The sequence below is a fragment of the Gorilla gorilla genome, chromosome 21, assembly GCF_029281585.2.
Source record: "Gorilla gorilla gorilla isolate KB3781 chromosome 21, NHGRI_mGorGor1-v2.1_pri, whole genome shotgun sequence".
Classification (NCBI taxonomy): Eukaryota; Metazoa; Chordata; class Mammalia; order Primates; family Hominidae; genus Gorilla; species Gorilla gorilla.
The window spans coordinates 69,752,258-69,823,841 of NC_073245.2; the positions used below are offsets into that span (position 1 = coordinate 69,752,258).

Here is a 71,584-nt window from a genome sequence, read left to right on the forward strand (position 1 = left end):
GATGAACCTCAGTGAATTATGCTCAGTGAAATAACCCAGGCACATAGAGTAGTGAAATTCATAAGGGATGGGAAGGAGAATGGAGGTTTCCAGGGGCTGGGTGGAGGGGGATACGGAGTTAATGTTTAATGGGGGCAGAGTTTCAGTTCGGCAAGATGGAAAGAGTTCTGGAGATGGGAGTACAACAAGGGGAATGTGCCTAACACCCCTGAACTGTACGTATCATGGCTAAGATGGCCAATTTTCTTTTTGTTTTTTTTTTAAGACAGAGTCTTGCTCTGTCGCCCAGGCTGGAGTGCAGTGGCGTGATCTCGGCTCACTGCAAGCTCCACCTCCTGGGTTCACACCATTCTCCTGCCTTGGCCTCTTGAGTAGCTGGGACTACAGGCACCTACCACCACGCCCGGCTAATTTTTTTTTTTTTTTTTTTTTAGTAGAGACGGGGTTTCACTGTATTAGCCAGGATGGTCTCGATCTCCTGACCTCGTGATCTGCCCGCGTCGGCCTCCCAAAGTGCTGGGATTACAGGCTTGAGCCACTGTGCCCGGTAAGATGGCCAATTTTATGTGTATCTTCCTACCACTTACAAAAAGGATACCATCAAGAGCAGTGGAAGTCTGTTTGCCAGCGTGCTGGGTCCTAACAAAAGACCCCACTGACTTCAGTCCTGCCCAGTTTGCTCACTGCAGCCTGCTCTGGGCTCTGATGTTCATCATGGCTTGGAGTTGCTTCCCCAGACAGAGTACAGAGTAGCTGAAAGTCCACTGTTAGCGGGTTATTGGAGGAGAGCACTTACCAGCGGCTCACCTCTGCTGACTGCTGTGCCAGGCTGTGTGAAGCACTGTACTCCCATTCTCACCACAGCCACAGAGGACAGCCCGTGGTCACTCCTGGGGAAAAGCAGACAGCTGAGGCTCTGATGGGCCATAAAAAATAATCCAAAAAGTGGCAAGGAAAAAGAGAAAATAATACAACTACAGAAATAATAATATTACATGTAAGTGGTCCAAATATACCAATCGAAACACAAAGATGGTTGGACTGGATGAAAAAGAAACTGTATAAATAATAAACACCTATTTTAAATATGAAGATATGTTATTTAAATTAAATAGAAATAAGTAAATATAAGTATGTAGAGAGTAAAGAGAAAATAACTAGAATAAAGAAATGGAAATTTTAAAACATGTCCTCAATCTGATAAAGAGTACCTACAAGGGTACTTGATATGATTTTGATTTTCTTCAATTTATTGAGACTTGTTTTGTGGCCTATCATATGGTCTGTCCTGGAGAACGTTCCATGTGCTGGTGAAGAGAGTGTATATTCTGCAGTTGTTGGGTAGAATGGCCTGTAAATAGCTGTTAAGTCCATTTGTTCTGGGGTATAGTTTAAGTCCATTGTTTCTTTGCTGACTTTCTTTCTTGACGACATGTCTAGTGCTGTCAGTGGAGTACTGAAGTCCCCCACTACTATTTTGTGTTGCCATTGATCTCATTTCTTAGGTCTAGTAGCAATTGTTTTATGAATTTGGGAGCTCCACTGTTAGATGCATATATATTTAGAATTGTGATATTTTCCTGTTGGACTCATCCTTTTACCATTATATAATGTCCCTCTTTGTCTTTTTTTTCCCCACTGTTGTTGTTTTTAAGTCTGTTTTGTCTGACATAAGAATAGCTACTCCTGCTTACTTTTGGCTTTCATTTGCATGGAATATCTTTTTCCACCCCTCTACCTTAAGTTCTATGTGTTAGGTGAGTCTCTTGAAGACAGCAGATACTTGGTTGGTCGATTTTTAGCCAGTCTGCCATTCTGTATCTTTTAAGTGGAATATTTAGGCCATTTACATTCAAGAAGAGCCTGCATAGCCAAAGCAATACTAAGCAAAAAGAACAACTCTGGAGGCACACATTACATAGTCTTCAAACTATACTACAAGGCCATCCTTATCAAAACAGCATGATTCTGGTATAAAAACAGGTATGTAGACCAATGTAATATAACAGAGAATAAAGAAATAAAGTCCAGTACTTAAAGCCAACTGATCTTTGACAAATCAAACAAAAACATAAAGTGGAGAAAGGACACCCTATTCAACAAATGGTGCCAGGATAATTGGCAAGCCACATGTAGAAGGATGAAACTGGACCCTCATCTCTCACCTTATACAAAAATCAACTCAAGATGGATCAAGGACCTAAATCTAAGGCCTGAAACCGTAACAATTCTAGAAGATAATATTGGAAAAACTCTTCTAGACACTGGGTTGGGCAAAGAGTTCATAACCAAGAACCCAAAAGCAAATGCAACAAAAACAAAAATAAATAGATGGGATTTAATTAAACCAAGAAGTTTCTGCACAGAAAAATAAATAATCAGCAGAGTAAACAGGCAACCCACATAGTGGGAGAAAATATTTGTAAATTATACATGTGACAAAGGACTAATATTCAGAATCTACAAGGAACTCAAACAAATCAGCAAGAAAAAAACAAATGATCCCATCAAAAAGTGGGTAAAGAACATGAATAGACAATTCTCAAAAAAATATATAAATGGCCAACAAACAGATGACAAATGCTCAACATCGCTAATTATCAGAGAAATACAAATTGAAACCACAATGAGATGCCACCTTACTCCTGCAAGAATGGCCATCATTAAAAAATAAAAAAATAGATGTTGGTGTAGATGTGGTAAAAAGGGAACACTTTACTGCTGGTGGGAATGTAAACTAGTATAACTAGTATAACTAGTATAACTAGTACGGAGAATCCTTAAAGAACTAAAAGTAGAACTACCATTTGATCTAGCAATCCCAGTACTAGGTATCTACCCAGAGGAAAAGAAGTCATTATATGAAAAAGACACTTGCACATGCATGTTTACAGCAGCACAATTTGCAGCTGCAAAAATATAGAACTGGCCTAAATGCCCATCAACCAATGAGTGAATAAACAAAATGTGGTATATATATACCATGGAATACTACTCAGCCATTAAAAGGAATGAAATAATGGCATTCATAGCAACATGGATGGAGTTGGAGACCATTATTCTAAGTGAAGTAACTCAGGAATGGAGAACCAAATATCGTTATGTTCTCACTTATAAGTGGGAACTAAGCTATGAGGACACAAAGGCATAAGAATGATACAATGGTCTTTGGCGACTCGGTCGGGGGGAAGGGTGGAAGAGGGGTGAGGGATAAAGGACTCCGTATTGGGTACAGTGTGTGCTGCTCAGGTGATGGGTGCACCAAAATCTCAGAAATCACCACCAAAGAACTCATCCATGAAACCAAAAATCACCTGTTCCCCAAAAACTCTTGAAATAAAATGTAAAAAAGAGTACCTACAAAAACTTACAGCTAGCATCATACTTAATGGCAAAAAACTCAATGATCTGCCTCTAAACTGGAAACAAGGCAAAGATGTCCGCTCACAGCACTCCTATTCAACATCATGTCCAAGGTCCTAGCAAGTGCCATATGGCAAGAAAATTAAAACAGACACATACAGTTTGGAAAAGGGAAAATAAAACAGTCTCTATTTGCAGATGGCATGATTATTTATATAGAAAACCCCAAGGAATCTACAAATAAACAATAAATAAACAATTTCAACTCACACGCGAGTTTAGCCAGGCTGCAGGTTACAAGGTCAATGAACAAAAATTAACTATACTAGCACCAAAAAATTGGAAATTGAAATTGCAAAAACAGTAGGATTTATTTTTTTATTTTTTTAATAAAAAAATTGTATTTACTGAGAAGCATTCAGAATGTCAACAAAACAGCTGCAACTTTTTTTTTTTTTGCAATTACAGAGTGGTATTCAGTTAACAGAACAATTATTTCGTATAAGCTGCATCAGAGACAACTGAAGATGAAAAAACTACCATCCCCATATATAACTAATTTGTGCTGTGCACCAACAAGAACCCGCTTTAAATTTCCATGTCAATTTACAACCCCCATACTGTACCAGGCAAGGTTAGTGACTATTGAAAATACCACCAGGACACTGCTATCTAAAGACACATTTGGTAGTGTGTTAACCATACAAAAAAAAGACACTGTACAGTTTAAAAACAAATCTTACACAGCCTTACATTTCAATTTTTTTCTTTAAAAGGAGTGAGTTGTGTACAGGGGCGTTAAATGCTTTAAGACAAGAAAAAAAACTGCGCTAGAACGAACTTATTCATCATCAGCATCTTCTTCATCTTCTTCTTCATCTTCCTCCTCATCCTCTTCATCTTCCTCATCTTCCTCCTCTTCCTTCTTTTTCTTGCTTTTTTCAGCTTTGACAACTCCCCTTTTTGCTGCCTCAGGCTTTCCTTTAGCTTGATATGCAGCAATATCCTTTTCGTATTTTTCCTTCAGCTTCGCAGCCTTCTTTTCATAAGGCTGCTTGTCATCTGCAGCAGTGTCATTCCACATCTCTCCCAGTTTCTTCACAACATCGCCAATGGACAGGCCAGGATGTTCTCCTTTGATTTTTGGGTGATACTCAGAGCAGAACAGGAAGAAGGCCGAAGGAGGCCTCTTGGGTGCACTGGGATCCTTGAACTTCTTTTTTGTCTCCCCTTTGGGAGGGATATAGGTTTTCATTTGTCTTTCATAATGGGTCTTGTCCGCCTTTGCCATATCCTCAAATTTTCCTTTCTCTTTAGCAGGCATGGTCTTCCACCTCTGAGCACTTCTTAGAAAACTCTGAGAAGTTGACTGAAGCATCTGGGTGCTTCTTATGCTCCTCCCGACAAGTTTGCACAAAATATGCATACGATGACATTTTGCCTCTCGGCTTCTTAGGATCTCCTTTGCCCGTGTTTAGTTAGTTTTCCTCAGCGAGGCACAGAGTCGCCCAGTGCCCGTACGGCTCTCACTTGCCCCGGTGCTGTCTCTATGGAGCTCAATGTACTGCAGTGGCTAACAGTACGATTTATAATAGCATTCTCCCCAAAGGAAAATCCATGACAAACTTTGATACGGATCCAACATCTGTGCAAGACGTCTACGATAGATACAAAACAATGATGAAAGAAATCAAAGAAGGCCTAAATAATTGGAGGGATACACTCTTCTGTTCACGGATTGGGAGACTCAGTATTGTTAAAGTGTAAAATTCTTTCCAAATTGATCTATACATTCATTCCCCCAAAGATCTCAGCAACATTTTCTTTTTGCATAAATTCACAAGTGGATTTGAAAATTTAGATGGAAAGGCAAAGGATTCAGAATCACCAAAAACAACTTTAGAAAAGAAGAACAAAGCTGGAGGACTTGCATTATCTGAGTTTGAGGCTGACTATACGCTGTCATCAAGACAGCCTGGTTCTGATGAAGGACTAGCTTGGGAAAGCATGGAGCTAAAACACCCACACATGTGGCCAATACTTTTTTTTTTTTTTGAGACGAAGTCTCACTGTAGCCCAGGCTGGAGTGCAGTGGTGTGATCTTGGCTCACGACAACCTCTGCCTCCATGGCTCAAGCCGTTCTCGTGCCTCAGCCCCTGAGGAGCAGGGACTACAGGTGTGTGCCACCACACCCAGATAATATTTTGTATTTTAGTAGAGATGAGGTTTCACCATGTTGCCCAGGGTGGTCTCAAACTCCTGAGCTCAGGCGATCTGTCCTCCTCGGCCTCCCAAAGTGCTGGGATTACAGGCGTGAGCCACCGTGCCTATCAATACATTTTAATACAGCTGCAAAGAGAAGTCAAGGGACAAGGGATAGTTTTTTAAAATAAATGGTGCTAAAACAATACATCAACCATGTGCGGAAAAGCGAACCTTGATCCACACCTTGGGTCATAAGCGCTATTTGGCTCAAAAGGAATCACAGACTTAAATGTAAAACATAACATTATAAAACTTCCAGAAGTAAACCTGGGAAAAGACCTTCGCGACCTTGAGTTATGCAAAAGATTTCTTAGATAATGACATCAAAAGAATGATTCATTGGTCGGGCGTGGTGGCTCACGCCTGTAATCCCAGCACTTTGGGAGGCCAAGGTGGGTGGATCACAAGGTCAGGAGATCGAGACCATCCTGGCTAACATGGTGAAACCCTGTCTCTACTAAAAATACAAAAAATTAGCCGGGCGTGGTGGCGGGCGCGGTGGCAGGCGCCTGTAGTCCCAGCTACTCGGGAGGCTGAGGTAGGAGAATGGCGTGAACCCGGGAGGCGGAGCTTGCAGTGAGCTGAGATCATGCCACTGCACTCCAGCCTGGGCGACAGAGCGAGACTCTGTCTCAAAAAAAAAAAAAAAAAAAAAAAAAAAAAAGAATGATTCATCAAAGAAAAACAGCAGATAAATTAGACTTCATCAAAATTGAAAAAAAAATTTGCTGTTTGAAAGACACCATTAAGTGAATAAAAAGGCAAGACACAGACTGGAAGAAAATATTTACAAAACATATGTCTGATAAAGAACTTGTGTCCAGAATACATAAATAACTCTCAAACAACCCAGAGTACAAAATGTCAAAAGCTATGAACAGGCACCTCACAGAAACCATCTGCAGATGGCAAATAAGCATGTGAAAAGATTTTCCAAATCATTGGCTATTAGTGAAATGCAAATTAAAACTGCAGTGAGATGTCACTACATGAGAAGTAGAAAGGCTAAAATTAAAAACAAAAACAAGGCCGGGTGCAGTGGCTCACGCCTGTAATCCCAGTACTTTGGGAGGCCGAGGTGGGCGGATCACGAGGTCAGGAGATCGAGACCATCCTGGCTAACATGGTGAAACCCTGTCTCTACTAAAAATACAAAAAAAAAAAAAAAAAAAAAAAATTAGCCGGGCGTGGTGGCGGGCTCCTGTGGTCCCAGCTGCTCGGGAGGCTGAGGCAGGACAATGGCGTGAACCTGGGAGGCAGAGTTTGCAGTGAGCCGAGATCACAGCTACTGCACTCCAGCCTGGGAGACAGAGCCTGACTCCGTCTCAAAATAAATAAATAAATAAATAGAAAAATAAAAAAATAAATAAAATAAAAATAAAAACGAAAACAAAAGTGTGACTGGGTGTGGTGGCTCATGCCTGCAATCCTAGCACTTTGGGAGGCTGAGGCGGGTAGATTACTTGAGATCAGGAGTTCAGGACCAGCCTGGCCAACATGGTGAAACCCCGTCTCTACTAAAAATACAAAAATTGGCTGGGCGTGGTGGCACACACCTGTAGTCCCAGCTACTCGGGAGGCTGAGGCAGGAGAATTGCTTGAACCCGGGAGGCAGAGGTTGCAGCCAGCAGAGATCATGCCACTGCACTCCAGCCTGGGTGACAGAATGAGACTCTGTCAAAAAAAAGGAAAAAAAAAAAAAGCCTGACAATGCCAAGTGGTGGCGAATATTTCTGATGGGGCTGTGGGCATGCTTGGACCTTGCTGGTGGGAGTGCAGAGTGGTGCATTCACGTGAGAAGACGGCTTGGCAATTTCGTATAAACATACATCTACCTAGTGACTTAGAAATCTCACCCCTAGGTATTTGCCCAAGGGAAAGAAAAATGTCTGTTTACGCAAAACCTGTATGCAAATGTTTATAATGGCTTAATTCATAAACCTCTCAAATTGGAAAGAAAGCCAACGTCCTTGAACTGGTGAATGATAAAGCAATTGTGGAGCGATCAGACAATGGAATATCGCTCAACAATCAAAAGAAAGGAACAGTGAGCCACCAAACAGCAGGAAGAATCTTGAAGTCATTTGTTGAATGAAAAAAGCCACATGCAAATATATAGTGTAGGATTCCAGGTATGTGACATTCTGGAAAAGACAAAACTATATAGGACAATTGAAGCAAAATCCGGTGCTGGGGGCTGGGAGTAGGGGTAGTGCTTGACTACAAAGGAGTATTACAGAACCAAACTGGGGTCTGTTTGCCATAGTCAAACTGGACATTTACACCAAGGTTTCCAGTGATAGGAAGAAAGGTTTTTATTGTAGGGTGTCGAGTATGGAGAACTAGGCAGCTGAATGTTTAAATTCTGACCTCCCCGATGACTTGCAGGTAAGGATTTTTAAAGGTGGGTGGAAAGTAACAGTTACAGGCAAAATTATAAATTAATATAGAAGGTTCTATTGGTTGGTTGGTTTAGACTTAAAAGGGCCAGGATGTCTTCAAGTGTAGGCTTACAGGTTGTAGATAGATTCAAAGCTTTTCTGATTTGCAACTGGTTAAGGAAGAGAAGCTTTGTTTAACGATCTGGGGTCAGTAGAAAAATGTTCCCTGGCTAGGGGGAGTGACCGCTTAGAACAAAGGATGATGAATAAAGTTTAGTTTTTACTTTTCTTAAATTTGAGGTTTATGTGTCTGGATCTGTCTGATGGGAGATCTTAGAGGGGTTCTGAGGTTTTGAACGACTCAGTAACATACGTTAAGGTGTGTCTTTGGGTTTTACAGGGAAAGTAAACATTTTGGGGACTTTAACTTTTTTAGTTATTGTCTTAGCTTATTATTTTGTTTTAGTAAGTTCTTTACTTTTGGGGCTAGCTAGGTGTCTGGATTTCTTTTTGAAGGAACTCAGGGCTTTTTATGTGTGGGGTCCACAGGCCCCTAAAAAGGGGATCCCTGTTCTAATTTTGGGAGCACAGTGGGATGCCTGGGGTGATGGAGGTGCCCTGTGTCTTGGTTGAAGCGGTGATTACGTGACCATTCATTTGTCAAAACTCATAGATACTTAAAAGGGGGAATTTTACTGTATGTAAGTTATATCTCAGAAAAGTTTTTTAAAGACTTAAAAATATGTAAAACAATGCATTGTTGGAAAATTGCACTAAGAAGAATTCTGCTTTGCACTTCACTGAGCTCAAAAGCCGCGTGAGGAAACGCACTTCTGTTTGCCCAAGTGGAGGCCTCGCCTTCTCACGACTGATTTCTGATTCTTTATGGAATTAAAAAAACATATCTATCAGGAACTATCTACCTGTCTGCATCCATCCATCCAAACGTCTGAAGTCATCCTACTCATGGCAATACATGGTAAGGATAATTTTTAAAAAGCACCAGTTGCTCTTATTTGGAAATGGGTCCGTATCACCAAAGGTGGTATATTACCCAGATATAAGACCAACAAGCTCCAAACAAACTCGCAGAGTCAGACAGATGAGTTGATGAATCCTGCCCACACTCCACGTGACCGCATCTGCCTCCAGGTGGAAGAGGAAACTGTGTAGTCAGACCCCAAGTCTTCTTGCTGCCTCCCTCCCGTCCCCCGGGCCTTGCCTGGCCACTGCAAACCTGGGGTCTCGTTGGCTCCCCTCCCATGTCACCTGGGCATGCAATTGTGCTGGTCACTCCGTGGAGGAGGCCTGGCAAATTCCACAGCATGGGTCATGTGTCACTTCCAGAGGCTCTGGAACAAAGACTGGGTGACAGGCCAGCAGAGAGATGCTGAATTGCTCTTTTAGGTTGAACCACCCAGAATAAAACGCTAAGGGCCTGGCTACTGGAGAGAATCTCCGGTTTTTCGAACATCTGTGAAAGCAGGAGGTTAAGGCTGCAGTGCCTGAGGCTGCTTGCACCACTGCGCTCCAGCCTGAGTGACACAGCAAGACCCTATCTCAAACAAAAAAACTCTTTAATTGTGCCACAGTGGATGAAAGCTGGCTGCAGAGTTCATATAGAAAGGCTGCTAATAGCTCCTCTCAGCCTCCTGAGTAGCTAGGACCACAGTCACTTGTCACTGCACCCAGCTAATTTTTAAAATTTTTATTTTCTGTAGCAATGGGGTGTCCCTGTGTTGCCCACGTTGGTCTTGAGCTCCTGGGCTCAAGCTATCCTCCTGCCTCTGCTCCCAAAGTGCTGGGTGCCTGGTCTCAATTAAGATTTTTTATTTTTTTGAGACAGGGTCTCATTCTGCTGCCCAAGCTGAAGTGCATTGAGGTCATTAAGGCTCACTGCAGCCTCAACCTCCCTGGCTCAGGTGATCCTCCCACCTCAGCCCCGAGTAGCTAGGACTATAGGTGCATACCACCACATCCGGCTAATGTGTGTGTGTGTGTGTGTGTGTGTGTGTGTGTGTGTTTTGTAAAGACATGGTTTCACCATGTTGCCCAGACTGGTCTTTAACTCCTGGACTCAAGCAACCCTGCCCGCCTTGGTCTTCCAAAGTGCTGGGATTACAGGCATGAGCCACCAGACCCAGACTAATTAAGTTTGTTGATGGCACTTTTTGTCCTGACACAGCGCAGTGAGCATCCTATGTAGTAATTGATCTGCCATGCACAGAAAAATAAACATATGCATCTTAAAATGCTAAATTATGCATACTTTAAAAGATAATGATTTAAAGGAGCCAGGTTCATAATCACACCCATGCCTTGGAAATGGTTCAAAAGTTACTAAAAATAGCATAAACTAGGCTGCCACTTAAAATCTGTGTTTATCTGATACTGTCAATTAAAAATAAACTGCAGTGAAAGCATGAGGAGATGCGGAAAGTCGATTTGATAAGCCAAATGTCCCGAGGCTTGAATGGAACATATTTAAGCAGAACTAACAATGCCCTTTAGTGGCTAATAGTCATAAAGAATGCATTTACAGGGACTATTCAATGGTTATCAGAAAAAAATTAAACATTTATACTGGAAATAATATCTGGAAAATATCTTGCCATTTTCAAAAGGTAGGCTGTCAAACTTTATCATATAAAATGACTTCAGTTTCATCACGCCTATCCAGCCTTTTCAGTGACTGATCTCAAACAATAGAGGCTGTTAACATGCATCAGCCAGGTCTTAGGTTTGTTTAAAAGCCATCCTTTATATAGTAAAACTGTTGTCAAACAATGTTGTAATTTAAACACCCCCTCCCTGCAAAACAGAGATGTTACACTGTGCAAGAGGTGTACATTCCGGAATTATTTCCTGCTGGATCTCAAAACTATTTTAAGCAAAAGCATGTCACTCACCAAGCATTCACGAACTCAGAGCCAACTAGTGTCCTCACTCCCAGGTTTTGCAAAGGTCCCTTCTCTTCCTTGGCAAGGAAAAAATGTTCTCTTTCTGTATCGTGGAATTAATAAAATTGCCAAGACTTTGCTATAACTTTCCGTGCTTTCTACTCTCGAACAGTGAACCTGTCTCAATATTGGGAAAGAAGCGACTGCCCTCTTGCGGGCACTATTGTCACTGCATCTATTTTGGTATCAAAGGCACTAATTGCACTTGAGGACCAGGTGTTTCACCTTCTTGCCAGGTATGGGTGAGAGTCACGCACGTAACTGAGTAGGTATTGATCATCTCATCTGAATTTTGTTTTACATCTCAACAGGTGTTGCACACATGAAACACTGCAACTATTTATAAAAGTGTGCTTATAGGAGCTTTCATCTTGAGACGGAGTCTCACTCTATTGCCCAGGCTGGAGTGCAGTGGCGCGATCTCGGCTCACTGCAACCTCCGCCTCCCGGGTTCAAGTGATTCTCCTGCCTCCACCCCCCAAGTAGCTGGGATTACAGGCACCTGCCATCGCGCCCGGCTAAATTTTGTATTTTTAACAGAGATGGGATTTCACTATGTTGGCCAAGCTGGCCTCAAACTCCTGACCTCAGGTCATCCACCTGCCTCGGCCTCCCATAGTGCTGGGATTACAGGAGTGAGCCACTGCGCCCGGCCTAGCAGTTTTATTTATTTATTTAAAACAGTGTTTAGATACCAACTTGGCTTGCATTTTCAAACATGTTTATGTTATCTGTTTTTGAAATTAACATACATTTGGTTGTAGTAAAATACATGATATAGTTTGGATATTTGTCCCTGGCCAAAGCTCATGTTGAATTGTAATCCCCAATGTTGGAGGTGGGGCCTGGTAGGAGGTGACTGGATCACGGGGGCGATTTCTTAGGAATGATTTAGCACCATCCCCTTGGTGCTGTCCTCATGACAGTGGCAGTTCTCAAGGAATCTGGTCGTTCAGAAGAGTGCGGCACCTCCCCCTCTCTCGCTCCTGCTTTCACCATGTGACGCGCCTACTCCCCTCTTCGCCTTCCGCCTTGATTGTTAAGTTTCCTGAGGCCTCCCCAGAAGCCAGGTAGATACCAACATCATTCTTCCTGTACAGCCTGCGGAACTATGAGTCAATTAAAACTGTTTTCTTTATAAATTACCCAGTTTCAGGTATTTCTTTATAGCAATGTGAGAAAGGACTAACACAACATAAAATTTACCATTTTAGCTATTTTTAAATGTATGGCTCAGTGGAATGATTAGGTAGATTCACACTGTTGTGTGGCCATCACCATGACTGATCTTCAGAACTCTTTCTTCATCCCAAATAAACTGTGTCCACTAAGCACTAACTCTCCATTCTCCCTCACCCCTCAGTGCTTGGCAAACATCTCTTTACCGTCTGTCTCTATGACTCTGACTATTCTAGATACCTCCTGTAAGTAAGATCATATAATACTTGTCCTTTTGTGACTAGCTGATTTCACTCAGCATAACGTCCTCAAGGTTCCCCCATGTTGTAGCATGTGTGAGGGTCTCCCTCCTTTTGAAGGCTACATAATATTCCACTGCATGTATATACCACATTTTGTTTACCCATTCACCCGTCCATGCAATTTGGGTTGTTTTCATCTTTGACTATTTTGAAAAATGCTGCTATGAACATAGGTGTGCAAATACCTCTTTCAGACTCTGCTTTTAGTTCTTCTGGGTATACGGCATATCTGGAAGTGGGATTGGTGGGTCAGATACTAATTCTATTTCCATTTTTTTTTTTTTTGAGAAACTGCCATACTGCTTTCCCCAGTGGCTGCACCATTTAACATTCCCACCAACAGTGCACAACGGTTCCAATTTCTCCACATTCTCTCCAGACAAAGAAGATGTTTTTAAAGACCAATGCTGACATATAACAAATATAGCAATTTTAAGTCATTTCATTTTATTGAATTATGTAAAACATCTTTAAATAACAGTAAAAAAATTAAGAAACCATTGCACAAATTCAGTCACAATGATGGCATACTACAGCCCACAGAATTTAAATCTCATGTGAGTTGAGTTGAATTAATTTGCTGGTACAAAGAGAATATAATGCTCTTCCAGCTGGGAAATTATTTCCACATATTCACATTGTATAGGGCTTCTGAACTTGTGATATTTTCAATAAAAGGTCCATATCTTAAGAATTTGAATTTAGGGCTTATCAATGATCTTGAAATACAGGGCTGGAGACAGGTTGGCAGCAAAACAAACTGCTCAACTAAGCAATGAAGAAAAATCTGGCTCTGTATACAGACAGAAATTAATTTCAAGTGTTAAAGAGGCATCTCTCATGCTGCTCGAGGGTGGAAAAATCTTGTCAACTGGCAAAAGCAAAATACTCACTAATCACTGGGCATTATGAAAAAGTACAAATTCCTTACAGGTACACATTTGCATTATCTGATTTTATGTTTCTTGTCACTCTGCCAATTATTTTAAAAATATAAAAAGAGTAGTTTTAGCAGAAAAAAGGGTTATGGAGTGAAATACTAATAAGCAATAATGGAATGTAACCAGGGCAATTTCATACCTGCCAAGGAGCATAATTAAAAGAGAATACAAAAATCTAAAGGTGAACCTTGCTCCTATACCAAAGTAAAATAGATTTATTCCTTATTTTCTAGTCTAATCTAGTATTTCATTTCCTACTCAGTTTTCCTTTTTATAAGATTAAAACATTTTTTGGTTGAATTTAGAACTAATTAAAAGCATTATGGTAGCTTTAAATTTTGTAGAAAATTCATTTGTATAAAAACATTTGTCTTTAATGTTTAAAACCATATATTATTAGAAATATCATGGGTGTATATAACGCAACATAAAAATGTCCAGCTTTGACTGTGGAAGCACTAGCTGGTCTAGACTATTTTGAAATATCCAAAAATCACTACTCACTCATTGTGGGCCACCTTGCCAATATCAAGTGAATGAATTCATAGGTTTGAGGTGTTACCCTCTCATTCAAGGTTTAAAACTTTTACAAAATACCTGCAATGTTTCTTTGAAATATCCAGCTACAAACAGGAGAACAATTCTAGACACTACCTCAGACTTGTGTCATCCATTGTCATGAACTTAATTGTTTCAAAGAAAATGCTAAAAATTTCTAACTTGCTTTAGGAATTAGGGGCAGTGAACATGCAACCTGACTCTCTCTCACTTATCCATCGTGTTGAGGAGCATTTCACACCTTAAATGCTAAAAACTTCTAACTTGCTTTAGGAATTGGGGGCAGTGAACGTGCAACCCGAATCCCTCTCACTTATCCATCATGTTAAGGAGCATTTCACAGGTCACGCCTTCATCCACTTCCTCTTTGACTCTGGCTGTGGTTTCTCCGCAGGCGACAGGAAACATCTCTCCTGGGAACTGTTCTCCCTTCGTGGTGGAAGCCTCCTCAGCAGCAGCTTCTTGAGAAAAAGTCCAGGATGAGCAAATTTATCAGAAAGCTAAGGAATTGGAATTTATAAACTGTGCAAATATATTTTGGAAACCATCACTTAAATTTGAACAGGGCAGCAAGCATGTTAGAAAACAATCTAATTGATAAGATGGTACTATTCTGATCTCAACTACTGCCTTCAGTCAGGGCTTCTTAGCCTCAGCGCTACAGACGTTTGGGGCCAGAGAGCTGTCTGCTGGGGGCAGGGCGCTGTTCTGGGCACTGTAGGATGTTAGCAGCGACCCTGGCCTCTACCACTAGATGCCAGTAGCACCCTCCTCTCCAGCTGCAAAAACCATAAAAATGTCTCCAGACATTGCCAGTGTCCCCTGAAGGTGATTGGGGGGGGGGGGGGGGGGAGACACAGTCATTCCCAGCTGGCATCAGCTGCTATAGGTGAATGTGGATCTTACAGATTTATATCGAGGCGGATCTCAGAGATTTATATCGTGGCTGAGCTGCTCACCTAAGTCTTGTCCCAGTACCCGTGTAATGATGCTGCCTACATGAAGAAAGCCAGTTGCCTACAGGACATTTGTCTCTTTGGCCAATCGACATATACTGAGTACTGATTCTGGGTTGCGCGTTTTGCTAGGGATGCTGGGGCCAACGCCAGGCGTGTATCCATAACCTGCTCCCCCTCCAGCAGCTCGGGAGCCAGTCTGCACAACTTAGTGGGTTTAAAACAGACCACTGTGAGCCGACCCATATTCAACCCTCTACTGTCCCCAACCTTTTCAGTACCAGGGAACACTCCTGTGGAAGACAATTTTTCCATGGACTGGTTGGGGTGCGGGGGTTGGTTGTGGGATGGTTCAAGCACATTACATTTCTTATGTACTTTATTTTTACTATTACATTGTGATATATAATGAAATGATTATACAGCTCACCGTAATGTAGAATCAGTGAGAGCCCTGGGCTTGTTTTCCTGCATCTAGACAGTCCCATCTGGGGGTGATGTGAGACAGTGACAGATCGTCGGGCATTAGATTCTCGTAAGGAGTGTGCAGCCTAGATCCCTTGCACGTGCAGAGTTCACAACAGGGTTCACACTCACGAGAATCTAATGCTGCCGCTGATCTGACAGGAGGCGGAGCTCAGGCGGTGATGCGCGCGATGGGGAGCGGCTGTCAATACAAAGCTTCGCTCCCTCACCCACTGCTCACCTCCTGCTGGGAGGCCCAGTTCCTAACAGCCCACAGGTCCACGGCTGGGGGGTTGGGGAGCCCTGCTCTACTCATTTTCCAAATTACTTTCCCAAACATCCACAGAGCGCCACACTGAAGAACGTGACTGCCTCATGTTCTAACTTGTCTGAGGATATTTTTGTCCATGCTTCCTTGAAGTATTTTTTTTTTTTTTGGTGGATGGAGGGAGACAAGAAGACCCAGTTCTTGGATATGAAAAGAAACACTGAGATCCACAAAACTGGTGCCATCAGGCCAGGCACGGGGGCTCATGCCTGTAATCCCAGCACTTTGGGAGGCCGAGGCGGGCAGATCACTTGAGGTCAGGAGTTTGAGACATGGTAAAACCCCATCTCTACTAAAAATAATAGAACAATTAGCCAGGCGTGGTGGCGGGCATCTGTAATCCCAGCTCCTTGGGAGACTGAGGCATGAGAATCACTTGAACCCAGGAGGCAGAGGTTGCGGTGAGCTGAGATCACACCTGGAGTATAAAGTGAAACTCTGTCTTAAAAAAACAAAAACAAAAACTGGTGCTATCAGATAGTCACCCATCGAGATCTGTCAATGAACTGGAGGTGCTGCGTGCTGGTGTACTGGCAGAGCAGACACAGAAGTGAGACAATTGTCTGGATAACACAGGCTACAAAGATCCTGAAATGCAGATTAAGTCATATTTTTTGCCAGGTTATTTGCCTTAATTCACACTTGCTTTGGATATGACCACTGACCATCAAAAATATGAAAAAAGTTTGTATATGTACAATTCTTATCATCAGTTTTTAAGCCTATAAGAACCTTCTCAACTCTTCTCCACAGCAAAAATGTCACTGACTGAGGGTGACATGTTCAAAATTCACCCCAAATCATTTGGTCTTCTGGAGGTCTAAGAGATAATTAACAACAAAAAACCAAAACCAAACCAAAACCAAACCAAACCAAAACAAACCACTACATTTAGGTGTCAAGGTGTGGAGAACTGCACAAGTGTCCTTTAGGTGCGGAATCAGCGGGGAAGTCACATTTCTCCAGGGACCCTTTAGGATCTGACTTAAACTCAGAGCCGAGGCGGCCAGTAGCCCGGCCTTGGGTTTCTACAATGCGCGCTGATGAACTGTGGGTCAAATTTCACCGGTCTGTCTTCTCCAGTAAAGGACTGTGCTTACTATTCACTCGTTTATTCAACAAGTGGTGACTTCACGAGCAATGCTGAGGCCAGGCCTAGTGCCAGGAGCTGGGGACGGACCCGATGGGCCAGGCCCGCCTTGGAGGAGCCTGCGGTGCCCTGCATGTGGGAATCCGGCACTTATTAAAGAACCAAATAAGCGTGAAGTGCGCAGGAGGGGCAGCGCAGGACCAGGTGGGTGGTCGCGTGAAGTGCTTTTATTTTTCTGAAGACACGGAGCATGTTTAAGGCTGATAGGAAAGAGCAGGCCAGCAGGGGCGAGTTGGCTGAGGAGGGTGGGTGGGGGACATAAAGCTGCTGATCTGGGGGGTGGGTTCCAGACTCAGAGTCAGAAGGGGCCTTAGATGGGAGGGGTGCTCCTCCAGCCCCTTCCTCCATTAAAAAATGTGAAAAATGATATTTTACAACATCATTGGTATAAAGGAATCCAAATGGAATGCAGGCTGCATTCATTGCTTGATACCCATCAGTGAGACACTGGTTTTTCTTCTGATCTGCCCCTGTGAGCACTGTGGACAGCCCTGTGCCCTGCGGGGCCGGACGGAGAAGCCCCAGGAGCTGGCGGAGGATGGCGGGAACTCCAGCTGGGAGTGGGACGACACAGGAATGCCAGGGCAGCGGGCAGCAGAGCCCATCTGCTGGTGCAGAGTCAGTGAGGCCGCCATCCAGAGGGAAGGAGGCAGGGGCTGGGAGTTTGGGATGAAGGTGCTCACTGGAAATCAGTGGAAAAGTTATTGGTGCTGAGGTTCAGAATGAGGGCTCTGGGCACCTGGGCAGGCTCGTCCCCACCCTGCGATGGAGCTCTCTCCGTGTCAGATGGATGACAGTGCCCCCTGCAGAGGCCTGTGGTCATGATAAGAAGGGACTTGCATGAGCTCAGTGGTAACTGCTGATGCCTGGAGGAGAAAGGAGGGTGCTCCGTGCATGGGCAGTGTGCACAATTCTGGAGAGTTCCAGCTGAGCTGAGCGATGGGGCACTGCCTGGGACCCCTCAGTCTCACCAGTTCCCTGCCAGGCAGGGCCTGGCTGTGTGACGCAGGCATGGGAAAGGCAGGCCAGGGGCACACCCAGGCTTAGGGCTTTGCCAGATGGTGAGACGCAGAGAAAGAGTGGGGGAGTGCTGCCTGTGGACAGAGCGACTAGAACCAGGGACCCAGAACCGACTCCGCACAGAGGGAGTGGGAAGGACTGCAGGATGCCCGCTTCTACCTGAGTTTCAGATACATGATGAACTTTTTTTTTTTTAGTATAAGTATATCCCAAATAGTGCATGGGACACATTTAAACAATGATTCACTGTGTATCTGAAATTCAGATTGAGCTGGGCATCCTCTATCTGATCTTGTAACTCTTGAGGAAAGGCAGGTGGAGGGCGACCGTCATCTGTGGGAACATTCGCAAGGCAGGGACTGAGTCTGGAATCAGAACGTGGGGTATGTGCTTGTGCCGTAAAAGTCTGGACGGTTTCCAGTCATGTACGGTTCTGAGGTTCTCAGAGGAAAGGAATGGAGAAGGTGAACAGTGCAGGTGTTCACCTGTGCAGGTGTCAGGTTGGCCCCTCTTACAGCAGAGCCATTCACAGGACACACAGTACAGGGCCCAGCTTCAGCCAACCTGGGAACTCACTTCAGCTCCCAGAGGCCACAGGACGAAGACTGTGATGGCTGTGGGGGCTGAATGGTGACCCCTAAAAGGGTATGTCCATATCCTAAGCCCCATAGCTGACCTCCCTTTTTCAAAAGAAGTCCTAAATCCTAAATGATAAATGTCTTTGTAAGAGGCAGAAGAGAAGGCCCAGACACAGAAGAGAGGAGAGAGCTAGGAAAAGACAGAGGCAGAGACTGGAGGATGTGGCCACAAACTGAGGAATGGTGGAGCCACCAGAGCTGCAAGAGGCTAGGAGGGACCCTCCCCTAGGTCCCCCGAGGGAGGGCGGCCCTGCCCACACCTGGATTGAGGATTTCTGGCCTCTAGAGCTATTTGAAAATCAATTTCTGTCGTCCCAAGCCACTCAGCTTGTGGTCATCTATTGCAACAGCCCAGGACAGTCCCTGTAGCTGCAGGCGACAGTCCAATGCGATGGAAGAGGGCTCCTGGGGGTGGGGGCCACACATGGACCTGCGTGGGGCTCTCACACTGACTTTCTCACGCTATGCTCACTGCCATTCTGAGAGATCTGGCACAAGCCACCTTGCAGGACCGACTGGTGGACAAATAGGGGCTCTGGACACATCCCCTGGACAGTAACACTCGGCACCCAGGATAGTCACAACCAGAAAATCACTGAGGCGGTAAAAACAAATCTGCGTAAAATCAGTACCATCTCCGTTCGCGGCTTCCTTCCATCCCTTCGCAGCTTCCTTCTGACCCTTTGTGGCTTCCTTCAGGATGGTCTGCTTCCTCTTTCTTGTTCTTCTTCCTTTTCCTGAAGCAGCCGACTTTGCTTCCCCTGATCCACACTTCTCCGAATGTCTGTGCAGGTTTCTCTGTTGAAGAATTGACACGGAACACACAAGGCGAGTGAGATGGGGCAGGGACCCCTCTCAGGGGCCTGTGGGGACCCCAAGCATGGAAAGAAAGAAAAATCCTGAGTTCTTTTGAGGGAAATTCCACACACCTCGCTAGCCCTAAGAAGTAAATAAGCAACTTGATAAGAAGGTAATGGGAGGCCAGGCACTGTGACGCACATATGTAATCCCAGTACTTTAGGAGGCCCAGGAGGGAGGGTTGCTTGAGCCCAGGAGTTTGAGACCAGCCTGGGCAACAACAGTGAGACCCTATCTCTACAAAAGATAAAACATAAAAAGTTAGCCAGCTGTGGTGGCATGTGCCTTGAGATCCCAGCTACTCATGAGGCTGAGGTGGGAGGATCACTTTAGCCCAGGAGGTCGAGGCTGCAGTGAGCTGACTGTACCACTGCACTCCAGCCTGAGTGACAGAAAAAAAAAGAAAGAAAAGAAAAGGTGATAGAAACCTAAAACAATAGCCAAGGAAGCTACACTTAGGATGTTTGGGGCACTCGCCCAGGCTGGAGTGCAGTGGCACCATCTCGGCTCACTGCAAGCTCCACCTCCTGGGTTCACATCATTCTCCTGCCTCAGCCTCCCAAGTAGCTGGGACTACAGGCACCCGTCACCACGCCTGGCTGATTTTTTATATTTTTAGTAGAGACGGGGTTTCACCGTGTTAGCCAGGATGGTCTCGATCTCCTGACGTTGTCATCTGCCCACCTCGGCCTCCCAAAGTGCTGGGATTACAGGCATGAGCCACTGCACCTGCCCCCCCCCCCCTTTTTTTTTTTTTTGAGATGGGAGTCTCGCTCTGTCACCCAGGCTGGAGTGCAGTGGCATGGTGTCAGCTCACTGCAACCTCTACTTCCCAGGTTCAAGCGATTCTCCTGCCTTAGCCTCCCAAGTAGGTGGGACTACAGGCGAGTGCCACCACACCCAGCTAATTTTTGTTATTTTTAGTAGAGACAGTGTTCCACCATGCTGGCCAGGCTGGACTCAAACTCCTGACCTCAAGTGATCCACCTGCCTTGGCCTCCCAAAGTGCTGAGATTACAGGTGTGAGCCACCGCACTGGCCAAGATAACATCCTAACATCCGTCCCTGAGTTATTTTTTAGAAACCTGGCTCTTTACCAAACAGGTCCACTGGCAGGGAGACCTAAGATAAGGAGGACCTGGTGGCTGAAATCTGACCACTGCTAAATTTGTTCTTAATTTCCTCCTGAGAGGCCTAGAGGAGGTCATGCCCCGTGAACCAGAGCTAATACTCTTTTCTCAAAATTTTAAACAAAACTTCTCTTCCTTAACCAATTGCAAACCAGTCTCTGAATCTACCTACAACCTGTAAGCCCTTGCTGCAAGATATCCTGCCCTTTTAGGGCAAGGTATCCTCCATGCGCTGATTTATAATTTTGTCTGTAGCTTCTGCTTCCTTGGCACCCCGCAAATAAACTCCTGCTGCAAACTGTGGTGTGGATATCTGGTCTTACTGCACCAGGCAAGCAGACCCCAGTTTGGTTCTATAACAAGAGTCGGCTTCCCCAAAGGCACTGAAAAATGCAGTTAGAGAGATGGGCTTTGGGAAAACTGTGGGTAGCATGCACCTTTGATAATCTCGTGCAAAAATGATGACTTTTTAAAGGTGACCCTTTCTGTTGTGCTTAGGTCTAGCCAAAAGCTAGCTTGCTTTAAGCATTTTTTTTTTAATAATAGAAATCAATGAGAAGACAAAATTTATTTATTTATTTATTTATTTATTTTTTGAGACGGAGTCTTGCTCTTTCGTCCAGGCTGGAGTGCAGTGGCGTGATCTCTGCTCACTGCAAGCTCCGCCTCCCGGGTTCATGCCATTCTCCTGCCTCAGCCTCCCGAGTAGCTGGGACTACAGGCGTGTGCCACCACGCCCGGCTAATTTTTTGTATTTTTTAGTAGAGATGGGGTTTCACCATGTTAGCCAGGATGGTCTCGATCTCCTAACCTTGTGATCCACCCGCCTCGGCCTCCCAAAGTGCTGGGATTACAGGCGTAAGCCACCACGCCCGGCCTTAAAATTTATTTTTCTAGAATGCTTCTACTCTCTAAAGTGAAGACTGATGTTGAACCAAAAACTCAATACATCAGTCAATTTTATAACCATCAACTACATACCACAAAGATTTTACTTTTCTGTTAGCTACTCTCTTGAAGCTACTGAGCAGAGGTCATGGGTGGCAGTTATGAAACTGTACACAACATTCAGGAATAAACGTCAAAGACTTCCCCTAGTCAAGCCTACTCGTGACATAGTCTCATCTAACAAACACTTAGGATAATCTTAAGTCAGAAAATTTTCACCTTTTGAAAAGGTCCCAGGCAAAAGTAAAAAAACTGGTAACAGGTGTTGAAATTTGCAAATTATGCGAAACATCCCGCCTGATTCCCATTTTGACTTTCCCACTGTGCTTAACAGGACTGTCTGCGTTTATGATGGAAGGAGGAAGAATTTACACATAATGGGGGTGATGGAACAGGTTGTTTAAACTTCTTCCATTTTATGCTTAGACACGGGTTGGCAAACGACAACCAGTGGGTCAAATCTGGCTGCCAACTGTTTGTGAAAGCAAGTTTCACTGGAACACAGCCATGTCTATTCATTTACACACTGCATCCACAGCTGCTTCCATGACACAAGGGCAGACTCAAGAAGTTGTGGCAGAAACTGATTTGCGTTGCCCTGGTGACTAATGACGCTGCGCTTACTGGCCACCTGTATGTCTTCTTTGGAGAAAGGTCTATTTAGATACTTTAACTGTTTTGTTTTTTCCTGAGACAGTCTCGCTCTGTTGCCCAGGCTGGACTGTAGTGGCACAATCTCAGCTCACTGCAACCTCCACCTCCTGGGTTCAAGCAATTCTCCTGCCTCAGCCTCCTGAGCAGCTAGGATTACAGGCATGTGCCACCACGCCCAGCTAATTTTTGTATTTGTAGTAGAGATGGGGTTTCACCATTTTGGCCAGGCTGGTCTTGAACTGCTGACCTTGTGATCCACCTGCCTCTGCCTCCCGAAGTGCTGGGATTACAGGTGTGAACCACCGCGCCTGGCCTAGATACTCTACCTGTTTTTCATTGGGTATCTGTCTATTTACTGAGTTATAAGAGTTCTTTTTATATTTTAGACACAAGTCCAAATATGCTTTCTTGAATAGGAATTTCAAAAATTTTATGTTCTGAGGGACTGCATGAGGCGGACTTGTTCTTTTCTCTACATTTTTATTTCTTGCACCAAAGAGCAGTTTTTTCTCTTTAGAATTCTACTCGTTAATTTTAACTCTTCACAATTTTTGCATGAGCAATGGTGTTTTGGGAGCACTGCCACAGCTTTTATTTGAAATTTTAAACTAATAGGGTTGACATTCCAGAACTATCCCACTGTGCTACTCAGAAAAACACAACTACACTACTGTTTTAAGAAGAAATATTTTTTAAAAAATAGTTAACTTCAGGAAATTCAACTTTTATAAAACTTTCATAAAGTTAGGCTGAAGCCTACATGGTCCAAGGACCTAGCTAGCCATGTGCAGTGGTTTTTAAATGTCCTGAAATTCTTTGATGCTGTTCCTTTCAAAAGAAACTTCATTCCCCACTCCTTGAGTGTGGGTGGGACTTCATGGTTCATCTCTTGTGACTAGAAGTAATGTGCCACTTTTTTTTTTTTTTTTTTTTTTGAGACAGAGTCTTGCTCTGTCGCCCAGGCTGGAGGCCAGTGGCGCAATCTCAGCTCACTGCAACCTCTGTCTCCTGGGTTCAAGTGATCCTCCCGTCCCAACCACCCAAGTAGCTGGGATTACAAGCGTGCACTACCAGGCCTAGCTAGTTTTGTTTTTTTTTTTTTTAAAGTAGAGACAGGGTTTCACCATGTTGGCCAGGCTGGTCTTGAGCTCCTGGCCTCAAGTTATCCACCTGCCTTGGCCTCCCAAAGTACTGGGATTACAGGTGTGAGCCCCCACACCTGGCTGCTGTGCCGCTTTTAGGACTAGACTGCAAAAGGCACCATGGCTTCCTACTTGCACTCTCTCACTTGCTCTGAGTCAGGAGGACACTCAAGCAGCCCTGCAGAGAGTTCCCTGTAGCAAGGAACTGAGGCCGGTGCCAGCAGTTGTGTGGCGGAGCTCTCCTGGAAGTGGATCCTCTGGCCCCAGTCCAGCCTTCGGATGATGCAGCCCTGGCGGACATCCTGACTGCAGCCTCAGGAGTGACCCTGAGCCAGGACCACCCAGTTCAGCCACTTCTGAGTTCCCAACCCAGAGAATCTGTCAGGTGATAAATGTTTGTGGTTTTAAGCCACTCCATTTTGAGATAATCTGTCATGCAGAAATAGATAACTAATACAACACCTAAAAGAATAAAACCATAAATGTATTGCTTAGTCCAGTACCAACAGCACTATTCTTTTTTTTTAATTAAAAAAGTTATTTTAGAGACAGGGTCTCACTCTGTCTTTGAGGCCAGAGTGCAGTGGTGCGATCGTGACTCACTGTAGCCTCCAACTCCTGGGCTCAAGTGGTCCTCCTGTCTCAGCCTCCTGAGCAGCTAGGCCTACAGGGGTGCACCACCACAACCAGCTAATTTTTTTGGAGGGATGGGGGTCTCCCTGTGTTGCCCAGGCTGATCTCAAACTCCTGGCCTCAAGTAATCCTCCCACCTTGGCCTCTCAAGTAGCTGGGATTATAGACACCAATAACATTATTCTAGGGACATCTGAAAAAATGTGTGAAAACTGCATTCTGTCAAGTAGCCTAAATCTAGTTCACTGTTTGAAAATATTACACTAAAAGCTGGGGTTCTTTGGGGAGTCTGATAACTCTCTATTGTAAGATTTTGTGTGTTGGATTGTCCTTTTTTTTTTTTTTAGGGGATGAGGAGACCACACTTTCATAGGATTCTTCAAGAATTTTGTGATTTTAAAAAACTAATAACCACTTTCCTAAGGCATGACAGATGCTCCTGAAGTCCTGGCAGGTTTCTATAATCAGGTTTAAACTCTCCTGGTGTGACACCGTCCTCCTGAGATAGAGGGATCTTTCCATGGGGGATTTACTGTGACTTAAGTAAGCTTACCCAGCGGGAAAAGCCTTTGCCACACTTGGAGCATTTGTAAACAGTCGGGATGAAATTTGCATCGTGGTATTTCCTGAAGTGAGCGTTTAGAAGTTGCTTCTGTCGGAAACATTTATTGCAAAAAAGGCAGGTGAATGGTTTCTCTCCAGTGTGGGTACGAATGTGAGCGGTCATATGACGTTCCTAAGGGGGAAGGGGAAGAAAGCAGCTTGTCTAGTTCAAAGGGTTTTCTCGATATTAGACATTGTTTATCGTACAATACCTTTTATTTCCCTCCCCAAAGATGAGTCCACTATTAAGCAGAATTACTGCAAACACATTCTGAACAAGGCAGCATTCACTCTCAGTAAGTGGCCGCCTAGGAAACAAAACTCGTATGCAGCAGCAAGTAACAAAGGTCTTGCAGTGGATTCCTTGCTGGCTCTCCTGTCCTGTTGGGATGTGGGAGTACACACCGCAGGGCGTGAAAGGATGGTCCTTTGTCCTCTCATTACTGGGAGTCCTCCTTCTATACAACTATTGATAATTACCTGAATTTACAAAGGGCAAATAGAACCTGCAAACTTAAAAATCAAATGTCAGAGTTTAAATTCAGTAGACCTTTGGGGTTGCAAGTACCTTAAGTATCAACATTTTTCCATTTACTTCCCAATAGTATCGTAACAGATCTTAATGCCGATTTTTTTTTTTTTTTTTCTTTTTTTGAGACAGGGTCTCGCTCTGTCACCCAGGCTGGAGTACAATGGAACACTCATAGCTCACTGCAATCTCAAACTCCTGGGCCCAAGTGATCCTCCTGCCTCAGTCTCCTGAGTAGCTGGGACTGTGGACGCATGCCACTATGCTCGGCTCAGTTTGTATTTTTTGTAGAGACAGGGTCTCACTATGTTGCCCAGGCTGGTCTCAAACTCCTAGCCTCAAGCAATTCTCCTGCCTTAGCCTCCCAAAGTGCTGGGATTATAGGTGTGAGCCACTGTACCTGGCCTAAATAGAGATTTTATCTTAGACAGGAGAAAATAATTTGGGAAATCAGGAAAAAAAAATGTGTGAAGTCAAGCAAAAGTACACATTTTGTTTTATTTAAAATGTGATGATTATTTGGATTAAATATATATTCAGCCATTTCTGCATTACTGTCAGTGGCCTAACTGATGGTCTTTCTTCTAATCTTTCTCTCACCCAATTCACTAAACACCCTCTTCCACGCACAGCTTTCACCTCATCACCCTCCTTTGGGACAGCATCTCTGGCGCTCCCATGGGAGCCTGACTCTCCAGGAACGCGGCAGCCAGGAGCACCCAGCAATGCTCCAAGCCTCTGCCCACGGCCACGGCCTGCCTGGCTGCTCTCTGCTCCCACATACCTGCTGTATGCCTGCTCCAGGGACCCCTCATCCTTTCCAAGTCCTATCCATCTTTCAGGAAGCCCTCCTAGTTCATTTGAATAAATATGAGCCTGGGGCCTCAGAATATTCTTTGTTCAAAATCTACCAGAAAAACTTCTTTTCCCTTATTCAAAGCATTTACAGTTTACAGCCCACACTTCAAAACACACAGTAAGCACTGATTTTCACCTTTGGTAACCAATAGCATGCAATGCTTCGAAGCAGTGTTTTGGTTTTCAAACTTCTACTCTGAGGGCCTTTTATACTTTAAAAAATTACTGTGACCTCTGAAGAGCTTTTATTTATACAGGTGGCATGTATTAGTATTTACTTTCTTAGAAAGCAAACCTGAGGAATTCTTAAGTATTTTTTAAAATAAAACAATTTATTAACTCATTTAAAAATAACAACAAACCAACTACATATTATTTCTGTAAATTTATCTATTTTTCAAAACAAAAATAACCTAATGTCTGTCTTAATAGATAAGGTTTCCAGTTAAAATACAGGCTGCAACTACTTGTATATAAAACTATTCGTTGTTGTCTGAAATTCAAATGTCACTAAGTGTGCTGTATTTTTATTTGCTAAGTCTGACAGCTCTATTAAAAGCATTCAGGGCCAGGTGCGGTGGCTCACGCCTATAATCCCAGCACTTTGGGAAGCCGAGGTGGGCAGATCACGAGGTCAGGAGATCGAGACCATCCTGGCTAACATGGTGAAACCCCATCTCTACTAAAAATACAAAAAATAAGCCAGGCGTGGTGGGGGCTGCCTGTAGTCCCAGCTACTCAGGAGGCTGAGGCAGGAGAATGGCGTGAACCCAGGAGGCGGAGTTTGCAGTGATCGCGCCACTGCACTCTAGCCTGGGCGACAGAGTGAGACTCCGTCTAAAAAATAAAAAAAGAATTCAGATGGATTCCTATCTCTGCTCTTCCCTCAGTCCACTGGAGTATGTTAAGTGATAAAGAAAATTTGGTCTCATAGACATGTAGTTTGAAAAGAGAGCAACCTTTTATTAGCTCTTCCAAATAACTGTGGGCATTCTTCTCTGCTATTACACTAAAATTCAGTTAGTAGTAATTTCTTTTTTTAGGGTCTCACTCAGTTGTCCGTGCTGGAGTGCAGTGGTATGAACACAGCTTACTGCAGCCTCAACCTCCTGGGCTTAAGTGATCCTCCAACCTCAGCCTCCTGAGTAGCTGGGACAGATATGCACCACCACCCACAGCTAATTTTTGTATTTTTTTTGTAGAGACAGGGTCTCATTATGTTGCCCAGGTTGGTCTTGAATTCCTGAGCTCAAGAGTTCTGTCCATCTCGGCCTCCCAAAGTGTTGGGACTATAGGTGTGAGCCAGTGTGTCTGGCCATGGTAATTTCTTACCCATGGGTTGCAATGTGGAATCTGAAACCGTGCCAAAGAACTTGTTCTCCTCTGCGACATTATAACCTCTTGGTCTATCTTTTACTTTGAATGGATCTTTTACCTGTGTGTGAGTCTGTAACATCATGGATTGGTCATTTGGAAAATATTAGTTCACTGAGTTATGCAGATCTTCTAAATGCTGACATATTTTATTACACAATATAAAAGTTGCTTTTAAAAAATCACTCCAATCCCTTTTTTTTTTTTTTTTGAGATGGAGTTTTGCTCTGTCGCCCAGGCTGGAGTGCAGTGGCGCGATCTCGGCTCACTGCAACCTCCGCCTCCCAGGTTCAAGCAATTCTCCTGCCTCAGCCTCCTGAGTAGCTGGGACTACAGGCGTGTGCCACCACGCCCAACTAATTTTTGTATTTTTTAATAGAGACGGGGTTTCACCATATTGGCCAGGCTGGTCTCAAACTCCTGACCTCAAGTGATCCACATGCCTCGGCCTCCCAAAGTGCTGGGATTACAGGTGTGAGCCACCGCACTTGGCCTACATTGTTCATTTTTTAAAAAAATGTCCACCAACGCCCAATGACTGAGTAAACAGAATTTGTTTATCTTGTTCCTTTCTTAGTGAAAATGACATTCACTGAGAAAGTGGCTACTTGAGCTGGAAATTCAAACAAACCCCCAGGTGCTTTTCCTCCAAGCTTTGGAAGACAGTGGAGGTGCGTATGCCGGCTTCTCATCTCATCACAAAGATTATTAAAAAGAAAGTATTCCAGGTAAAGACTGAATAAAGTTAACAACCTTAACTGCCTCTTCAAGGACACTGTCATGTAAAACTGCCCTTTATTTTTGCTGCCAGTGTGTGAAGGTGAAGAATACCACAACCACCAGTTCCACTGGGCGTCACTGCCTTGATCCGGGCTAAGGACCACCACTACTTTGGCACCAAAAGTGCAAATGTCAATGTCTCAAAAGGGCAAATGACACCTTTCCATTATCATAACAAAGGCTTGGCTCTTGTGGGGCCCTAGTTGGTCACAGGGAGCTCTGGGGGTACGTGAACATACTTTAAGAACTGTTGTTTTGAATGACTGGCTCACAGTTGCTTTCTGGTTATTCTGAATAGGCTACTCTATTAAAAGCATGACTTTTCTCAATATCTTCAAGGTGGTAGAGAATCCCACCCAGCCCTCCATTCTTCCACACACCACTGCCTCTCCGAATTAAGTAAAGTACAATACCTGCTTGCAGGCATAACTGCAGTGTTTGCACTTGAACCTCTTCTCATTTTTATGAGTTTTCTGGTGCTGAATGAGGGCATAGCGTTCATGGAAGACAGCAGAACAGTAGCAGCATTTCAGCTCTGCAGCGCTGTAAGCATGCAAGTTGCGCATATGCACACCTAAAATGGTCACAGAACATTATATACTTCAAGAGTGTTGTTTCCTGTTAGCCTGCTTCCCCTCTCCTCTAAACCGGGGTTTCTCAGCCTTGGCGCTGGAACATGCTAGTTCCTTCCTGGGCAGGGCAGGGTGGGCTATCCTGTGCATTGCAGGATGTTAAGCAGCATTCCTGGTGTCTGTCTACCAGATGCCAGCAGCACCTCTTTCTCCCTGGTTGTGAAAGCCAAAATACCTCTAGATATCACCGCCTGTCTTCTGGGTGGTAAAATCATTCTCAGCTGAGAACCACTGCTTTAAACGAACAGAATGCTGAAATATCATTTTAATACTCTCAGTATGGAGTTAAATGTTATATAAGGTATGTCACACTGGACCTAAAATGTTCATTGAACACAGCACTTTGAGAACTATTATGGGTAGGTGAATTTTAGGATGATGTTAAGGTGGTTTTATATAAAAAGATATAATATCTTTATTTTACCTTAAATAATCCACTCGTTGTTAGAAGTCAGTGCCCTGTTATTTCCTATGTTGAAATTAACCTGAGACACATGGTAAGGTCTGGCTGGGTTTGCTCATCTAAGTCTAAAGCATGATGGTCTCGTGATACTTGTGTAAGAAGCCAAATGACAATGGACAGCTGTGTGATGGAGCTACTCCACCTTACCCACAGTGACTCAGACATTTAGAGAGCTTGATTTCTCATATAGTCATGGGAAGGAAGAATTAATGTGTTTATAAAGCATCTTATAGGGCTATGTGGAGTGTATCACCCACTGGCATGAGATGGATAAACCATGTTACTTTGCCATGGTGTCAAAAAAGTCTAGCAACTGGCTAGACTTGTGCCCCACCAAGCCCCACTGGACTGTGTTTTGTGATGTGCTGGTATCTACGGCAACAATGACAGAATGGTCCAGATGAAAAATAAAAGTGAAGACTTTGTGGAACACCTTTCGCCTTTCAGAAAGGTTTTCAAAAAAATTCATCTCATCTCCAGAATCTCTTTGGGCAAAAGGGTCAAATTTTTTGTTTTGCTAACATATTTTGTGTATCACAGTGTCATACATTTTGGAAAGAGAAATGAGATCATGGAAAAGGGAGGCCCAGGAATCCTGAAACAAAGAAGAGGTTCGTTCACTCACGCTTCCCACACCCTCCCTCCCATTGCTCAACACTGGCTGGCTTCCCCACAGGCAGTATCAAATCCCAGCTCCTAGGCCTGCTGTTCCAAGACCCTCTGGATTCCCTCTCCCACTCTGCGGGGTGTGACAGTTAAAAGGCTCCCCATGGTAGATGTGGATTACACGTTACAGGCCCGCCTCCTTTCCCGAAGGGACTGTCTTAAGGGGGAAACTGTGTCTTTTGAAACTTCTGCTTCCAAAACTTCTTAGGCCCACAGCCAGGGTTTAACAAAAGCTTGCTGGGTGTCATAGATAGAGCACTGATAAATAGGAACCCAGAATCCAGCCACCTCCTAGCACCCTTGGTTCATATGACTCCCAGGCAGGTTACTCTATGTCTCTGATCCCCAGTGTCCTCATCTGAAAAATAGGCCCAATGTGGAATGAAGTAATACCCATCTGTGAAAGGTCTTATCACGTGCATACGGAACAGGCCTGGGCCCGGATTCTAAAAACATGCTATAAAATGCACTTATGAGATCCAGCCACCAGATGGTGCGACAGGACTTCTGGAAGAAAATTCGTCCCAGGGCCAAGTTCCCGAAGACCGGGCCTCCCAGTATCAGGGCCAGTACTTTGCAGGTTTATAGGGCCACGCTCCAAAGAGCCAGCAAATGCTGTAATAAAAGAAAGATCGCTAAACCACTCACGTAGGTCGCTTTTCCGTGCAATGATGGTGGCACAATGGGGACACTGGTATTTGGGGACATTTTCGCCGTGTTTCTGCAGAATATGTATTTTCATGGTCCCGCTCTGGGTGAAGCGGGTGTGGCAGATGTGGCATTCGTAAGGCTTCTCACCTGAGATGCAGACAACAAAGTGATTCCCCCTCCAGGCCTGATCCTTGCCAAAGGCCACCTGTGCTGAAAGTGTTTTTTTTTTTTTTTGCCCCAAGCCTCCTTTATCAACCCCCTTCTCACTGGACAACCCCCAATTAGTATGAGACTCCCGAATCAAGCCCAACAGCTTATGTCAAGTACAGCTGTGTCCATGATGGACCAGAGACATGACTTCCCCGCATCTGGTGGCTACGCAAGAGTTCAAGGTGGTTCACATCCATGGGGCTGTACGAATAACCAAGAAGTACACATAAATGTATTCTTAACACAAGACATCAAGTACCTCTGTTACAAAACCAGCACACTTTATGTTTTGCCTTAAAGTTGAAGAATGAATTAAGGAGTTGACTTTTATTTATTTTTATTTACTTTTTTTTTGAGACAGGTTCTCACTCTGTCACCCAGGCTGGAGTGTAGTGGCGCAATCCCGGCTCACTGCAGCCTCAACCTCCTGGGTTCAAGTGATTCTCCTGCTTCAGCCTCCCAAGTAGCTGGGACCACAGGTGTGCGCCACCAGGCCCAGCTAATTTTTAAATTACTCGTAGAGACAGGGTCTCCCTATGTTGACCAGGCTGGTCTCAAACTCCTGGACTCAAGGGATCCTCCTGCCTCAGCCTCCCAAAGTGCTGAGATTACAGGTTTGAGCCACCATGCCTGGCCAGGAGTTGAGTTTTAAATACCTGAAAAATCTACGGAAGCAAATACTTTGTGTTTTACTCCACACAGTGGGGTTGTGGCACAGTATCTATGCAGACTCTCTTACTGCTAAATAAAGGTACGGATCAAGATTCTCGTATCATGAAGGCACGCAAAAATCCACTTTTACCTTTGAACTTTAATTGTGCCAATAAAAAGTAATTTTTTAAAGCTTGCTTTAAGAGTTAACACTGTAGGTATCAGGCCTTCAGCACCACAGCCCTTACCTGAGTGCGTTCTCATGTGGCGTTTCAGCTTGTAGGTGTCTCTGCTGGCATAGCTGCACTGGCAACACTGAAAGGGGCGCTCCCCAGTGTGGGATCGGACATGGCGCTTCAATTTACTTGCCTAATAAATACATAAATGATGTTCGTTGCAATAGAAACTAAAAAACGGCAGAGTCTTCCATTAATCAGCATTGTAAAAGAGATTTAAATTAATCATATTTTAACATCAGAGCACCAGAGCATATTTCACTCACTGAAAAAACATGAAAAAGTCATCACTTTTGATCATCTGTTATGGGCGATTTTATCTCATTTGATGTGTGTGTGTATAAGCTCCTTTAGGGAAAATGAGCAGCAGTTCTGAGAGGCTTTCGCATTCACCTTCACTTTAAGCCTACCTGCTGAATGCCATACAAGATTTTATTTTCATTTCTAAGGCAATATATGCTCAATAGTTACAAAATTTAGATTACACTGTAAAAGCACAAAGGCAAACATTTTTTTTTCCTTGCATAAAGTGAAAATCTTGAAACTCTAGCTCTTGTTGGGTGTGGTGGCTCACGCCTGTAATCCCAGCACTTTGGGAGGCTGAGAGGGGTGGATCACCTGAGCTGAGGAGTTTGAGACCAGCCTGGGCAACACAGCAAAACCCTGTCTCCACCAAAAATTAAAAATGAGCTAGGCATGGTGGCACATGCCTGTGGCCCCAGCTACTCGAGAGGCTGAGGTGGCAGGACTGTTTGAGCCTGGGAGGCTGAGGCTGCAAAGAGCCCAGATCACACCACTGCACTCCAACCAGGGTAACAGAGTCAGACCATGTCTCAAAAAAAATAAAAATAAAAATAAAAACGAAACCCTAGCTCTTTAATGGAGGAACATCTGTATGTCTTGCCTCATGGTCACAAGTCCTGCAGACTCCACCCCGGCTGGCCCCAGGGTAACAGTGTGAGTGGAGGAAGGCGTCCCTGGCTATTCAGCATTGGTGCCATGTGACAGCGGGTTCCTAAGAAGAACTAAGTTTCAAGTAGAAGAAATTAAATTCTACTTTGAATAATTATGTATCCCAGGCAATCAGTTAAATAGCAAACAACATAATACCTCCCATTTGAGCATTCACTGCCTGACTCGTTTATTGCCTTCTAGAACTATTCTTATTCTGTATTCATGTATCACAGGCCCTTATCTACTGCTAGCAGGAAATGGGGGCATCAGCTACACGTGGACTACAGACATCAGGAAGCTGCATCAGTCCTGCTGGTGACCCAGGGATGCCACACTCCATCTGCCTCCCCAGTAAGTGATGAGCGCACAGAAGCCTAAGGAACACTCGAGAACAAAAGAAGGCTTAGAATGGAAAACAACAGCCAAGCCAAAAAATTTCACTTAGATTTTCAGAAGAAAAGTGAATGCCTTCAAGTATATTAGAAAGCAAAACAAAAATAATTTTAAAAACTGTATAGCATGAAAGTTTTGAGGAGGATAAGTGGTGTGAATGAGCAAAGAAGGCCATTAAAAAAGACTCTGGATGACTCTTAAAGGTGGGATGGGAGGACAATGGGAGTTCAAATGCTTTTTTTTTTTTTTTTTTTTTTTTTTTGAGACGGTGTCTCACTCTCGTCCAGACTGGAGTGCGTGATTTTGGCTCACTGGAACCTCTGCTTCCCAGGTTCAAGTGATTTTCCTGCCTCAGCCTCCTGAGTAGCTAGGACTACAGGCATGTGCCACCACACCTGGCTAATTTTTTGTATTTTTAGTAGAGACAGGGTTTCACCATGTTGGCCAGGCTGGTTTTGAACTCCTGACCTCAAGCAATACGCTCACCTTGGCCTCCCAAAGTGCTGGGACTGCAGGCGTGAGCCACCGCACCCGGCCAATTCAAAAGCTTTTTAAAAAAAAGGGGCACATCTGCACCACAGCTTTGATAGGTTCCTGCTGCCATTTTTGTCATGGGATGGGATGAGGGAACAAACAAGCATGGCAAGACTTGAGGAGACTGCAAAAACGGGGGCTATGGCAGCAATAGAGACCCCTGTGCTGAGGCTACCTCCCACAGGCTGCGTGCAGACCGCTGGCACTCGGGGAGGGTCTCGTGGACCTAGGAAGTTTGTACTGAGCACCGGCAGGACACCAACAAAAAGTCCACTCCAGGCTTAGGATCCCCAGGTGACTCTGTTCCCTGAACCCTCCATTTTGCATTCTCATACTACAATCACAACCTTTAACTCAGATGAGAAATAATTTTTTTTAAAAATAGTAACAGCAGAAAAAAGTTCTTGGAATCAAATTCTGACCCTAACCATGAAATTTCCCAATTTGTGAAACACGGCTGCACCGTTACTATATTTAATCTTCAGCTGCTCCCTTTAACTTAGTTCCATTTGAGTGTACTGTTGACCCAGTCCCGACCAGGCTCAAAACCGGGCCTCAGCCTGTTTCCCAGCACACAGTGGGACCCTGACAATTAACTGGTGGAAACTGGTACTGACTAGTAAAAGCAGTGCTCTGCCTGTTTCACGTGAGTACTGCCAAACCTGTTAGAAGGTACAAATAAAGCAAATTAATTAAAATGACTATGGCACACCTGAAGTTTGAAAAGGGTGGTCTCTCTGTAATTAAAAACAGAAACGTCTATGCTTAAATCTTCGAGCAAGCTGCTTTGTATCTAATCAAGCTCAAAAATTTCAGCCAACATTGAGATTGGATCTGCATTCTACGTTAAAGCAAATACATTTTGATTTTGTGGCCCAGAGTACTAGATAAAATGCAGAACTTTTAAACAAATCTGGGACTTATTTCTTGACCACAGATGGTTTATTTGTAATTTGTACACCTTTACATATTATTTTCACTAATTAGTAATCAAAGAAACAAATCCAATTTTCTATTTTAACTTCATAAAAGAGAATGCATATTATTTCCTGCATAAATTTTATATGAATAATAAAAAGCCTGTTTGTAACAGATTCTACTGTCAGTTACACTTGGAGTAACTTGTACAGCAGCCTCTACTAAGATGCCATGAAGCTTCAAGTCCAAGAATGGCTTTACCTCCACACTGGCATACTTGCACATGGAACATTTAAAGGGTTTCTCATGAGTATGTTTATAGCGCCTGTGTCGGACGAGTTCTCCACTGGTGACAAATGCCATGTTGCAGTCGTTACACTTATAGGGCCTGGTTCCTGTAAAATCACAGTTCATACTTTCAAAACAAGACTTAACCAGAAACATTCCAAGGAATTCATAGCTTTTTAATTACACTCAGTCTCAAAAAAGCTTTAAAAATTAAGAAGAGGCTCCTTAAACTATAAATGCCACAGATGCATGTGAGAAAAATCTTTGTAACAGTATTTTTAATGGAAATTCAAGAAAAAGAAGACAAAACTAAAGTATAAAATGTTACACGATTCTACTGTAGAAACAGGTGGATTCACATTCTTAACATAAGCCTTAACACACATCATTCCAGAGAAACAGCCTTCCCGGCAGTTTTACCTGTGTGGGTGTTAACATGATTCCGCAGCAGAGTGACCGTACGGAAGGTTTTCAGGCAGAGGTGACACAGGTGAGGCTTCTCATTGGTGTGAGTTTTCATATGACGATTAAAACTCGACATTCTAGAAGAGGTGAACATGCAGACATCACAGTGGAAGGTTCGTTTTGCTCCTATAGGCAGGAAATAGACAGTTTATGTATTTGTTAGAGGTTCAAATTCCATTTAAATACTTGAAAGTAAATCAGCACATCGTCCTTTCAACTAATGTGGGAACTGAACAATAGCACATGCTATTTATATTCACAAGCTGATCGAAGCAATTCAGGACACCATGTTCCTGGATAATGAACAATGCATTTTTGCTGTTTCAAGACGGGCCGATGTCTGTTTCTGGGCACAGAGTGGACTAGGTACTCTGCTCATCCTTCTTGCTGAGAAAAAAAATGCTAGGGAGGAGATGCCTGAACATTTCAGAATGTCTTGTAGACCTAAGGAGAGATGAGAAAAGGCACACCGCTTACCTGAAGTGGGGCACCCAAGAAATGTGGCCCTGCATTCTCTGTAGGGTGAACTAAAGATAACCCGCCCCATCTCTGCATCCTTCTCTCTAGCCAGGGGACTGCAAGAAAAACCATCTAGAATGGTGCCATCCAAAACCACAGCCATAAGTCATGTGTGACTCTTAAATTTGGACTTAAACTAATTAAAATTAAATATAATTAAACATTTAGTTCCTCTGTTGTAAGCCACATTTCAACTGCCCAAAGGCCACATGGAGATAGTGGCCACCGTACTGAACAGGGCAGATAAAGACCATTTCCATCAGCAAAGGAAGTTCTCTTGGATGATGCTGGTCTAGCACTGATGGAGAGGTGAAAACATTTGCCCTAAGAAGATGGCTCCAAAGAGGGAAGGTGGCCCCAGTGAGCATGTCCTGGGCGGTTCTAACAGTAACCCTTGGGGGATCTGGTTTAAGACAGTTTTTGACCATCACTGCCTGGCAGAAATTAATATATACCATCCCTTGAAGAACCCACTTTCACCCCAGGCTTCAAGGGATTCCGATAGATAACAGTAAAAAGAACCAATCAGCTCACAGTGATAAATAAGATGCCAGTGCAAGGGCAGCGGAAACAAACAGAAGACTCAGACCTACAAAGACTTCAGATGTTGGAATCATCAAATACAGAATATAGCTGAGTTGTTATTCTCAAAATCCATCCCTCCATAAAAGCAATGAAAACAACTGGCAAAAAAATGTCACAAGCAACTTTTTCAGGACACTGGAAACTTAACTGGAAGCTTCCAGCAACCAGGGGAAACAATTTAAAAAATCTAGCTGAGTCTCAGTAAAAAAGAGAGCTTGGTGGAATTCTAACTTATTCTGGTTCCATTCTCTGCTCCCTAGCTCAGGGGTGGCCTTGAAAATAACAATCCAAGCTATATTAACAGAATGATGAAAAAAACAACAACACACGATCATCTCAATAGATGCAGAAAAAGCATTTCATATAATCCAACACCGTTTTCTTGATAAAATACTCAACAAACTTGGAATAGAAGGTTTATGGGTTGAGTTGTGACCCCTGCAAAAATACGTGAAGTCCTCATGCCAGATACCTGTGAATGTGATCTTATGTGCAGAAAGGGTCTTTGCAGATGTGATCAAGCTAAGCTGAGGTCATGCTGGATGAAGGTGGGTCATAAGCCAATATGACTGGTGTCCTTATAAGAAGAGGAAAAGAGATGTAGAGACATACAGGAATAATTCCATGTGATAACAGAGGCAGAGATTGGAGTAATGCATCTGCAAGCCAATGAATGGCACGACTGCTGGCAATACCAGAAGCTAAGAGAAAAGCATGAAATATATTCTCCCCGACAGCCTTGCAAGAGAGCACGGCTTTGCCAACACCTCAATTTCACACTCGTAGCTTCCACAACTGTGAGAGGTATGTTTCTGTTGTTTGAAGCCACTCAGTTTGTGGCGCTTTGTCACGGCATCCCTGAGAAGCTAACACAGTGCCAGTTAAAAATGGGCCAAAGATTTGAATAGCCATTTTTTCCAAAGAAGATACGTAAGTGACCAATGAAAACATGAAGAGATAGTCAACACCCTTCGTCATTAGAGAAATGGAAACCAAAACTACAACGAGATACCTCTTCACACCTGCTAGGATGGCTATAATTAAACAATAACAACAAATGGAAAACAAGCGTTGGTGAGGATGTGGAGAAACTGGAAGCTACAAACACTGCGGGTGCAAATTCAAATTGGTGCAGCTGCTATGGAAAATAGTGTGGTAGCGCCTCAAAAAATTAAACATAGAGTAACCACACCATCCAGCAATTCCACTCCTAAGTATATACGCAAAAGGATTGGAAACAGGTGCTCAAACAAAAAACTTGTACACAGATGGTCATAAGAGCACCATTCACACTTGCTGAAAGGTGAACACAATTGCAGTGTGCATCAATGAATGAATGGATAAATAAAATGTGCTATACCCATACAGGGATTACTTAGCCATTAAAAACGAATGAAGCGCTGACACATGCTACAATACCAACAAACCCTGCAAACATGATGCTAAGCTCAAGAATCTAGATATGAAAGGCACATGGTATACATATATGATTCAACTTCTGGAAAATGTCCAGAACAGGAAAATCTACGGAAACAAAAAGTAGATTAGTGGTAGCCAGGGGCTAGCGGGAACAGAGTAGGAAGTGACTGCCTAATCGGTACAGGCCTCTTATTGGGGTGATAAAAATATTCTGGAATTTAGACAGTGTTGATGGGTCTACAAATTTGAATACATCAAAAACCTAAAAATGAGCTAGAAATTGTAAAACTTGGGGTGCAAAGCTCTTGATTTAAACATATGAGAAACTACCATGTACCAAAAGGCTGCAAACTCAACCACCTATGGAAGGCAGAGGCAAGAAACCTAAGTGAAGGGCCCTGACCACATGTAAGAATGGGGTGGTGGTGGCAGTGTGTTTGGTTGGCATTCTCCTTTTCTAAACGGAGTCACCTTCCAATCCCAGGCACCTGATGCCAGGAGGAAGGAAAACTGTGCCAAATGTTGCCAGATATAATTTAAAAGAGCTAGAAATTGAAATTTTGGGGGTGAAATTGTTGATTTAAATAAGTGAGAAACTAATATTTTTAAAAAATAAGCCAAACAAATTATTTTCATAGGACAAATTCATCCTGTGGGCTGCTGGAATGCAATCTCAGTTTAATATGGCTTTAATATTGCTTCAGGATCTTCCTAATCTGGACCCATCCACCTCTCTGAGCACCCACCCAGCTCTACAGACACAGTAGAGCTCTCCACCCTCAGATACAAAGTAAATACTTCCAGAGCTACACGCCCAGACCACTTCCTAGTACTTGGAATCCTGATCCCCATCTTAGTGGCTTCTTTGTCCTGGACTCACCTAAATATCACCTCCCTTAGAAGGCACCCACCCTCTACGGCTTCCTGAAGGAGGAATCACTCCTTCTCTTGGCCCTGAAGCACACGAGGCCTCACCACCTGTCCTGTAATGACTTGTCCCCCATATCCCTCTGGGGCTGCAAACTAGGCAGCAGAGACCAGGGCTTGGTCTTCTATGCTTACGTGCACAAGGCTTTGTGGGAACATTTTTACTGTGCTTTCAAAACGTTTGTGTGTAAAGTGCAAAACCCTGCTGGATTTGATTCACAATACAGAACATTAGTTTAAAATTTCTCCCATTTCCTGACATTTTGAAAGTAAAAGTCAACCACTTAAAACTTCAATTACCATCACCTGCCCATAAAGAAAAACACCAGCCCAGTTTTAGGGAGTCTATTCTATGAGATGAACTGGCCTACCCTTTGTCTTTCTTTGATTTTTTGTAGATTTGGCCTTTTCAGCATCTGCTTGGCCAGCTGTAGGTTGATCCTCTTGTTCTTCCACATTTGAATTTGAAACTGTGAGAACAATTTCGTCACTTCTTTCATCTCCTGACATTGTTTCCACAAAAAAGAGCTGCTCCTTTGTTCTTTCAGCCAATAACTGGTTCTTCTCCTGCCCTTCCTCGAGCTAATAAACAACAACAAATATTCAAATATGATACTATTAATTTCAGTATAATTAGACTTTTGCCTGGATGAACCACAGAATACAAAAAGAAAAGCCAAAGTTGAAGATTATGCATCACAATGTTAATTATTTCGCATCAGGGTTGTGGCAGTGAAACTTAACACTTTTTTTAAAAACATAATGCGCCTTACACTATTCCAATTAGCACCACTTTTAAAACTCTTTTTAAAAAAAGAACCTAAGAACTCTCAAGATTTTCCTGGGAAGTATTTGTATTGTCTTTAATTTGCAACTGCAAAATACCTCGTCCAGACATAATATTGCCTAAAAGCTGACTTGAATTTTTTCTTTTTCATGTAAGGGGTTGTTTATTAAAACCAACTGTACCTTCATCAGTCCAGCAGTTTCAGCCAGGCTCACCGCTAACTTACTGTCTTCACTGGCCACCATCACATTCTCCTCTAGAGCGTGGAACTGTAATACCTCTATCTCTTGCAGGGAGTACAGCTCTTGCTGGATACTAATGGCCACATACTGCTGCAGGCTCTGCCGGGGCGCTTCCTCAAGCCACAGCAACCCAGGGCCAGGCTGCTGCACCACCACCTGCACCCCTTCTTGCTGCTGTATGCTCAGCAAGCTCATATCCTGCAACTCCACAGCTTCAGAAGTGAAGTGCACCGTCTGCAGGGTCAGGATGTGCTTCTCGCTCTCCTCCGAGGGGGCCAGCACCAGCTCCACTTCTTCCTGCAGGACGCTGTCCTGGAAGGCCCCAGAGGTACGCTCGGCCTCCAACTCACTAGGGCTCCGATGGTCTTTCTCTCTGCACCCTCCGTCTTTTTCCTCCTCCTTCAGGCCTTTTTCCGGCATCAACTCGAGTTCTTTGATTTTGGTGAATTGCTCAGAAAGGGCAGAGATCTCAGCGGCTGCCATAATGACTTGGCCTGTTTGAAAAATAAGCAAGCGGTTTTCATAGGGGGAGAAGGCGGTGGTATGAGGAGGGATGGGGGGGTGCTGGAACCTAGCAGGCTTTGGAGTTGAAACAAGGTCTGGCCTCAAAAGGTTTTGGACCTAGTAGGGTCAGAACAATGCTGATCTGGCCTGGGTCTAGGAGGGGGTCAAGGCTAAGCAGGATTTAGGCTAAAGCAGGATTTTGTACAAAACCCTAGAACGAACAGGTTTGGGCCTCAGCAGGCTTAGGGCCAGCACACATCCTGCGCCTGGCAAGGTTCCGCCTGAGCACACTCTGGCCCAGTGCATACCCTGGGCCTAGCAAGGTTAGGCCTGAGCCGGTTCAGTCAGTGAACATCCTGGGCCTAGTAAGGTTTAGGCCCAGCAGGCTCTCGGCCAGTGCACATCCTGGGCCTAGCAAGTTTCAGGTCCAAGCAGGCCCCGGGCCAGTGCACATCAGGGGCCTAGCGAGGTTCGGGCCCGAGCAGGCCTTGGGCCAGTGCACATCCTGGGCCTAGCAAGTTTCACGTCCAAGCAGGCCCTGGGCCAGTGCACACCCTGCGCCTAGCGAGGTTCGGGCCCGAGCAGGCATTCCCCTCGTGCACGGTTCTAGACCTAGCACCCTCAGAGCCAGGCAGGCTTTGGGCCTAGTGGCCTCGAGCCCACCCAGACTTGGCCAAGCAGCCCTCGGCCAGACAAGCACACTCCTTCGGAGGCCTGGCAGGGCCCCCGCTTTACCCTGCCCCCCGCGCCCCGCCCCGACCCTCCCAGGCAGCCCCTCAGCGTCTGCCGCCCGCCCTTGGGCCTTTCCGGCCAGCCCCTCCCTCCGCCCACGCCCAGAACAGCCCACGCTCTTGGAGGAGAGCAGGTGGGCTTGACCCTGCCCGGGACTGGCCCCTCACCGCGGAAGGCGTGGCCGGAATGCCCGGCCCACTCCGTCTTTGGCTTGTGGGCTCTGCCTCGTGCACCGCGTGCTGCAGCCCGCAGCCGGCCGCCGCAGGGCTGGCGCGAGAGTGGAGGGTGGCAGTGCGCAGGCGTGGAGCGGAAAAGAGGAGGCGTGAAGGGGCGGAGCCAGGCAGGGTTGGGGGAGGGAGTGATGTACTGTGGGGGCAGGGGGGAAGGGGAGTAGGGAGGGGGAGGGGGAGCACGGATGAGGACGACCCCGCAGGGGGCACTGGTGGACCTGGGGGGGTGGATGAGGAGGGGAGGAGAGCCTGCAGGGGGCACTGGAAGACCGGGTGGGCGGGGGGGCGCCTAAGGAGGGGAGGAGGGTCCTGCAGGGGCACGGAAATACCTTGGGGTTGAAGTGGATGAGGAAGGGAGGACGGCCCCGCAGGGGGCGCTGGGAGACCCGGGGGGGAACTAAGGAGGGCACGAGGGCCTGCAGGGGCCCTGGGAGACCTGAGGGGGAATGGATAAGGAGGGGGGGAGGGTCCACAGGAGGCACTGAGATACTGGGGGGAGGGGTGGAATGAGGGGGGGAGGGGTGGAATGAGGCAGGGAGGATAGCCCTGCAGGGGGGCTGGGAGACCTGAGGGGGGTGGTGGGTAATGGATAAGGAGGGGAGGGGGGCCTGCAGGGGGCCTGTGACACCTAGGGGAGGGGAATGGATAAGGAGGGTGGGAGGGCCAACAGGAGGCACTGAGATACCGGGGGGGAGGGGTGGAATGAGGAGGGGAGAGCCCTGCAGGGGGGCGGGGAGACCTGAGGTGAGGGTAATGGATAAGGAGGGGAGGAGGGTCTGCAGGGGTTCTTGGGAGACCTGGGGGATGGATAGGAGAGGACGAGGGGAGGAGGGTCTGCAGGGGGCCCTGGGAGCCCTGCGGGGGGCGAGGGGTGGGGGAATGGATAAGGAGGGGAGGAGGGTCTGCAGGGGGCCCTGGGAGCCCTGCGGGGGGCGAGGGGTGGGGGAATGGATAAGGAGGGGAGGAGGGCCCGCAGGAGGCACTGAGGTACTCGGGGGATGGGTGGAATGAGGAGGGAAGGAAAGCCCTGAAGGGGGCACTGGGAGACCTTGTGGGGGAATGGATAAGAGGGGAGCAGGGCCCGCAGGGGGTGCTGGGAGACCTTGGAGGGGAATGGATAAGGAGGGGAGGAGGTCCTGCAAGGGGTGCTGGGAGAGCTGGGGGAGGGGAATGGATAAGGAGGGGAGGAGGGCCTGCAAGGGGTGCTGGGAGACCTGGGCGAGGGGAATGGATAAGGAGAGGAGGAGGGCCCGCAGGAGGCACTGAGATACTGGGGGGAGGGGTGGAATGAGGAGGGGAGGAGAGCCCTGCAGGGGGCGCTGGGATACCTTGTGGGGGAATGGATAAGGAGGGGAGGGGGTCCTGCAGGGGGCACTGGGAGACCTAGGGGAGGGGAATGGATAAGGATGGGAGGAGGGCCCGCAGGAGGCACTGAGATACTGGGGGTAGGGGTGGAATGAGGAGGGGAGGAGAGCCCTGTAGGGGGCGCTGGGAGACCTTGGGGGTAATGGATAAGGAGGGGAAGAGGGCCCTCAGGGGGCGCTGGGAGACCTGGGGGGGAAATGGATAAGGAGGGGAGGATGGCCACAGGGGGCGCTGGGAGACGTTGGCGGGGAATGGATAAGGAGTGGAGGGGGGCCTGCAAGGGGCGCTGGGAGACCTGGAGGGGAGTGGATAAGGAGGGAGGAGGGCCTGGAGGGGGCGCTGGGAGACTTGGGCGGGGGTGGAGGGAATGGATAAAGAGGGGAGAAGGGCCTGCAGGGGGCACTGAGACCTGGTGGGGAATGGATAAGGAGGGAGGAGGGCCTGCAGGGGGCGCTGGGGAACCTGGGGTCTTGGATAAGAGGGGGAGGAGGGCCTGCAGGGGGCGCTGGGAGACCTGGGCGGGGCGGGGGTGGGGAATGGGTAAGGAGGGAAGAAGGGCCTTGCAGGGGGCGCTGGGAGACCTGGGGTCGGGGGGGAGGATAAGGAGGGGCAATGGGAGAGGATGGGGAATGGGGTGCTTAGAGACTTGGGTGGGAAATGGACGCAGCAGGGACTGGGCGGGGAGAGACCTTACAAGGGTTCCAGGAGATGGGTTGGGGTGGGCTGGACAGGGCAGAGTGGAGGGTGAGGAGGGCCCTCTGTGAGCCACGGAGACCTGAGCAGGAGCTAGGTGGGGGCTGGGAATGTGCAGGAAAGGAGACGTGGAAGGGGGAGATAGGGCGGCAGGGGTGATGGAGATTGACAGGGACCCCAGACATGGGGGTCGGGAAATGGGGATGGAAATAAATGGAAAAAAAGAGGCTTCGTGATGGGAAAGGGGAGGAACTCCGAGGGCTCCGGGGCACTGAGCTGTGCAGAGTTGCGGGTCCTGAGTACCCTCGAGGGAGCAGAGGGAGCTCGAGGAACGAGGAAGAGAGGGGACGACGAGGGCAAAGAAGGGAGAACGTAGGCGGGTGTGGAGGAGGATGAGCGTCCGAGGGAGAAGACGGGGGAGTTGAGCAGAGAAAGGGCAGGAATGTGGGGGCTGGAAAGGGAGAGGAGGCAGCCGATGGAGCAGGGGTGCATCGGAGTTCATGCGTACTTCCCAGGAGCTCATTTAAGGCAGGTGGGAGGGCGGGGGACGTGGAGGGGCGGCAACACTGTGAACGGACTGAAGCCCACTTAACTGTTCACTCTAAAGTGGTTCATTTCGTTACGTGTGTTTTCACTTCAATCAATTGCTTTTAATGGAAATTAATCATATTGATGGTCTCCAGAAGAAGTTGGGTTGATACCTGCAACCAGATTTTTAAAATGCAAATTTGGAGCCAATGAGTGAATGAAATAATTTGTACCTCACTGATTCTTTTAAGGCACAGCTTACAACGTTCCAGAAACTGTTCTATTTGTTTTCACTTTTGTTTCAAAATCTTAGTGGCATTTTGTTTGCTGATTGTGAATAAATATTTGTATGCTGCGAAAAGCAAATCCAAAACCAACAGCTCAAAGGAGAAAGTGTGGCAAACAGGAGATTGGAGATTGGACCCCAAAACTCCTGGAGTGACGAAAATTGACCTGGATGAAGAAACGGCTTTCTCTTGGCCTTCTTTTGTTTAAACATATCTTCCAGTCCTGGGGATGGATTTCCCTCCCATCCATAGCCAGAGAATTTTCTGTATCCATCAAAGTGCTTTCTATGTTTGCCCGCTCTCCACAGCTCCCTCTTTGTCATTCGCGAATAGTATATAATCAAATATTGTTTTCATTTTCAATAATATAAAAGATAGAACTAAATTCAGCTTTGAAAGACACCCATGTACCAGTGGGTACTGGTACACTTGCCAGTGACTTTCTTGGCTCCCTAGTTTCTGCGTGGTGTCTGGGGTTTCCGTCACAGTATATGTACTATACAAAGAAAATAAATATTTGAAGGTCACTGGGAAAGTAGTATGCTATAATGACTTACTTTAAATCATTTAAATGAGTTTTTCTGCTTGAGTAATCAGCACCTATTTAGTGCCTCCTTGAGTAATTTTGCGTGATGGCTGTGACATGCTGCTAGGAAGTTTTTCAGAGTTTGTATTATAGAATCATGTTTAGAAAATTTCAAATACCAATTTAAAAGGCATGTTTTAAAAGGAGATATAAAGCCAGTGGGAGGAGGGATAGAGAAAGGGGAAACTGAGTTAAATTTGAAGGGGACAAAGGGGCTTAGAAAGAGATGGAAAGGGAGGGATGAGGAGGAGGAGAGGGCCAAGCAGGCAGGGGAGGCAGGCCTGCACTTGCTAAACTTTGCTCCTTCCCCGCGTTCTTGGATAATATTTGTGGGGAGGCACTCCAAGCCAGACCTGCTGGATTTCCTGCTCGTAGGCCTGTGCGGCCCAGGAAACTGTTCAGAAAAGTAGGAGGTAGGATCCTATTTGTACCCTGAGTGTGTGGAGCAGTTTCTACCAGGTAAACCTTCCATCCCTGTTTTTTAGGGGATCAAGATAGACTGCAAGGCAAGGTGCTTGGATTTAGTCTCAGATGAAAAGAACAGTGGATTCCTGGGCCCTCATCCTCCTTGTCAAGTCTCAATTCCTCAGATGGGCTTCAGTTCCCTCTTTAACCAATGCTGTGCACCTGTCCAGCCTTTTCATCTACAGAGTTCTGTCTCTGCTCCATCCAGACCCATCTCCTCCTTATCCCCAGGGGCTGTGCTAGAAGTGGATGTAAGGGGACAGAGTGTGTCTTGTTCCTTGCATCCAAAACCTGCTGAGACCCAGGCCCTCCTTGTAGCAAATGCCATTCGGTCTCTTACAGATGCCCAGGTGTGGTGACGGGCCAGCCATGGGTTCCCCCAGTGCCTGCTGTGGAGCTTGGTCAGTTGCATCCTCCGGGTGACAATGATATTTATTATGCCTTTTGTACCCGATGTTTGGGGATTTCCATGTGGTGGACAGGTGAGCTTTGCTCTCCCAGCTGCCAACTGGCTGTAGTGCACATGTTTTGCAGGTGGTATTGCTTCGTGGTGGGTCCACACTATGAGCTTATCAGGCAATGTGCTCAAAGGAAAGGAAGGCCTTGCGAAGTATGTGGCACAGGTAGGGGCTATAGGCATATTACTGTGTCCCCCCAAATTCATATGTTGAAGTCCCAACCCCCAGTACCTGGGGGTACAAAATGTCACGATATTTAGAGGTAGGACCTTTGAAGAGGTAATTCAGTTTGAACAAAGGCCACTGCGGGCAGTAGGGGTGGGGGAGAACTAAGCCACCTGACTGTGTTAGGGCCTCCAAAGAAGTGATTATTAAAATGATGGCGAGAGCATGGGGTCCCAAGCCTACCTGGCTGAGGTCCTTATAAGAAAAGAAGACACCAGAGAAGGGCACACACAGAGGAAAGGCCGCGTGAGAGCAGCAAGAAGATGGCTTTGTGTGAGCCAAGAAGGGGGCCTTGGGAGAACCAAACTTGCCAACACCTTGCTCTTGTACTTCCAGCCTCCAGAACTACGAGAAATAAATGTCTGTTTTCTTAGCCACTCAGTCTGTGGTGTTTTGTTACGGCAGCTGTAGCACACCAGTGCAGGTACACACCAGGACAGGCTCACACCAGTGCAAGCTCACACCATTGCAGGCTCATATCAGTGCAGGCACACACAAGGACAGGCTCAAACCAATGCAGGCACACACCAATGCAGGCTCACACCAATGCAGGCTTACACCAGTGCAGGCACACACCAGTGCAGGCTCACACCAATGCAGGCTTACACCAGTGCAGGCACACACCAGTGCAGGCTCACACCAATGCAGGCTCACACCATGCAAATGGGACCGAGTGTGGGAGGCTGTGCTACTGCATGGCTGCTGAAAGCAAATGTTGGAAAACATATTCCACTTAGCCCTTTGGGCTAAGAATTATCCCCAGCACGTGTGCTTGACCGGGTGGGCATGGGGACAGATGAGCTCTAGAGCATTATTTGGAACTGGCATAGATTCAAATAGAGATGGACAAATCAGAAATGTAAAAATATTTTGAAAGAAATTCTATGAGGCAGCAGTGGACGAGACAGGCCATTGAGTGCTGTCATTGTCTTTAAAAAATACCATGTTCACTGCTTTCAAAGTAAGTGTCATGAGGTTTATTACTTAGTGGTTCCCTGGCTCCCCTAAGTTGACTGTAAAATCTTTATGAGGCACTTGGTAAGCACGTGAGTATTTGAAGTACCCAAGGGATAAAAGAGCTCGATAGTGAGATGGTGAGTGAAGGCTGGAATTGCCCTAAAGTCTGGGTAGGAAGGGGGCCTCCAGCTGAGTATGCCAAGCAAGTAACATGAATTATCTCTCAACTCTTCTAGAAAGCCCTATGAGGGGGCAGTATCATAATACCCTTTTCACAGAGAAAGAAATGGAAAGGTTAAGAAACTTGCTCAAGGCCAGGCACGGTGGTTCACACCTGCAATCCCAGTGCTTTGGGAGGCTGAGGCCAGAGGATCACTCGAGGACAGGAGTTTGAGACCAGCCTGGGCAACATAGCGAGACTCAGTTTCTACAAAAACAAAAAAACCAAAAAAGTAAAAAATAAAAACTTGCTGAAGTGGTGGAAACAGTGATTCAGGGATCTTTGTCTTAAATACTTTGTAATGTGTTATTTATTATGCTTCTTGTTAATTTCTACATGGGAAATTATATATATGTTTATGTTTTTAAATATATATTATATATACTTCTATATTAAATACGTATTTCTACATATGTTTCCCATATATGTGCTATGTAATATATATGGTAAGAAAGCTCAACATGGGTAAGGATCTTTGTGAGTTTTGTTAACTGTTGTATCCAAAGTGCCTGGGACAGGACCCTTGACAACAATTTGTGGAATAACTGAGTGTTGGAGTCCATTGGCCTTCGACCACTCTTTTTTACAGCCCCTCTGGCATACATGAAGGGTGAATCTGAGTTTTATATCCCACAGCCTTACACAAATAAATGTCATGATGCGTTTTCTCTTGTTGTTCTGCAGTGATATTTACCTGGACAGTTTAATGATGTCTCTGACCTCTTCATTTTAAGAAACCTTTCAAGAACTTTTTACTTCATTCAACAGTTGTCTATTCATGCCATAGGTATTTATAATGAACTGTGATATCTATATTGTGGAGAAACGGGGTGCTCAGAAAGCTTTTCTTTTTCTTTTTCTTTTCTTTTCTTTTTTTTTTTTTTATTCTGAGATGGAGTCTCACTCTGTCACCTAGGCTGGAGTGCAGTGGCATGATCTCGGCTCACTGCAACCTCTGCCTCCTGGTTTCAAGTGATTCTCCTGCCTCAGCCTCCTAAGTAGCTGGGATTACAGGTGTACGCCACCATGCCCGGCTAATTTTTGTATTTTTAGTAGAGATGTGGGGTCTCATCATGTTGGCCAGGCTGGTCTCAAACTCCTGACCTCAAGTGATCCACCCACCTTGGCCTCCCAAAGTGCTGGGATTACAGGCATGAGCCACCACACCCAGCCCAGAAGTCTTTTCTGAAATGTAATCTGGTGACCAGAATTTCCAGCTTTGACACTTTATGTGTCAGTTCCCCTAGATATACTATGGACCTGCATTAAGGCAAAGAGAATTTAACACATACCAGGCCAGGAAATAGGTCTTAGCGTTAAGATTTATTAGTACTGCCTCAACTGCATGCATTACTATAATCAGCTCAATTCTCAGGAAAAACAGCTGGGAGTGGGTTGCTACCTTGTCAAATGGCAGAACTAGAGGGTAGACACCAAGTTTTTCTTCTGCACAGTTGATTCTTCTGTATTTATTTATTATCACTCTGAAGCCTGACCAGCAGCTGGAATGTAAACTGTTATTTCATCCACGCTTACGTGGTGCCTGGCTCCTCTTAGTGTTATAAAGATAATTTGTACCAAAAAAGTACATAAACAGTTTAGTTCCCTTTCACCTGATTTCAACCAATGAATGGCAAAGGAGTGTCCATTTCAGAGCATGTCAGTTAACCTGTTGGGCAAATGTTGTTTATATACAGAGCACTATACTTTGAACTTTGATATGAACACAGAGAAGGTGTACCCTTATTGAACAAGCAGTTCAGCTTTGCTCATGGAATTGGCCACAGAGGTGAGGAGTTTTGGGACACATGAAGCCCCAGAAAGAATTTTTAAGACTGTTTGTAATGTTTGTGAAGAGGAAGAGGTGGAGTAAAGAATGGGAATTCGACTGTACAAGTGCGCCAGGTGTTCTGGAACTCCCCAGAACTTTATCATTAAAACCTCTTCCTTCTCCTACTTATCCATGAAGAAGCATTTGGTAAATAAGCAAATAAAAGCTTTATTACCTTCCTACCTTCCCTCCTTGGATTGCAGGTGAGAGCCACCCTGCCTGGCCTTGAGCAAGCTTCTTAAACTTTCTATTTCTTTCTCCATGAAAAGGGGATTATGATACTGCCCCCCATAGGACTTTCTGGAACATTTGAGAAGTAACTCATGTCTCATGCTTAGCATACTCAGCTGGAGGTCCCCTTTCTGCCCACATTAAATGGGGTCTGAAAGCAAGCATCTTGGGGGAGAAGAATCTGGAAAGTGCATTTTAACCCATAAATGGTCATTTGGGTGGCAGATGGTGAAGGGGCTGATGTGAAGGACGACTTTTTCTCCTTTGCATAATTGCTTTGAAAAGTACACATTAATAGTGCAAAGAGAAAGGTAAGAATCTTGAGGTGGGAAGATTATCCTGGATTCTTCAGGTGGGCCTAATGTCATCCCAAGGGTTGATAAAAGGGAGGCAGGAGAATCCGAGTCAGAAGGAGATGTGAAAAGGAAGCAGAGAGACAGAGATTAGAAGATCAGAAGCAGCTGGCTTTGAGATGGAGGAAGGGACCACAAGCCGAGGAATGGTGGTGGCCTCTAGAAGCTGGAAAAGGCAAAGAAAGAGATTTTCCCCTAGAGCCTCCAAAAGGGACACAGCTCTGCTGACCCATTTTAGACTTCTGACCTCCAGAACTTTAAGCCACTCAGTCTGTGGTCATTTATTACAGCAGCTGGGGAAACTCATACAGGAGTTTCCTGCATCCAGGATGCCCCACACGTCTGCTTCTCCCTCCTCACGGCTACCCCCTCATCTCAGTGCTGCTTCCGGTTTCTCCTCCTGGCCTTTCAAGAAGAGATGGGGGAACCCAGGCACAGCCCTTGGATCTTTCCTCTCCCCACACTCTCCCTTGGGGATCTTATCCAGTTTCGATGTTTTCAGTGAACTGTGTATGCATGATGGCTTCCCGTCTCCAATGGGGACCGCTTCCCTGCCTCCAGACCCTGGGACCCATCTGCCCCCCATCATCCCTGTCAAAATGTCTAATGGGCAAACGTAGCTTGTCCAAGGCAGAACACTTGCTCCCTCCACCTGAATGCTGTTTTACCTAGTCTTCCCATCACAGCTAATGGGAATCCTTCTAGATGCTCTGGCTGAACACATTAGAGGTTCCTCTTTCTCTCACAGATGAATCTATTCCATCAGCAAATGCATCTACCTCAAAAGTGTCTTCAGAATCTGGCCACCTCTCCTTACCTCCTGGCCCCCACCCTGATCCGTCTATCATGCCACTACTCCAGACGCCACCACTCCAAATGCCACCACTCCAAATGCCACCACTCCAAACGCCACCACGCCCAATGCCACCACACCCAAGCAGGACCCTTCCACGGTGCCCTTCTCCTCTCAGACATCACAGTGGGCCACCCTATCTTCCACCTGCTCCCACCTTGTGGCCTCTTGCTGTTGCTCAGACACCCCAAGCTGGCTGATACCCCAGGGACTTGGCATTTGATGTTCCTTCTGTGGGGATGCTCTTCCCCCCAGTAGCAATACTTGTTCTTCCACTTTCTGCAAGTCTTTGTTCAACTGCTCTGTCTCTGAGGCCTTCCCAGTCCTCCCTATTAAAAATTACAATCACAGGAGGATTGCTTGAGCCCAGGAGGTTGAGGCTGCAGTGAGCTGTGATTGTGCCACTGAACTCTGGTCTGGGCAAGAGAATGAGACCCTGTCTTAAAAAAAAAAAGAAAAAATTGCAACCCCAGTTTTCCTTGTCTCCTTTATTTTCCCCAGGATTTGGATTAAAAGTTGCTGGGGCCAGGCACAGTGGCTCACTTCGGTAATCCTAGCACTTTGGGAGGCTGAGGTGGGCGGATCACTTGAGCCCATGAGTTGACCATCCTGGGTAACATAGCAAAACTCCATCTCTACCAAAAAAAAAAAAAAGCCAAAATTAGCTGGGTGTAGTGATGCATGACAGTGTTCAAGTTACTCGGGAGGCTGATGTGGGAGGATGGCTTGAGCCCAGGAGGCAGAGGCTGCACCGAGCCATGATGACACCACTGCATTCCAACCTGGGTGAAAGAGTAAGACCTTGTCTCAGAAAAAAAAAAAAAAAGAGTTGCTGGTATCTCCTCCAAAAATTGGGTGCTCATGGTCTGCTATGGATACATGTAATTAAAATGTACAATGTGCCTAGGACAAGGTGAGGGTTCTTTCTGCTTTGGTTCTCTCCCCAATACCAGATCAGTGCACGCCACATGGCAGTCAATCAACAGATGTCTGTTGAATGAATGAACCTGAACGTATAATTGCAATAAGCTTACCTGGTTCTAAGAGCTGAGTGTTCAAAATAAATTTGCAGTGGGTTTGGTTTATCTCTAAGATTAGTTGTCTATATTTAAGTTTAACATAATACGCACCTTAGCACTTCTTTAACATCTCTGTTTATAGAACTTACAAAGGCTGTTTACTATAATAAAACAATATAAAACAGAATCCCCAAACTGAAGCTGAAAATATATTCACAGTTTACCTTTCCTACTCTAATTACCTCTGGCTTCTTCTTGATACAGGTTCCAAAACATATTTTCTCCAGAATTAAAATTCAGAATCATTGCCCTGGACAGGGAAGGGACAATTTTCATTTGGAACAAGGGCTACATTTAGGTCGATAAGAGAACTCATGGGAAGAGACTGCTTTGTCTTCCATATGCTGAGGGGCTCCTCCTCAATTCTGGGTCTTCAGGGCTGCCCTGGGGAGAGACTGACCAAGTATCTGCAAAGCAAAGGAAGGAAAGAAGGACAGAGCAGGTTGTCAGTGAACAAGCAGCCCACCATGGGTCAGAGGGAGGCTGGAGAAGGCTGATAAAGCTGGACTCCCAAAGGGTGCAGCTCCAGCCAGAAACACACTCTCAGAGCCAGGGACCAGGGGAGAGGTACGCTCTCAGAACCAGGGACCAGGAGAGAGGACGTTGTTTGGTGCAACTTGCCCTATTCTTCTCTTGACAGCAGAACTGTCCTGATTCAGGAAATCACCTTGACAGTTTATCTGAGGGTGGAAGGAAAGACCCCGATCAAGACACGAAGGGAGAAAGCCAAAAGACTCCGTGTTAGAAAGGGAGAACTCCTCACTTTTGCTTTTTGTTTTTTTGTGTGTTTGATTTCAAAGGGGTGGGACATGAAAAGAACAGAGAGGAAGTGGGGAAAGGGGATGACCAAACCGTCCTGCAAAATGGCCGAAATATTGTTTAAAGATGTATCTTACTAAAGGACTGGCTGTGCGTGCCTCCTTCAAGCCATCAGCCTGCTGTGGGGCACTCTCAAAAGCCTTGGGGAGTGGTTTCTTGTGTGTTTGCTTGTGGTACGGTGTAGCAAAGAGGCTCGTTCCTGACAGAGCAGGAGCACTGACATCTTGGACAAACACTGCCATTTTAAATTCCAGCTCCTTTTCTAGCCTCATGCATTTCAAGGAAATCACTTCTTTTCTAACTACAAGCAGCCGGAAAGAGCAGACAGTAAAACACAGAGAAGACAGCCCCCGCCCAGAGGGGAGGTGGGGGAAACTCTCTTGGGTAATTGCCAAACTTCACCCTCATACCATGGGCCCCAGTAAAACAGTGGGCCTTAACAAGCACACTCCTTTCCCTTCAGGTGCACTAAGATAGGGAATGTAAAAGCAGACTCAGGGGGTATGCCTGCAGCTGCAGAAAGATGTATGGGAAAAGACACATAACTCTCCCTCCCAGATAAGCACAACAAAGAGACACAGAAGGAGTCCAAGCCTCTGATAAACTCTCCCACCCTAAATCCTTAAAAACTCTTAGTCTGTAAGAAAGTGTGCCTCTGAACTAATGTGGCCAGATGTCCCTCTCAAGTTTGTTTTCTCTAAAATAATCCTGTCTTGACCATCAGGCTACCTTTCATGTTTCTTTCCTCTTTCTTTAATTCTTACAGTTCCCTGTCCGTAGGAGCATGTGCAGGGCAGGACAGCATCGTGGGAAGGGGAGGGTGATCAGCACCCAGAATCAACCCATAGTGGGGAGCTTGGGCACAATATCTACCACTGGGATTTTGCTTGTGTTTTTCCAAAAAAACTTTTTGTTTTGAAAATAGTTATAGAGTCACAGGATATTGCAAAAAAAAAAAAAAAAAAAAAAAAAGAGTATGCAGGGAAGTTCCATGTATCCTTCCCTCAATTTCTCCTAATGGGCACTTCTTATGTGTTATTGTACAATATCAAAGCCAGGAAACTGACATTGGCACAATCCAGAGTTTGTTTAGACTTTCACCAATTTTCCCTGCACACGTTTGTGTGTGTGTGTGTGTGGTGTCTATCACATGTGAAACCACCACAATCAGGATGCAAAACAGCCAATCACCACACGGATCCCTTAAGCTACCCATTTATAGCCACATCCACCCTCTTCCCTCACCCCACCCAGATGACTGTAAGAATTTAATCCCTTTGGGAACTGGCAGAAATCTTGGAAAGGACTCTGGAATATTCCACAAGGCTCGTATGGAAGGTTCATGCCTATCTTATCTGGATATGAAGGGCCATCTGGGTTGCTGTACTGTAATGCTGGAACTATGTTGATGATACTGAAAAGGACTTTCATTGATTTTAATCCTGAATAGCTCACACTCCAAAGTCCTCTCATTTCACAAAAACAGTGGTGCCCAACCCCTGTCTGCATTGGTAGACGGTCTCTGGTGAGGGGCAGGATGGTGCACAGGAGCCATCCTGAGGCTGGGTCCTCGAGCATAAGGGGTATCCATGGATAGGGAGAAGAAGGCATCAGGGAGGTGGTGAAGCATGGGAGGGGTTCATCTTTTTCAGCAGCCCCAAATCCTACTCAGTGCAGTGGCACTGATTGCATAAATGAGACATCACAGGTTCCTACATTATGAATAAATGATATATTTTAAAACCTAGGACAAAGGTTGCAGAGTGATTTGCCTGCAGGAACCAGGCAAGTTAATGACTTTGGCAGCTGGAGAGGGACAGGTGTCCTCTGTCCCAGGTAAGTTCTCCTAATTTTCAAACAGTGACAATTAATTAGTAGAAATTTCAAATTCTCCCGTCAACCAGACAAAATATATGCATGAACTAGTTTTGGTCACTGCCAGCTGGTGACCTTTATCCTGGATATTTCTTCACTGGTTCTCTTCTTCCCTTCTTCCTTCCTTCCTTTCTTTCTTTCTCTCTCTCTCTCTCCTTTTCTTTCTTTCTTTCTCTTTCTTTTTCCTTCTTCCTATCTCTCTCTCTCGCTTTCATTTTTTTAAGTCACAGAACAAGAAGACACAGAAGGAAGAAATCATCCTGAAAGTACTTGTAAGCACTTTACTAACCCATTAAGTCATTGCTTTTCTGAAAGGAGAGCTCTGGAAATGATAATAATGAATATTTGCATAATGCTCTAAGGCTTACCAAAATCATGTTGGAATACACCGCCTTGATTTTCCTCCTAGGGAGGAATGGATAGTTTGTCTAAGGCATGGATAGTTTGTCTAAGGTCTCAAGGCAGGGAGCTGGGTGATGTAACCAGGACTGGCACCCAAAACTGACTTCACATCCCATGCTCTATTTCAATCCCATACCCAATCCTCTTTTCTTTTGGCTCCCTCTCCCCAAACCAGTGTGCCTACAGCAGAGCTCAGTTTTCTTTGCCAGGCATTTCTGACCCTTCTCAATTGGCCCCAAGCTGGAGAATTCAGCGCCACCACCCCACCAACTATGCCCACTCTCCCAAGTGAGTGTGGAGTTGAAGACATGAACCGGCAACTCACCCTCAGTCAGTTTCAGATACATGTTCTTCTTAGGGTGAGTCAATCTGAAGGGTTCAACACTGTCCTCAAGTCTTAGCCCCGTATCAGTTTGAGCTCCCCTGGAAGCAGCACCGAGAGTCCAGGGCTTGGGTGCAGGTGGTTTATTTGGAGAGGATTCCAGAAGGAAGTGAGGGAGCAGGGAAATGACACGGGGAAGAAGGAAAAGCCAGCATAAGGGCAAATTATTGAGGCCTCTGCTGTAGTCCATGGATGCTCGAATGCCAGAAAAGCTTCCAGAATGCTTCCCAGATTGTCTGCCAGAAGGACTGTGGGCAAGGAGTGTTCGCCCACCCCCTCTCATGCTTGCAGTCAAGGGATGCTCTTGGGGTGTCCCCCCACTTTCTATGTTTGAACATGGATTAAAGGGGACACCCACTCTGAGGAAGGCCCTTAGGCAGAGAAGAATACCCTGCGCTCCACATTGGAGCCTGGGGAGCCTGAACACACACGGAGCTGTCACCACAGGTACGTACAAAATCAGGGTGTGAGGGCATCTTAGGGGTCTTGCCAGAGCTCCCAGTGACATGACAATTACTTCCGTGGTGCCACCCAGAGAAATAGGGTCTGTTTCCAATACAGAGGAGCAGCTGGCTGTGCTGGACCTGTTGTGTTGAAACTGAGAGGTTATTGCAGCTTTTTGAGGAATTTTCATGTAGAATTTAGACCATATGTAATTTTGACTGTGTTCAGAACCTAATTCGCATAGGAAATTTTATCTCACCTCTTTCAAACGCACCTTATTATAGACATCTGCCCTAACACACACACATTCACAGATGGAGAAACACACGCACTGAGACACACACACACACACACACACACACACTGACACACATTTCCTCCCCATGCTGTTTTTTCACTTGCCCCTCTCTTTATCTGAATCTAATCCAAGCATCCTGCATGATCCCTTCAAATCTCCCTTCCCCTGTATCTCCCTGGGTCCCAATGGCCGCTTCTGAGCCCCTTCTCCTCTCTCCTCACTGTGTTCAGAGCCTTGATGAGGTTGGGGAAGAGACAGAGGCCAGCTCCCGTAGAGCTGTGTAGACAGACCCTGGTAAGGAGTTTGACTCTATTTATGTTCCCCAGGAAGCCATTGGAGGGTTTAAGCCAGGGAATGACAAGAAGCCATAAACCATTTATATATTTTCTATTTATTTATTTTTTGAGACAGAGTCTTAAACTGTCACCCAGGCTGGAGTGCAGTGGCACAAGCTCGGCTCACTGCAACCTCCACCTCCCCGGTTCAAGTGATTCTTCTGGCTCAGCCCCTGAGTAGCTGGGATTACAGGTGAACAGAACACCACCACGCCTGGCTAATTTTCGTATTTTTAGTAGAGACAGGGTTTCACCATGTTGGCCAGGCTGGTCTCACACTCCTGACCTCAAGGGATCCGTCTGCCTCGGCCTCCCAAAGTGCTGGAATTACAGGAGTGAGCCATTGCGACTGACTGAAACCATTTATATTTTAGAACATTCTTTTCTTGTTCTTTCTTGTCTTGTCTCCAGAGCACCTAGGATGGTGCTTTGACTTCATCATTATCGTTGTGATCTTTGCAGCTGGAACATCTATGGTGTCTTCATGTTGGGGCAGGACAGACATCGATTGAGGTGTCCTTGTGCTGAGGGTGTTGCTGGCATGTGCTTTACTCAGTGAGCAGCAGTGACTCAGCACAGGGCAGGCCGGCCGCCGTCTGCGTCAGGAGGCTATAACTATTTTCTTACAGCTATAAAAGTCACAAACATGACCGAGCTGATCCCCATCTCAAGGCCTGACTGGCACAAACATTGTTATGACTGAAACATTTTTCTTATCAGGTTATTCTTAACGGAGATGCCCACTTGGGACCTGTTTAGTCTTTATTTTTTTAAATAGCCTGGGCTGAAGCATAAGGGAATTAGTCTTTGGTTTGGTGACCTTGAAAATTTGATCTAGAAGGAGGATGAGGTGCTGGCTCCTTCTCAGATAGCATCGTTTTACCAGTGCTCACCATGTCGGTCACGTGCACCAGCTCGTCAGTGGCTCCTTCGGCCTGGTGCCTTCTTCCCTTCCTGCGACACTGCTCCCTGAACTGCAGCCTCCCCAGCCTCAGCCTTCCCCGAGCTGCAGCCTCCCCAGCCTCAGCCTTCCCCGAGCTGCAGCCTCCCCAGCCTCAGCCTTCCCCGAGCTGCAGCCTCCCCAGCCTCAGCCTTCCCCGAGCTGCAGCCTCCCCAGCCTCAGCCTTCCCCGAGCTGCAGCCTCCCCAGCCTCAGCCTTCCCCGAGCTGCAGCCTCCCCAGCCTCAGCCTTCCCCGAGCTGCAGCCTCCCCAGCCTCAGCCTTCCCCGAGCTGCAGCGTCCCCAGCCTCAGCCTTCCCCGAGCTGCAGCCTCCCCAGCCTCAGCCTTCCCCGAGCTGCAGCCTCCCCAGCCTCAGCCTTCCCCGAGCTGCAGCCTCCCCAGCCTCAGCCTTCCCCGAGCTGCAGCCTCCCCAGCCTCAGCCTTCCCCGAGCTGCAGCCTCCCCAGCCTCAGCCTTCCTCATGAACACTCAGCTCTGGCCCACTTGAGGAGGAGATCTTCCCTGAGATGTAAACGTGGCCTGCTCCTTCTCATCCAAACTGCACAAAGTAACTGCTTTCTAAAATACTCCCCTTCCCCAGACATGATTTCTATCACAATCCCATGTTCTAGATCTTTCCTATCTGCTTTCTTGTTGATGTGTTTGTCTGTCGGTTGTTTGTTCCCCCTTAGCATGCAGACCCCAGGAAAGCAGGGCCCTGTCTGTCTTGCTCTCCATTTTCCTACAGAGCTTTGAGCAGTGTCTGGAACTCATCCGCTGCAAGGATGTAGAAAGTCCAAATGCCACACACACGTCTGAGTCTTGAGTTCCTGCTGTGAACTGGAGCCGGGGCACTGCTGGTGTTTCTGACCTTGACAACCACAGACACAGCACACATAACTCCCTAACCTCAGTCTCCTCAGTCATCATCCCCATGCGAGCGTTCGGCTCGCGTGGACTCCATGGCACTGGGCATTCCAGGACCTCATGCACAGGCACGAGGCGGAGGGCTCTGGGCTCCGTGGTTAATGTGTACCAACGTACTTTTTATCTATAGCTGGCTTTGGCACCCTAGGCCTGCTTTCTTCCCAAGACTTTCCCCTGGCCTCTTTCCAGCAATCTGTCCGGGAGTTATAGACTAAGCTACCCTTCGGCAATTAGACTGGACTTTAGTCGTTTTTGAAAGATGAATTTAGAGGTAATTTTCTAATTACTAGCAGTTGTCAAATAAACTGAGACAAAAGACTGCTGAGTCTTTGCCTGGGCAGAAATGAGCCCTGGCTACAGCAGGAGCTGGTCCTGTGCCTTGGTGATGAATGCAGGGAGACAAGCAGCTTAAAAACCAATTAACTTTCTGCTTCTTTTGCTAATGTGGGGACAGTGCGGGGAAGAGTTTGGCTGCTTGAGAATGGAGTTCAAACAGGGCCAGCTGTGGAAGTTAAGCTAGCAGAACTGATAAAAGGAACACGCTTCAAGGATGTCTGCGTTCTTAGCAATATCAAAATGTTCATCTTCATTTGATGGAACACTTCTGAGTCTGAATTGTCAGTACAAACGTTAAAGATGTAATAGCTATTGACGCCTATTCTAGATAATAATGCCTAAAGATATCACTGGGACATTTTTTCATAGGAACTTTCATCTGTAAGTGAAAGTTTTCCTTTCAGTTGCTATCTGCAAAAATGTCAAACTTATACACAGTAATATTTATAAGGTGGCTTTTGTGTTTTCTTCTGCAATTGTTTGTGTGACATTTTGCTTGGTTAAGTGTTGCATCTTGTCATGGTTTGATGTCACGTGGCAACCAATGTCACAGAAGGCCTGGGGGTCACCTGGGAGCTGTTGCTTGGGCTTGGGGTCTGGTTTGCAGACTTGGAGGCCAGGAACCTGGTGCTGTCAGGACCCTATGGCAGAGCCAGACAGACTCAGAAGCACTAGTGTATCAATCAGGGGGCCAATGTCTTAGTTCACAACAAAAGCACCACTTTTCTGGGGAGACAGACCCCAAATCTGCCACCCAAGTTGCCCCACTCCTTGCAGCTACTGTTAGAGAGAGTCATGACAGGTTAGAGACAGCCATGCTGGGGTGGAAAGGTAGAGCTGGTATAGAAGACTTGTCCCAGTTCCGCTAATGACCTTGGAGAAGCCTCAACCTTCCTGAGCCTCAGTTTCCTCATGTGTAAAATGGTGATCCAGTCCTCCTATGACAGGACTTGTTGGAAAGCTAAAAGGAGAACACATATGTAAACTGCTGGGTCCAGGAGTAAGCACCGAATCATTTAATTGGGATGGGCAGATGCAGAGTACAGACTGGAGCCAGTGTGTGGATTCCTGTTCCAATCGCATGGCCTGAAATAAACTCCTGTATATTTCTAAGATTTGGGATCTACAAACTAAATTGGGATCAGAATGTTATCTACTTCATAGGCTTGTCACTGTTGTTGTATCAAATAAGATACTCTATAGAAAGCACATAGCATGATGATCATGGTACCCAGACACAGTAAGGGCTCAAATGAATGGGAGCTCTCATTGTTATTGGGAAGATTAATAATAGTTCTGATGGTAGAATAGTAGCAGCTGTTGTGGCACCACCAGCAACAAATACAAGCAGCCAGGAGGTGCAGGTCATTCGGCGACTATAAAATCGGAACAGAGGTGAACTGTGTAGAAGGCTTCTCAGCCCTGGCACTACTGATGTTTGGGGCTAGACAGATTGCTCTCATGCACTGTAGGGTGTTTAGAAGCATCTCTGGCCTCTACTCGCTAGGTGCCAATAGCACCACCCAGTTGTGACAACCAAAGACGTCTCTGGACACTGCCATTGTCTCTGGGCTGGGGGCAGAATCATCCCAGCTGAGAACCACTGGTCTAGGGGAATATGTCACCGAGATGACGGGGAAGCCTGTGGTCCTCCAAAACATGCCCCGGTGCCTGCACCTGCACACGCTCCTACCTGCCCAATGCTTTGCTTCAGTTCTCTTTCCTAGATTTAGTCCATTAGATGACAAAGACTGAGTGGCCACTATGAACAAGCACCTGGGCATAATCTGTGGGAGAACAAGGTTTGGCCTCTGCCCTCCGGGACACCCCACAGACCTTTTCCCTTCACCCCCTTCTTTAGCACTGCCCTTCCTTATGTGAGGCACAATGCTGTTGACTAGATCACAGCTGTCTGAACGACACTGCTGTCTGTGGGAAGCCACTGCTCAGCCCTTCTCTGAAGGCAGAACTTCTCTGCAGTGTATTATTTAATACTTCTTCCAAGAGCGTGCCTTTTTCCTTGTGCAAATGTTCACGATATTTATTAGCATGAAAACCTTGGGGGAACGCATTAACCAACCTGGACCTCAAGTTCCTATGCAAAATGGGGATAATGACACGCTCCCTTCAGCAGCACGTGCAAGTGGATTCATTGAGATTCTGTAGGCTCCTACCCCTGTTCTCTCCTTTCCGATGATAACTTTATTCTAAATTGCAGAGGCACCTCACCATGCATGGCCTCTTGGTATTTACCATAAGAGTTTTTAAGGACGGAAGTTAATGTAATGTGTCTAAACTTAAGTTTTTTGAGGATCCTGTTCTCCCTATGCCTGTATTTATCTACATTACTATCCAATTGAAAATGTTAACTTCTTTACCAACATAACTGGATGGTTTGCAGATCTCTGTATCATGACCAGAATAGCCCATCCCCTTGTAATTTGGACTAATGTCTGAGAAGGCCTGCATGAGTAAAAGTTCAAATTATTTTCCAGTTAAAAAGGAGATATTTTATGACTTTCAAACCCAGCAAGAATGGGGCTAGGAAACTATGACAAAAAAATTCTTTATGGAAACAGTAAGTAAACAGATGAGAATGATTCAGAACTCTTGTTTTGTAAGCTCTGTATTGATGACTCTCTTTATGGCCATATACAATACCCACTGAGAAATGCTCATTTATAACTCCCGCCATGCTTACCATGTTTAAAAACAACTTATTGTTTTAAGTAGCTTCAACAGTCACCCGAAATCCTATTGACACTGTTAATTTGCTTAGCAAAGACTTTCTTTCAGATCTTAAAAGGTAAACTTTCACCCAGCCTCTGTCAGAATCACTATGGATTAGAGTTATCCAGAATTAAGAAGGTTTAGTTAGCTCACTTCTATTCTATTGAACTTACTCAAAATGTCAGAACATTCTACATTTCTGACATATACAATGTTCATATGACAGTTTTTATAGATGCCTCACATCATTTAATTCCAGGCACCCCATTTTAATTGTGTCCTGTTTTATCTGTTGATTTTTTAATTGGCAAATAAATAATTTTAAAAGGAAATTTTAATTCATTTTCACATACGCTGGCTCTACTGGAGAGCTCATAGGGCCAGACAGCAACAGACCCAGCCAGATTTGAATTTTTATCTAAATTCTCAATCTGAACCTCACGCTTATAAATAAATGTGACTGCTGGAAAGAGTTTGAGTGTTGGAGTCAAGAGACCAGGCTCTAGTTCTTGGGCAAGTCTCCTAACCTCCTAGGGCCTCAGTTTCCTTGTCTAAATAGTAGGCAGTTCAATGGGGAGATTCTCGGCTGCCTTTCCAGCTCTTAGTACCCTGTGATTCCAAGATTCTCTTCTGGTCATTTTTCTTCCCAGCATCTATCCAGAAAACCCCACTCTGACATCTACTTTCCAGTATTTACATGAAAATAACTTATTTTGTTCTATAACTTGGGATGTTTACTGTATTGGGATTTCTTTGAGTGGGACATCCTTAACGCAGGACGTTCCTAATTATTCTTAAACTGTCCTGTACGATCCTAAAAATACCCTGAAACTCCGTGTATGGACTGCCTGAATTGTGAACATTAACCCACATTTATATAATCACTTGGTTATGCAATCAGGCAATGAAGTTCAGGTTAAAAAGAGGAGTGTCTTGACTTTTGTCTTGGGTCCAGGATCCGCCCTTGGGACCCATTTATCACCTCATTTCCCTTCTTAACTCCTGTTTATCTCTCCGGTTCCTATTCAAAGGAACAGGAAAACACGCAGTACAGCACTCCATATGATTAAATTGATAGCTCTGAGTGAAAAACAAGGCTGTCCACTTGGAGCTGCGATAAGTCTTTTTTTCTGTGCTATGAGGACACTAGGTGCGAACAGATACTGACATCGAAAAGTAGAGGGTTGAGGAGGGGGGTAAGGAGGAAAGAAAGAATGGCAAAGGAGTTATGTTGCAGTCAGTAAAGGTTAGAAATGAATCACAAGATCGGAGTAGGAAACCAAGTAATAAAATAAGTGCATAATAGTGGGTTGCCAGGCAGACAGTGGGCTAATACCGAAGTGACAATGGCAGTGCAGCAGGGAGGCTGAGCAACAGAAAGGAGTGGGTGAGATGGAAAAATAAAGAGAGAATAATAAAAGCCAACACAGAGGGGGAGAGCAGAGGAGTCTGTCACTTTGTCTTAGGAGAAATTAAGAAGCCAGACAAATTATAAGTGTACTTTCATTTGGAAACATGATCAGACAGTCTGAGATGGGTGCTCCTGGATGAGGTGATCATGGCTTGTAGGGACCTGTGAGTGGCTCGCTCTGACCTGGCATGGGAAGGGCCAGGACTTGCCAACGTTTGCAGATGGCAATGAAGTGCAAGACTGAGGGAATGCAAGGGGGCTCATTGGATCTCTTTGATTCTTCTGTTCAGAAAGAAAAGAGTGGAAGAAGATGGCTAACATTCTTAAGAGCCCAGGGCCAATGTGGGTGTTCTCATTGAATTCTCACCAGGGCCCTGTGCAATAGGTGCTGGTTTTATCCCTCTAGTTCAGATGAGAAAACTGAGGCCAGGAGCTTGTTCAAGATCACATGAGCAGCAAGGACTCTTGTTTCGGACCTCTCTGCCATGCTGCCGGCTGAAGCCACTGCATCACCGTGAATGTGCATCTCCCACGAGGGCTGGTGTGTGGTTTACAGCCACAGGGAGGCGTTTTCAGGGCCCACCTGGGGTTGGAAGACATTGCTTTCCTTTGTCCTGACACCAAAAAGGAAACCGGCGTGGCCACTCTGAACATTTTGTCTTCTTTGGCATTTGGTTGCCTTTTTTCCCTCCTCCATTGGCAATGGATCTATCAGGTTCTCAGTCAAAATGCCGCATTGCCCAAGCACAAATGTGACCCTCGGTGTGTCGTGGGAACACATTGCACAGAGAACTCCACCACACTCAAACGCTGGCAGTGCCTTGCCAGCCCTGGTGGACTTGAAGTTTCGATGAGCTTTAAGTTCGTGGAGCAGCTTAGCTCTGGGATCGTGGTAAGAGTGGGATCTAGAGAGATGGGAGTTCCTCCTGCAAATGTGCTCTTGAGCCTATTTTGAGGTCACTAACCATGCTCAGCCACAGTGGCCTCTGCAGGTTGAGGAGGGATTCGCTGTCCTTCCAGAAGCTTCTCTCTAGTTTCAAATGTCATACCCAAATGAAGAAAGGAATGCTTCCTTTGAAATTGATGCCATCCTCAGAGCCACCACACTGAGTGCGGGCCTCTTGCACCCCCATGCAGGGTCCTGCTTTGCTCTTCCTGTCTTCCCTGCTGCAAGACCTCAGGGAATGCCCATGGACTGGGCACTTCCTGAGCAGGTTTTCACTAAAAGAAACACTCAGCAAAACAAAGAAAGTTCCTAGAGTACCGTCCAGGCCTAGCTAATGTTTCATGAGGATAATAGAAGGCATCATTTGTTTTCAGAGCATAATTTTATTATATCTTAATGCAAGAAAAGGTAAGATAAATTTCCTATTATTTTAAAATAGCCGTGTCATTGTTATAATACCATACTATGATAATAACCATTTTACTGAAAATGATGAATATGTAATTGCCTTTCTTATATATTAGCATGTTATGGTTTACCACCACAAATGTTGTTTTTCTTTTCTTAATTAATTTTTATACTTTCAATATTGAAAAACTTTTCAGCATCTTCTAAATTGGCTCATTCAGGCTTGCACTGTAGACCTTTTGCAACAAGCCTATAGTTCTGCCATCGTCTCTCTTTTCAGATGGTAAATTGCCCTGAAGGGTTTAATGACTAAATGAATACATTAATTAACAATGCCCAGAAAAGGGTCTCATTAAAATAGTGTGTGTTTGGGATGCTTGGCTGGCATTTGGTGGATGGGGGCTGACTATCTTATGATGAAAGATGAACTTAAGCCCCCTGAACTCTCTCCTGTGACTCACAAGAGTTTTTACTGGTATGGTTATGTAAACGAGCAGAGCATGAGGGAAATTATTGTTTAATTTCAAAAACATAACTGAATCACGAATACAAAGTGTGCTCTTGCTTCATGCTTTGATGTCTAAGGTGACTCACCGCATGGTACTGCACTTGAAAGGAGATGGAGCTTGGAGCAGGTTTGCCTGCCCGAGGGAGGTCATCCCATGTGCCAGGAGGATGCAAAGTACCTCTTGTGGGCAGGGTTCACCTTCAGTGCCCTCCTCCAAGACTAAAGGTGCAGAGACGCCCCGCAGGGCAGGACTGTGACATGGCCTGTCCAGCATTCTGCACTACGTGAAGAATTTGCTACCCACCACATACCTGTAGCACTCCCCTAACTCTGTGACAACCCCCGAGACTCCCGCATATTTCCAAAGGCAGCCCTTTGCCAGGTGGTGATGAGGGTTCTGCCTCAGGTTGAGAACATGTTGAGAAAGTAAGGTTCTGGCAAGTTCTAAAGATGCCATGTGCACAGGCTGCGAAGTGCCCATTTGTCTCTCTTGGATTAACTTGTAATCAATCTAATTTAGTGCTGCTTTTAAATCTAGCAAGACACATTTGTTTATTTTATTTTGTTTTCTAAATAAAGAATAATTGCAGAAAGAGGCTTGGGAGGTCTCAGGAAAATAGAGAGGTAAAGTGCTCCATGCAAATAAAACCCAGAACCTTCTCAATGATGTGTTTAGAGGCTGAAACAAGGTAGAGTAGTGCACAGAGGCGGAGCCTTGGCCAAGGTCTCCCGAGTGCATCAGGGAGACGCTCACGTCTACATGATCTTTCCAGGTGCCAGAGTTACTGACCTCCAGCTTTTCACATCCTGGGAGGAGATTGCTCTCAAAGGTACACTCATCTTAACCAAACTCAAGACAGCGATGTCTAGGACAAGAAAGCTGACATGCTGATTTGTGCTCAAACCAGAGTTGAGCTGGCTCCAAGAGCGTCTGGTCTCCAGGATCTGCATGGCCTTTGGAAACCAAAGCTCAATCCCAGGGGCTCAGGGCCAGAGAATCAAGCAAACATGCTGGTTACAGAAACTGAAATTATTCACTAATTCAACAAATATTAGTCAGCACCTACTCTGGTCTAGCGACTGTTTTCAGGGCTGTGACCAAGACAGACAATGTCTTTGTCGAGCATGGAGATTGTGTTCTAGTTAGTCGTAGATTCTGGGATTGAACCCCTAGACAAGTGAAGAAGGCAACGTCAAATAGTAACTGTCAGAAAGGAAACATAAGAGGGACATGTGTTGCAGGAGCTGGGAAAGGTTGAGACCCGGATGACACGAAGGCCCGTCCATGTGCAGGCCAGGAAGGGTGCTCCATGCAGAAGCACAGCAGGTGCAAAGGCCCTGAACTGGGGATGAGGGTGGCTCAAGGATGCGATCAAGTTCAACTCACAAAGGGGAAGCCGATTGTGAAGTTCAAAGGAGATCCTTATAGCTTCCAAGGCTGGACCACGGTCTGAGACAGAGGAGAGAATCAGCAGATGGAACAGGTCAATAAAGCAATGGACTGGAATGTTCAGGATTCCTCTGGTTGTTCTATGTGATTTCCCATGGCTGTCTCACCCCTCAAAGCTGTTGGCAAGGTGCCCGGCCTGCGAACTGCACTCAGATACATGTTAACAAATGGTCACGGCAGTGCAGAAAGAAGAATGGAGTGGAGTGGACAGCCCTGCAGTGGCTAAATGCTTTTGTTAGAATGCAAGTGTCTGTAGCCACAGATGATCAGCTTTCTCCCATCACCAAGATGGCCTGTGCAAGCCTTGGCTTCCCAGGGAGAGTTAGATTTCATCTCTGACTTAGACTTTTTTTTGTTAAGAAAAAACACATGTCACATAAAACTTTTTTTTGACGTGACAATACCTGGAATAATTAGATACATAAAGAACAATGAGGGAGCTGCGCTTTCCTGAGTGTATTTTGAGCAGTTATTACCCACCATCAGTGCCTTTCAAATGTCACTTGTGGAGTGTTCGTCTGTTTGTCGTGAAGCACAAAACTTTTTCTCTATTCTTTCCCAAAGTAGTTGAGAGCATTTTAAATCTTTGTGTTGAACTATGGCAAGTCACTCCAAAATTAAAGTGCTCAAAACCTTTATTTTGAAAAGCCCGAACAGTGCCCATCAAAGCAGCACAGAGAACACTGTCTTTTCAGTACTCACCCAGCACATTCCTCTGGAAATGTCAGATATGCTCTCATTTAAATAATTTGACAGCTCACAAGAAGCCATCTGATGAGTATTGCATTCAATTGTTAAAAGTACAACAAAAAAAGTCAAGAAGTTTTTCTTCCAAAGAATTTATCATTAATAATTCACACAAGCTACTTTTTATGTGGTCGCCTACTGAATGCAATTATTTAATTTCTCTCTCTCTTTCCCTCTCCTTCTCTTTCTCTGCAAGTGGAGGCTGTGAAGACCCATTTTAATATAAAGGACACTAGGGAGTTTCACCTGAAATGAAAAAACAATGCATTAAGGCTGCTTAAGTAGGTTTCACACATTCAATATGCTTGCAGGAATGTCTAAACACAGAAGTGTTTGACACGTACAGAAAAATACATGTATTTTAAAGACATACTTGACTCAAAGCACCTGAACATTTTATTTACCACCATGAGGCAGTGCATTGAATCCAGACTGGCCTGTTTTGTGGCTGCACACATTCCGTTTGGTTAAAGAAGCATTCAATGTACAGGAGTGGTTGTGCACCTCCTTAAACTTGTGTCCTGGACATTGAATTTGGCCGAATAGAAACGAACATGAGCCCCTGAAAGATGAGTTCATGGCCTGGGGATGCAAACGCTGGGCTTTTTGTGGTTTGCAGTGTCTCAGGTTGAATGGATGTTGCAGGTCTAGGGGATGGATACTCAGGGACACAAGGGAGTCAGGGACTCCCTTACAGCTGTTCCCGCGCCTGTCATTCATTTAGCTCTTTAGCGTCTACTATGTCTTCCTCTTCTACTACTTTCCATCTTTGGGTTAAAATGTGGAGAGATGACTTGAATGAGTAGCACACTCTCACACTCGGGCCAGCCCTCCACATCATGAGTGGGCTGCAGCCACCCCAAGCTTCTGGGGAATGAGGTGGGGTACGGGAAGCAATTAAGAAATTGCTAGGCCAGGCGCGGTGGCTCACGCCTGTAATCCCAGCACTTTGGGAGGCCGAGGCTGGTGAATCATGAGGTCAGGAGATCGAGACCATCCTGGCTAACACGGTGAAATCCCGTCTCTACTAAAAAATACAAAAAATTAGCTGGGCGTGGTGGTGGGCGCCTGTAGTCCCAGCTACTTGGGAGGCTGAGGCAGGAGAATGGCGTGAACCCAAGAGGCGGAGCTTGCAGTGAGCCCAGATCGTGCCACTGCACTCCAGCCTGGGCGACAGAGCGAGACTCTGTCTCAAAAAAAAAAAAAAAAGAAAAAGAAATTGCTTTGCTGACACAGCCCCCTTGTACAGAGCACCTTGTCTCTGAAGGAACAGCTGTCCTCTGTTGGGGAAAATCGGGCCCAGCCAGCCTGACTTGCTCTGCACGTTTGGGATGTGGCCGGAGCCTCAGAATCCACTTGGGAGGGTGTGTACCGGCTGCTGTGTTTCCTTTTGGCAGGCTTAAATTAATTTCTTCAAATGTTCCCGTTAGTTAACAATGATTGATAGAGTGAAGATATTATTAATAAAAATTAAGTACCCAGCTAGGCAATGGACTTTTGTTCATGCCTCAGCACTCATCAAAGGGCAAATGAAAAAGGTGTTTTCAGCGGCATGCGATTGGAATGAGTCGGGCCAGGTGGGAAACGAATCTGGCCATTCATCAAAGCTGTCAGGACGGGTCTCTCACCAGAAGCGTTTACCAGTGTTCACCATGAGCTTCCGAGTTCTGCTAATGGGAGCTTCGACTGTAACTCAGAGGACTTGGAAAACGACTTGGGTGACTTAGCGTACCTATGTTATTGAATTCGCCTAAGTGTTGCGACTCTTGATGCTGACACTTACGAGAATGCACAGTGGGACTTCCAGAAAAGTTAACAGTGCAGTTCAGAAAAATGCCTCCACGGGGATGGCGGGCTTTGAGGAAGTCCAGGCGGCGTGGGACTGGGGAGGGGAAGAAGCAAGGAGCACAGCGGCGTCGGGAGTGAAAAATAAGCCACTTATTCCACACACATAATAACATCAATCTGATTCAAAAAAATGAGACACAAGGGGAGTCGACAGGAAAGCATACGGAAAAAGTTAAAGAAAAACCCAAGGTGCTATCACCGTGACTCTCTGTCTAGAGATGTATTGAGGAGTGGGTGTGTTTACTGTCCATACAACACTTGTGGTTCTCAGTCATTCGTAGCATTGTGCAGCCCGCAGGTGAGGAGCTGGTCTTCCTGGCTGGGCCTGGGCAGCAGACATTTGCTGAGCAACTACTATGTGCCAGGCGTGGTTTGGGGCAATGAGGATGCTAAGAGGAGCGAGAACGCAGACTCCTAGAAGTTGGCGGCTCAGCTTGGACTGCCTTGTCCCCTCCATACTTAGCACTCCATAGGAGCCAATTGTTGAATAAATAAAAAAATTTGCACCCAAAAAGAACTATGATTTTTATTTCCCCCTTCTAGAATTTAGGAGTGTCTGCTCAGATGTGCCTGGCACTATGTTAAGTATGTTTACATGGGTTCCCAAATCCAATCCTTGTAAGTAAGTACCCTATAAAGCAGGTACCATAATTATCCTCATTTTGCAGATGAGAAAACTGAGGAAGCATAGAGACGGTATGCCTTGGCCTAGGGCTACACAGTCAAGATGTAAAAGGAAACACCTGCCTCCAAAACCCACACTGTTGGCCACTACATGGCACTGCCTCCCCAAACCACCCCATGGGCCCTACAGATAAAAAATATTGAGCCAATCTGTACGTCTTCTAAAAAAACGATTTTTTTAAACATAGAGATGGGGTCTTGCTATGTTGCCCAGGCTAGTCTCGAACTCCTGGACTCAAACGATCTTCCCACCTCAGCTTATCGAAATGTTGGCATTACAGGCATGAGCCACCACACTCGGCCCAATCCTTACTTCTGATGCTGTTACTGGCCAAGTGGGATCAACTGCTCAGTGAGGTTGATTAGACTGTATAGAAGTTAGTGTCCAAAAGCCCAGGGACCCCCTTGCCTTCCAATTCATGAGCACTTGACTCTGGTACTTACAGAGAGAGCTCCAAAGGCCTGGGAGCTGAGGCCAGCCCCTGCAACAGACAGCCATGTCCTCACCCTGCTGGCCCTGCCATGTCAGCTCCCGATAGGCAGCAAGGGATTTGGAAAGAGGCCTCTTGCATCATTGCTTCCTTGTGCCAAGCCAGGGAAAGAAAACTTGTATAACCTAGGCCAGCTTTTGGCAGAAAATTGGAAGGTGGAAATCCATGGAAATGAAAGTTAAAGAATTACGGACCTTAACCTTATACGAGAACGTGCAGGTGCCCCTGAACCCTGCTTCCCAGGTTCCTGTTTGAAACACCACCAACTTATTGAGAAGATGAGTCCTCCCTATCTGTGTTGGCTTGTGATTCTGTTATCCCATAGCAGATTTCTCATCTGCGTCACAATTTTGCTTTTTAAATATTGAAAACACCAAAATGTACATTTCTTTTCCTGTTACCATTGATCTTTCTAGGTTTCTTCTTCAAAACAATGTAGGCTAGTTTTGGGAAGGACACTTGTCAACTGGCACATTTTTTCATCAGACTCTGTGGTCATTTTTCAGACAAATCGTGTTTTCTGTGTGCAGGAGGATGGACTTTACTTCTGCACCAGGCTATACGAACAGCAGTCCTGAGGGTGCTCAATTTCCACTATATTTCAACTTGGAAACATTTCAGGTTTCTATAGCTAAGATAGAGGCCCGCGACCCTGACAAGACATGCTGAGGCCGGACCCCCACCCTGGGTGATGTGTCCAATCGCCCAAGCCTTGACAAATGTGAATTCTGCCCTCCTTGGTAGAGGAGCTGACAGGGAGACTCAGATTTACTGAATTTTTGGAATTGTCCCCAGCGTGGATCAGAAAAGACATTTTTGTTCCGCGCTGCACTATTACAGGCAAGGGGAACAATTTGCATAGTTACCAGGGAGCTCCGGGGAAGGGTAGCGTTCAGTTCTCAAGCAATTATCTTTATTTCCAATAGAGTTAACTGCACTGCAAAGTGGATCCATTTTCTCACTGCAAAATAAGCGCATTGGATTGTTTTTGTGGTAACTATGCAATTAGTTCTTCTTGCTCATGCCTTGCCTGGTGCTGCTGTCTTTTCTCCGTGAGTGCGTTTGAAATAGTATTCAGTGGCACATTTGTTCTCACTCAGAGAATGGACTTGCTTACTCTGTAATACTTGAAATCAAGGGCACTGTGGATCCCCAGGGCCATGTCCATTTTAGGGAGGAGGAAACTGAAACCAAAGCCTAGTGAGCTGCCCAAACGACACCTCGTTCCCAGCAGTGTCATGATGGAGCCATCTGTTTGTGTGCCAGATCTTCCGTCGGTCCTTCTGGAGTCTAACACAGATGGTGCACACATTTTAAAAGACTACATGTAGCCACCTAGTGCCCTCAACTCTAAAAGTCATAAACAAACAAAGGTTGGGAAAAAATAGGAATGGGGAAAGATTTTAATAAAAATCTGGATATGCTCTATGACATGCAAACTGAAGGAGAGAACTAAGGCAGGCCTATAAAAAATGGGGGCAAGCCTGAGTTTTACACTGCATTTCGTCTTATCCTCCTTAGTCATCCTTTTCCACCTAAGGCAGCTGTGGACTTAAATTACCCGCCAGCTTTCTTCAGTAGCCCATTTTCATATGCACATGCTGCATAGGAGCAAAGACCTCCTGAGCTTCCAACAAGGAGGGCTAGGAGGGCAGACACAGGGCCACCAGTCATCCAGCGTAGGTAAGAGGGGAGCAAGGCAGACATCAAACCCACCATGGGCTTCAGGATCTACGGCAGGGAATGTGTACAGTGTGATAAAGGGACAGGACTTCTTCAGTGGCAATGACCTTAGAGCATATCTCATCCACGTCTGCACTGCCCAAGTGAGGAGAATGAGGCCTGGGCAGGTTTCTGGGGGAGGTGGGACTGGAACCAACCCAGGTCTCCTGAGTTTTATTCCATGTAAACTGACTATGGGATCTTGTCTTCATTAGGATGCTTTTAGCTGCAAACAACAAGGTCACCCAACTCCAAACAGCTTAAACGACAAGGGATGCTTCTATCTCACATTCTAAGAAGTCCCCAGAAGACTAGTGCCAGACACAGGAGAGTAGCTCTAGAATCTGCTTGTCCTGTTTCTGAGGGTGATTCTCCTATTATTGTCCTGGGCTGCAGCCTTCATGTAAGTGAATGGTCAGCATCACAGGGGGGTGACATTGCTCTCTGAAGGGCGAGATCCTTCCTGGGATGGAGGTGGCGTGCAATGTTGGGCTGTGGCACGTGCATGGTTTCTCATGGTTTCTTATGGGGTGCCATTAGGCCTCCCCATAAACCTGACAGAGAAAGCTCCAAAGAAAATACGCTAGCTTTTACAGTCACTTTGCTGTGGGTCAGTGGTGATTGAAACAGGAGATACCCAGCCCTCCCAAAGGTTCTAACACCTGGATATTTAACATGTCTTCTGGGCACGTGTTTGCAGCAAGAATCATGCTTTAATAACAGGCAGCAA

At 45.7% G+C, this 71,584-nt stretch overlaps 1 protein-coding gene and 1 pseudogene across 4 annotated transcripts; both read right to left on the reverse strand.

Moving 5' to 3' along the window:
- Positions 1 to 3,732: 3,732 nt before the first annotated feature.
- Positions 3,733 to 4,935, reverse strand: LOC101123873 (putative high mobility group protein B1-like 1; annotated as a pseudogene).
- A 7,942-nt stretch (positions 4,936 to 12,877) lies between these two features.
- Positions 12,878 to 41,530, reverse strand: CTCFL (CCCTC-binding factor like). 4 transcript variants are annotated; one of them, XM_055372565.2, is made up of 11 exons: positions 40,960 to 41,530; positions 39,497 to 40,050; positions 38,899 to 39,109; positions 35,033 to 35,203; positions 34,586 to 34,719; positions 31,538 to 31,658; positions 30,426 to 30,575; positions 28,430 to 28,590; positions 24,426 to 24,608; positions 19,140 to 19,305; positions 12,878 to 14,408 (listed from the first exon to the last, which is right to left on the reverse strand). In XM_055372565.2, the coding sequence occupies exons 2-11, from the start codon at positions 40,037 to 40,039 to the stop codon at positions 14,260 to 14,262; spliced, it is 1,989 nt and encodes a 662-aa protein (XP_055228540.2). In that variant the 5' UTR covers positions 40,040 to 40,050; positions 40,960 to 41,530; the 3' UTR covers positions 12,878 to 14,259. The 4 variants fall into 4 exon arrangements, with proteins under 4 accessions (XP_055228540.2, XP_055228539.2, XP_055228544.2 ...); XM_055372564.2 differs by having other exon boundaries at positions 12,878 to 14,411; XM_055372569.2 differs by lacking the exons at positions 12,878 to 14,408; positions 40,960 to 41,530 and adding an exon at positions 15,957 to 16,117 and having other exon boundaries at positions 39,497 to 40,797.
- Positions 41,531 to 71,584: the final 30,054 nt, after the last annotated feature.

What these genes read in the sequence shown, in the direction of transcription:
- CTCFL (XM_055372569.2), bottom strand. Translation starts at nt 40,039, where the DNA reads ATGGCAGCCGCTGAGATCTCTGCCCTTTCTGAGCAATTCACCAAAATC. An exon ending in AAATCAAAGAAAGACAAAGG is followed by an intron (nt 35,204 to 38,898) that starts GTAGGCCAGTTC and finishes TCCTGCCTATAG; the next exon opens with GAGCAAAACGAACCTTCCAC. An exon ending in GGAAGCCGCGAACGGAGATG is followed by an intron (nt 16,118 to 19,139) that starts GTACTGATTTTA and finishes TTTATACTCCAG; the next exon opens with GTGTGATCTCAGCTCACCGC.